The following is a 72,089-nucleotide window of genomic DNA, read 5'->3' as shown; positions in this document are numbered from 1 at the left end:
AATTCATAACATTTTCTTTTGCACAAGATCTGACCCTATAGACTGGAATACATGTATGTTCATCTTTTTTTATTACATGGACTTTTCAGTGTTCTGGTGGCAATATGGTGCAGCAAATGTATAAAAATAGAGATACTGGATATCCACACAAAACCATGATGTCTTCGCATGGGTATCAGGCGCCTTCAGCAATGCATTCAAGTGGTCCTCCCCCCCCCCCCACCCCGCCACCACCTTCCCCCACCCCCCCAATCCCCACCACCCAACCCCCACCACCAACTCTCCCATTTTAAACATTGAGGGTTACTTGTGCACGGGTTCCATAGCCCAAAGTTTTGGACCTGAAAGTAAACTGCGACGACTATGCAAAAAACGAGCCCAAGAACACCACACAAAAATGCACTTCTTTATTCCCAGTCCAAGGAAACCTTAATGCCGATATCACACATTTTTATTCCCCATTGGCCAGGGCTGCCCTGTGGTGCTAACAGATGGACAGCGTTTGTTGCAGTCCTCGCCCATTGGCAATTATAGTGGTTACCCTGACTTAAGCAGTGAACCAGGACCAAGTTGGGTTCCACAAGGAAGCTCAAGTGTATGCAGCACATGTAGGCAGTATGGCAGTACTGCATTGTATACACAATTATACAGCCACCACCTCATGCAAAAAATAAACAAACTTGAAGAGGACATAAATTACCACACAAAAAAGACTGGCAAAATTACTTTCATACATATATGGCACATGTATTTGTAATCCTAAATGTTCATACAAATAAATAACACTGAACTTTATGTTAACGTTAATGTTAGACAGAATGAAAATATTATAATCACATTTATTTCTGTAAATACATGTTTATTTACCTATTTTCCTTGTGTTGTTTGTGTTAATGTAATTAAGACTTCGGAATTATTGATTTGATTCGTGTTGTAAGGTTGTTTGTTTCATCTTGTTCATCAAATTTTGAAGGCTTCCTACATGTACAAACAGCTCTTTTGAGCCTCATGAAAATGTCCCCAAAAGTTTCCCTCCTTTTTTCCCTTACGTTTCACCCATGCTTGTGTGTTTCTTCCCCGTTTGGCACTGAAAATTTTGTGAAAGAAAACCAATCATTTTGTATTATATTCTCTATTACTGCCTACAGATAATTCTTTACAATATAGCTCTGGATTTCAACATTCTGGATTTCAACATTTCAACCTTTGAAGTTGGATGCCCACAGCAGTAGATAAGGCAGAGGATTTTCCCAAGAACCGAAACCGATCCTGGACTAAATCTTGTGAAAATATTGGACTAGGAACATCCTTCTTTAGATACTGGCCAGAGTGCCAAGACTCTTCATTAAAAGTTAAAAAACTGTGAAACCTTTTTGACATTTCAAGAAAAAAGAACTGCTGCCGCATCTTCTTGGGTAGGGAGGCCCAGGCCCCCCTCGCTCGGAAACCGACTTCCGAGCGTCCTTTCCATCAGATGGCCAAGTTTTCCCTGATACCGCATCGAGCCATGTTGCAGAACAGATTGTCGGTGGTGCTGGTGGTAGTGGTGGTGGTCGCTGTGTTGTTCCTAGAACGACAGATACATCAGTTGAACTACTCACTGCGTAGGATAGGTAAGCAACATCCTTTTTTATAGACCCCTTGCTTAGAGCGCCCTCGCGGAGGACTGATCTGTTTTCGCCTTTGATACGTATGAGTAGACAGTTTGTACTTTCTGAGGTTAAATAACAAAACTTGACTTCACTGGGGCGCTGTGTTCAAGGGTCTGCTTGGTGGAGTTTTAATTCCTGCATCTGAATTTATGTAGTTTGTTATCCAATTTTCACAGTGGCCATGGAGGCCATTGTCATTGCAGAAAGAACACTGCACTAATATCTTACTCCGATATAGAGTCAGAGACTGTCCGGTGCATCATTATCCGAATGACCTTTGACACCGGGCTAGCACGCATGTGTGCGCACACTACTTTCACTGCTTTTTTGCATACATGTACAAAAATAATGTGCACACATATAAAAGAAGGCCAATTAACATTTGGGATAAACCCTATGGTATGTGTGGGCACTGCTTGCAGCGCATATTGTGCAGGGTACGCTTCATGATGGGTGTGTCTTCGTGAGCTCAAAATGGGCGGTAGCAGTGGTTTCAAATGTCCTGCCGAGATCTCTCTCTTTCTCTGTAACCACCGTGGGATTCTTGTGCGTGGAGCCCATTACAAATACACAGAGCTTGATGTCGGAAAAGTTTCTTTTATTCTTTGGGGGGGGGGGGGGGGGGTCGTGGAATAATTTTGAGTTAATTCAGAATTTCTTGGTTGATCCAGAAAGCTTCCTATAGCAGGAAATGCCCCGGGTTAAGAGTTTAGCGAATAAAGTGGACACGTTTTCCTCCCATTCCTTGGACAGGAAATCTGTACAACTTCTCGTTTCCAAGTCCTGGCTAGAAATTAAATGAAAACCCCTCGGGCTGTGCAAGTTTCAGTGTACAAGTAGCAATTGTGCAGAAATTGAAAATGCTTAGCGAACAATTGGAAGTTTAATATCAACTTGAATTACCTTTGATACTAACTTATAACTTTGTGTTTTGCACCCCCTGTGCTAGTTTAGATTTTTACCCCGAAAAATACGTTTTGTTTTTAAATTGCTGTTTCAGTGTACAAAAGTTATTCACTTTTGAATGAGACATTGAACACCAACAAAAATATGCCTGGTTTTCTTTACAAATTTGGAATTATTTGCAGCCTGACAAATATTTGTTTTTTATGGGTGCAAAAGCAAACCAAAATAAAAGTATTTTTTTCAGGGGGTGAAAACATGAAAAATAAAATAAATTAACTTTTTTGGGGGGGAAATAAAACATACAAATTGAATATTCATTAGAAAAAAAGTTGAATATTACTGAGCACAGAAAGACCAAATTTAGTATGATTTACATAAAGATATATCCAAAAAACTGTCAGATTTCAAACGGCTGGGTCCTAAAACTACTTAAAACGCCCTTCTGCCTCAATTCAGAGATGCCAACCATTACTCTTTTGGAGTAATTATTAGGATTTTGAGGCAAGTAACTACTCTTGAAAATTCCAGCTGTCCTATTACGCAAACATTGTGGCTACTCTGAAAAGTACTGTGGTTACTCTTAAACTTGACTGTTGTCCTATGTATTTACATTAGCATTACTCTTTGTAGGAAGAATCATTACTATTTTGTAGTCTGTAAAGTTGGCATCTCTGTCAATTTATGGTTTTTGCAGTCTCAACTTATGGTTTTTGCAGTCATAACTTCTGTGGTTTGAATTTGGGAATGTTGCAGGGTGTTCATGAGCAACCCAATTTCAACTGAGCATCTTTGCATGAGACGAATGCACTTGAGTGCGAACACATGGCGGAAATAACAATTTAGTGTCTTCAAATCGATAGAAGTAATTAGGGGTGTACATTTATGGGTAGTACGAGAACCGGGTACCAGATTGAAAAAAAAAACCAAGGATATGATTTTTGACTTGTTTTGACTTTTGGATCGAAAAGTTTTGATTTTTTTTTTTACGGAAAGGTGTATGAATGGGAATAAATATGTGCTTGGCCAGTATTAATATGTTAAGACCGGTTGGAGTCTGATGCTGATAATTACCCTCGTCTTCGGCTTATGTAATTATCAGTATCCGGACTCCAACCGGTCATAAACATAGTGTTTAAAACTGGCCAATTACACATTTATTCCCTTAATGGTGAATGTAAGGTGTCCTAAACTTGTAATCACTATTATTTGTGTTTAACAGAAATACGTGTGTTGAAAATTAATTAGCGGATGTGTGACCGCCATTTCTCACGGTCGTTGACGTGACAATAGTTCAAGTAGAGTCGTTTGCACTTCAGTGCGCATGCGCTACATGTAGGTGGGCTGCAATTCCACACTAATGGGCCAATTAGATAAGTTTATGAATGTTGCATTTAGGGTAAAAGATGAGCTAGTTTTCTTCTGTTTTTCCTATACCTTGCTAAGTTGAAAGTGACTAGGACAAGACAAGACAAAAGGTGTTATCTTTTTTGGGGAGAAAATAACAGGCATCTTTTCTGCGTGATATGTATGTAAGGAAATACACTGAGCCAGTTATGTCCTTTGCAGATGAGGACATTTGTTCAAAGCTCGCAAAGTTTACAGCAAAAATTGAGAGACCAAGATCGTACTTTTATCATCTCAAATGTCACACTTCAAATGTCTTCTCAAATGTCACACTTTTGGGCCCATTAGTGTGGAATTGCCCAGGTACGTCACGAACCAACCACTAGTTAACCACTGGTCCTTGATCGAACTTGCCCGTACACATAGGCCAATATTCTGCTTAAAAGCTCAATGAATCAGGGCTCAGGCCTCCTAGTGTGCAGAAAATATCGCTAAGCAAATGTGTGAGCTCGGAAAAAAAATCATCTGGGAACCAGTTACAAGCTCCTTAGACATCCAATGGCTCTTTGGCTGGTAACCATTTTGCTAAGTAGATATTTCCTGTGCTTACCAGTAGTGCACCCTAGTGAGTAGCATGTATAGGCCTCGCCTCAGTTGATAACAAACTAAGTGGAATAGAATTTGTTTAGCCTACAAAAAAAATCCACCCTGTCCGCTGCATGTCCCTATATAGATTTCAAACCCCCCCCCCCCCAACCCCCCTCCCAACCCCCCTCACCATCCAGAAATGTCACCTGTCAGGAAACGGCCAATTTGCGTCCTGGCTGCTCACCATTGATAATATGGTCCTGCCAACACCAATTAACGCTCTGTCTGTCACCTGGTTGTTTGCTGAAGTCCCAACTTCATGAAATGTACATTTGTGAAGCGGGGACCTGTTTGTGGAACAACCAGTACAGTTTTACATTCACTGTAATCTTGTTAACACTAAAAATACATAATTTTGAATGGATTGTATTTGCATAATCTCTGTATTTCATCTAAATCAAATATTACATAAATTGAAAACAAAAAGGGAACTAAAAAATCAAGTTTTTTGGGGGGGGTGGGATGGGGAAAATCAAATCCATATCTTTCAAACATTTTCCATGTATGAAGTTTACTATTTTGTTAGTTTCTAATTCACGATTGAGAGGCGTCCGTGTATATTTTGGATTCCTGGAGCTGTGGGCTGGTCGCAATGTTGTGAATTGGAACAGTTTTGTTTGGTTGTTTTCTATTCATCAAACATAGTTTAAGTACATTCTGATACTGTTATCATGTACCGCATGCGCTGTTTTCCAATTCTAAAATACCACACTGGTTGTAATTCATGATTTTGATTGATGATGTTGTCCACTGACTTTGGGGGGGGGGGGGGGGAGAGATGGGTCAATCATTAAATTAAGGGTCCAAAGTGTGTCATTTTTCCTATGCCTGTTACCTTGGTACTTTGTAATTTGCCATTCAAGTATCATTAAAAATGAATTCATTCAAACTCTTGGAAGATGACTGCATTAATTGAGGAGTGCACCAAGAGTTATAAAATCAAAGATTTCAGATGTACACATGTAACGGGGGCAGGAAAACAAGTGGATCCCCAAATTTATAGAATGACCAAGATACCGGTATGAGTAAGTCTTAGGAGCAGATGTTCACGTGTGCAGAGCCGCACTACAAACACCTGATAATATCCATGCATGCAAATTTTATTCAATGCCGCCCCAGCCAATTGGAGGAGCCTATAGAAGTTGTGACGTAATTTAGAGCAGAATTTCAGCCAAAACTGTTGATTGGTCAATAGCTGCCATGTCTTTCTCATGCAGCCCCCTGAATGGTCAGAATCCGGAGGTCAAGGTGCAGTGTTGTTTTGCATTTCTGCACATATCATAGATGCTTACCATCTATTCCATAGATGAGATATGAGTCGGAAGGAGGAAACGATGTCTCTGCAAAGATTGAAGGCAGTGAGGTGAAATCTTGTCATATGTTTGAAATATCCCAAAATTTGCTATGTACTTCGCCCCTCCTCTCTGTTTTGCACACATTCATGAGCCTTCTCTGGCGTTGCTCAGGACTGTGTGCAGCAAAACAAGTGTATGCTTACTAACAAAACACTACAGAGTGTTTGTAAAATTTACCGTACGCTGTGTCTTCACATTTTGGCCGGAATGCCCAATGCTTATAGCTTGTATACTTGACAGCAAACGGGGCTGCCTGCCCGAAAATAACCTGCTGGGCCTCCTCAAACCATCTCCCCTGGGGAGTGGGGAACCCTGCCTCGCGAGAGACAACGGAAACACGAACCAGGGCCGAAATTAGGTTTCGCACTTGTGCGCTCGGGCTGTAAGCGAGCCGAGTGCTTTATATACTCCTAGCGTCGTCGCTCACTCTCCCCTTCCGACTGACACTTTTATCACCTGTTTTGGGTCTTACTTTTGTTTTTCCTCTTTTCTTTTAAAGCTTGGTGGGCCAACGGTAAACATTAGATTCCCGTTCTCGGCCACGTGAAGTGTTATCTTTTGCTGCCAGCGATATCCCGCGTGTGTTGCTTTCGCGCCGCGTGGATTGACGAGTCAGAGGGAAGTTGCTGGCAGAAAGTTAATTGCGATTTTCGTCTGAGCCACCGTGTTGTTGTCAAAGCTGTTTATTCATTTTTTTTTGCACGCGAGTTGACTTTGCATGAAAGAAAATAAGTAGCAGAAGTATCACTCTGCCCTTATCATCCTGGAAAGATGCGCATTGATTGTGAATGTTTAATATTCTTTGCCAAGTTTGGTGACCCAAATTCTCAAGGTGTGGCAAGGGTTAACAAAAATTGCATAAAGAAATTGTGCTTTGCAATTTTAGAGTCATCACTGGTCAATAGGCCTGAGACCTAATGATGTCACACTTTGTTTACATTTGCGCTTTCCTATGTAGTAGACAGTCCCTACTTCGTCTGGCGTCCCGACTTCGCTCCCATTGGAAAGCGCATGTAAACAAAGCCATTACGTCATTAGATCTCAGGTCTATTTTATACTACAAGTCAGTGGCATAAAATTAGAACTTCAAACTTAATTTTTTTATTCTTCCGATTTTGAGTTTGAATTACATGTAGGAACATTTCATATTCTGTACAAAAGTTTCTTACCTCTTGTCATACTGTTGGTTTGCCTTTCATTATTGCCATGACGGCTAAAAAGAATTGAACAGAGCCATGATGAAAGTGAAAATTCTCAAATTGACAAATTTTATGCCAGAAAGACCATATCCACAAATTACAAATTATATATTTTTGCGAGTAGCTGAGGTATATATCAGTCTCAGGAATACAAGCACATTTCCTAACCAGTAACTTGGTTCCTTTGCTTTCTAAGTAAACCTGTACATTTTCAAGTAACAGTTTAAAGGTATGTACCTCAACTTGAAAATGCACACTTTTTTACCAAAAATTGAAAATAACTATAAAACTGCTCCACAATGGCCTTTCTCTCAGCAGCACTTCATCAAATGGGAACCAAATCCACAATCACTCACGAAAAGAAGAAAGTTTTCAGGGCACTTCAGCTGTGGCCAAGCCCTTTGTTCCTGCAGCGCAGCCTGCGACACGACTCATAGTATCACTTACACCCTTGTTCATGTCCATTTGGTCATCAGTGGTATTAATGGAGAGGCCGCAAACACAGGCAACAACAGGCTAACCCACTCGGATTTAATCCTCGATGATGACCCAAATGGGCGTTGAGGGGGGAGGGGAAGGGATGGAGAAAAAAAGGAGAAAGAAAAAAAGTGTCGTCGGCTTTTCAGTACCCAATCCTGCCCCGCAGCTTGCCAGCACGTCGGGGTTTTACGTTTCTCTCTCGCATCATTTTTCTCACATCGTGCCTTTGTCCTTAGCCCGCGTGCAATTTTCAGGGATGGAGTGGATATCGAGGAACATAGAATTCCTTTTTGCTAGCGCAACTTTCATTCAAGAAGGTTCTTCTTTTTTTGTGTTGAAGCTGAAGGATCGAATGCAAATGGAGGTAATTTGCAAAAGTTCCTCCGGGCATGAACGGTAATAATGTCTTGCGATTCTCTTCCATACTGTACACTGTATCAGCGGTTGAAAGCCGGTACACAGTGACACGTAGAGAGTTTGGCTTTGCTTCGGTCGGCGATACTCAACGTGTACTTATGTTGATCTTGCATTCGCATGCACAGTCATTTCTTGTTCCTTGTTTCCCCATGTGATTCATGATAAAGCATTCTTTGGTTACAGCAATGGTGGAAAGTAAACGCTTGAAATCCACTCATACATTAGAAGATGCTGATTTTAGGAATGTATACACGATACTCGAGTGAGCAGCAGGGTGTTCTGAAAATATTTTCTTTGGTGAATGAAAAGGCATCAGTTTATGTCGAAAAAGACTTTGCATTTCCCCTACTGCAATTGATTCCGTCACTGAGTCCTTTTCCAGAACAGATCCCTTACAGCCCAAACCTTGATAAATCCTTCTTGTATCTCAACCCTCCCCTCCTCTCCCCCAATCATCCATCTTAGAGCCAGCGAAGATTGTTTTGTCAGAGCTGTGAAAAACATCTCCAGAAAGCTTCCAACTTGGAAATTGACTGCGGCTAGACTAGCAGATCATAATAAGAAGCAACTACTTGAAGATGTCAGTCAGGGTCCCCCTCCCCAATACATACTAGGTTTTGAGCCCAATTTCATGGCTCTGCTAAACACATAATCTTTCTGCAAACAGAACTGTGTCAATTTTACGGAGACCTTACGAAGCATGCTAAGAGCCAAACATAGAGGGTAAGGGACCTACCACATTGTACATACATGTAGAGCCGGTCAGGGATAATGTAATGCTTTGAGTGCCAAGATCGGCGCATACGTGCAATTTATTGATTTGGAAAAATGATATTGCCCTTTAATTTCTCCTTTCTCTTGCGCATTTTGTAGTCTTAGGGGTTTTTTTGCATTAGGTTTTTGTGCATGCATAATATATGTGGCACCTGCTGCATTGCATTAATGCAGTGTCGGTGAGTTCCTTGCTAAGATAGTCACACATGTGCATATGGGACAGATTGGGTTTTGTGAAAAATGAAATCTGATGAAGGTTAAAGGCACATTGGAACATTGGTTATTACTCGAAAACCCGAAAAACCCTGCTCAAAGTAAAGATAACTTAATTCTTTCTGAAATGGTCTCCGAGACTAATCCTTGCCTCCAATAACTTTGGATACATTCAAAATACGCAGTGGATGGATCGGGAACCAGTCGAGGTCACCCCCAACTCTCCTTTTCTGGCCGTTGGGGTACTTGTGCACCGGGCCCTTTTGGCTAGGAGCCATATCCTCAGTCCTGCAAAATCCTCCAATTGCCATCAAGTGAAAATTGGATTCAGACTCAATCCTCCAAAATCATCCGTTATTTCTTGAATTTGTTCAATGGAGGGGTGACCATTGCCTAAATCCTTAAAAATCCTTCAACAATCACTGCTAATATGGGTTGAGGCAATGGCAATGACATTCAGAAGCAGTGTGGATGATAACAAACATAATGCAGGGATCAATTATGCATGGCTGAACAATACATACACAATACAGGGTACTCCCTACGAATTTGACACAATGCATCCTCCAAAATCAACCAACATATGTTTGCCATTCAGCCTCAATCCTCCAAACTCCTTTCAAAACCGCCTGGAGGATTGAGGAGGATTGAGGAGGATTGAGGAGGATTGAGGAGGGTTAGGGCTTACCTGATGCAAACACTCAATAAAAAAATAACTTGTGGTTGTAGTTCTGCAAATAATCCTGCTGGAAGACAATTTTTCTGAATTCGTAAAAAAAAGTCCTTGACTAAAGGCTGAGTCATGACTCATAATTTACAGATGACTTGTAAGCCTAGGTACGTCATTTGCAGCATGTCCGTAAAATGTTTGTGTGTTGAAGGATGCAAAGAAAATATACAAACATACATCACTTCCATCATGATGAGATTTGGGGGCATCTAATTGGTTCTACCAAATCAGAGTTGACGAGGCGAGCACCTTCGCAAACAAAGGTGAAAGTCCTTGTCAGCAATGAAATTAAGACAATTTATTTGATCCGGTGCTTCATCTGAGCAAAACCCCCGCATCGTATCACGAGTCGCGACCGCCCGTTTAAAAAAGTTCCTCTGCCCCGCTCCCCAAAGGAATTACACTGCGTGCACCTGGTCTCAAATTGGGCGATCCGCGCGTAGTTTCTCTCCCAGTTATGTGTACTGTGTCTGGTTTAATTTACCACAGAGGCCCGGTCTTAACCAACCAAAGCAGGCAATTTCGGTAAGCATTACGCATATCGGTGTGCGCGGCCCAAACCACGAGCCCGACATGTTTGCTGAGTGGTTTTGGGTTTCTCGCGATTTGGAAGCGGGGCCGCGGCAATTTTGTCCACCCCCGTTCCCAGCGCGATTATTAATTGCCGGGGTAAGTAGTCCGGCCCCATTGTGCGCTGCGTACACAATCATTGTGGAACACGGCGGGATGATGTTTCGTTGACATAGAGACTTTCGGCGGCCATGTCATGCTATATCTTTGGATTACGAGCTGGCCTTTTCATCCTGATCCCTCAATTTACACACACGAAGCAGAAGCTTGACCCATTTGCGCAAGAAGCAAAAGAAAAGTGGTTTCATGATGGGGCAGTTATCATGCTTGGCCTATATTGAGGCTTGTCTGAAGCACCTGTAAGTATGTGATGATTGGCATACTGATCACCCCATACCGGTAGCTGTATGAATTTGTGGATTGAAAGCTGACGATTCTTTACATCTATATCCATAATGTACACATGTACAGAAATTGAAAATTGCAGAGCACTGTATCAGAGCACGGCCAAAGTGCATCAAAAGAATTCTATGAACACAGTGTAGATACACGTAGCAGAACACAAAGATACAAATTTACTGAATGAAGAACCCCTCTCACTTTAAGTTTCTCAACAAGGTCAGCTTCATGTACTTGATCTGCGGACTGGAACAACAGCCCTGTGCAAAATAAAAGTATTTTGAAGAAAAAATTAAAAACAAAGAAAATCATTGGAAATTCAGTCAGTAATTTTGTAATACTCTTGCACAGCTATATATTTTTTGCATAGACCCTTTGCCGTTTAAAAAAAAGGAATAGTACAAAAATGTATGTCTTATTTTTTATCCAGAATTTGGAATCGTTGAACTAGGACAATAATTGAGGTCATTGATTACAGAAGCCACTGACAATCCACATGGGATTTGACCAACAAGCATGGCAAGCTTGCTCGAGACGTCACATGTACATGTAGGTGTTAGTTGGAGGTCTAGGGTTCGATTCCAGCCAAAGCAAGCTTGTGAATTCTGTTTCTCCATAAACGTGTATACATACATAGCTCTCAGAATGTTGAGCATATAGGCCTATAGTACATGGCTGCTGAAAATAATCATTGTGTTAGTGGGGGAAAGCCAAGTGTTGAAAATAAATGTCATTCCAGTCCAGTGCCCAGTTCTTTCAAACACCTAAAATTGATGCTGGCAGTTATTTTTAAGGTGCTAAAAGCAATCAAGCTCGACTTTTCCTTAATAATAAAAAAAAAAACAGTTTACACATTCTTGGTGAATTGACTCCTTCCCAGACGTGAATTTTTTTATTGCAATCTTGTGACACATTCCCTTGGAGAAATTTGAAACCACTGCGCGGACAGATGGAAAAAATTAAGAGACGGGAAAAATTGCTCTACATGATAACTACTTGAACATGTTCGGCCCATCGTAAAAAAAAATTGCCTTTCCCGCTCTACAGTATATCCTTTCACTGAATGAATTATTCAAACCAACCATCAAGGGCGAATTGGGCGATAGTGCGTTTTTTTCTTTTTTTCGTTTTTTTCTTTTCATTCTCTCTTGTGGGATATACTGTTAATGCCCAAAGATGATTAGTTATTAAGAGTGAATTCTTGTGCGCTTCACAAAAAAAAAGGAGCAGCGTTGGATCGGGAAAGTATCTTGGAGGTGTAATTGAACGACCTGTAAATTATTGATGAGATAATCTTCCATAGTGAAATTAAATTGGCACATTGTGTGTGTGGGGGGTCTCATCTTTACCTGGTATGCCCCCTGGTGGGTTATGAACCATTCATGAGAGTGTGTGGAACGCTTTCGAGCCCGCTAAGGATGGGCACAGATAAAAATTTCATGGGCTTGCGTTTTATTGCATAAATTACACTTCTATTTTTAGATAAACGTACAGTGTGCATTGTAAAATGTTAGAGTATTTTCAGAGTACTTTTATTGGAGAAATGATTTAAGAGAGCATTTCCCTCATACATGTATGTACATATACTTACATGTATGACATCAATCATATTTTATTTTGAAGTGTAAAATCATTAGTGGAGGCCACAGTGTCTTCCCCAAGTGAAAAATCTTCTGTCCATTTCTCTATAATGTGGCCTCTCCAAATTCCAAATGGAATCACAGGCACTTGAGTGTAAATATTCTTGTAAGTTAATATTATCAGCATCGGATGTTGACAAATGTGGAAACAAAAACATCTATAGGGTCGGATAGCTCAGTTGGTAGAGAGCCAGCACAGTTTCAAATCCTGGTCTGGGTCAATTTCCTTGTTCAACCTCATATGCACCTACAATGTATGTACACGTAACACAGTACCGGTATACACATAATTTTTATAAAAAATGAAAACTTATTCATAAAATGCTCATATTACAATTCATCACCACCTGATGCTAACACTTGCGCGCTGTCTTTTTTTCACTTATATGCAAATCCTGAGAAGGAACGTGTATTACTTGAAATAATAGGACGATATATGACAACCAGGTCTGGCTCCGCGTGGCCATTGTACCGGACGTAATGCCCCTCCGGGCGATTTGGAGTATCCGCCCGACAAGTCGTCCAAGTCGTCCATCCGTCAGTTCTGCCGTTTATCAACCACTCTTCTGCTTCATTTGGTCCCTGTCGTATCTCCTTGATCGGCGGTAAGAAAGGGGGGTTTAGTATCATCTTCGATGTCATCACTGGCGCCCAGGCAGCCGGCGCCCATCAACCCAAAGTGCAACTGGTGTCAGATAGGATGTTGCACTCGGGTGGCCAGCTAGCACGGTTATTTTTTGGTTGTTTTATCTTGGCGGCAAACTGGCAAATTTATCCACAGAAAGCTGTTTAGATGGTGATGGGTGATTCTTGAAATAGAAATATACAAGGCTATTAACGCATCAGCAGTGATGGAACTGGGTACTATCCATTACATGTATAGTGCGTTGTGTGCTTAATGGCAGTGTCGGTAATGATGTAAAATTTATCATCCGTCACAATTATGGAGACTATAATGTACATTCATGTTCTGAGGCCTTGGGGCATGTTAAGAATTGGATAGGTTTGACAAGTAAGTATTTTTTTTTAAGGTTTTTTTCCCTTCAGATTTTTAACAGAAACTGATGCAACTCGTTAGGTGTAAAAAGCTGCTTGAGCATATAGATGCGTTTTGTCATAAACAGTTGAGTAAAAGTGAGTTGATGGAAAAGGAAATTTGCCTTGTTGCAAACACACAAAAAAATCGACAATACGTGTACATCTACATGTCTTTCCCTTCAAAGGTTTCTGACTGTCGTTTGGACAGAAAAAGCTGGATATTTCATTAGTGTGCAGGTGAGACAATGAGTGTCTTCGCATCTGTCCATGAAGAATTTCTTTCTTTGGACTTTGTATTGTTCTCATCCATATTCAAAGGGTGGGATTGCTTAAAATTGTCTTTGAAGGAAAAATATATAAGTTCTCAAAACTCAGATAGTAATAAACGTACAGTTTATACCCTCAAAAGGTGTCCTCACGTTTCACCAGACGCTTAATTGTTCGCCTTTATAGTGTTTATTACTAATACATTGTAAGTGCAGCACTAATGGTTTCGCCATGACGATGGAACCATCAATTTCCAAGGCAACGTTTGGCTTGACAAAGAGAATATGCCGCCTAAAAAGCCCCTGCATCTTTTATTTATGATGACTTTCCAACCTTGATCGAAGTGAAACCCGAACCCCCAAGCAACTGCCATCTCTCCTCCTCAGAGAATATTTTCGGGTAATGTTCCTACCTAGCTTTAATCCATGACTGAGTTTAATGCTGGGTACGGCTAATTATTTTGGCGTCATATGAGTAACTTTGCACTCTGTGGAGTGTATATTTTCATAGGCAGCCAACCTTGCAATTTAGTGAAACCAGATAAGAATTGAAACTTGTAGGTCTCCATGAACGTGACACAGGCAAGCTATTTTGCACATTACAGAACGTTTTACCCCGAAAGAAGCATGAATATTTCACACTATTTCTGCACCTTTTAAGCTATTTGAAGGTTTCCAGAGAAAAGTTAGCCTGAATATTTTGTTCAGAGTAGTAATATCAGGGACTATCTGAAACATTATTACCGTTTTATGTGGTTATTTCACATAGAAAATGATGATGTAACTATACCAACTTTTTTTGAAGGGCAAAATTGTGAGGCAACTGGGCACAGGTCGTAGTGGAGAAAACTGCAAAAAAACAGTGGGGATACATTTTTCAGATATGTAATCTTTATGTCTACTAGTACTACACGTAAAGATATACAATGTAAGTTTAAAATATGTGGAATAAAAGTGTTTTTTTAGGAAAAACAATTGGCATCTTTCGTTTTTACAAATACAAAACTCGGAAACTTTAGTGACCTTTTTCTCAGTATTTTACTCTTTTGACATGTCGATAAAGGCAAACTTTAAACAGCCATAACTTGTCAATGGAATGTCCGATTGAAGTGCAACAAACAGTATTGTAAGGAGAATTTTATTCTCTTTCCTAATATCTGCAAAGCCTCATTTCGACCTCTGCCCACTTCTGTCTCATTTTGCCAGAATGCCTAACATATCTCCTGTGCTCGCATAATTTCTAACGGTCCAGTTTAGTCTTCAGGACAGAAGAACCGTACATGCACCTGGACATGTACGTTTTTCGAAATAGTAATGATGGATAGGGCTGAGCCAAACGTAGAAAACAAGCAAGCACAACACGTTGGGTATATTTTTAGTCAGAGTTCCTGTATCACTCAACCCTGTTTCATTCCATTTCCCTTCCACGGCCCAAACAAGAGTCACTGAAAAAGCCTGAAGCTGAATATCACGCTATTCAAGACACTTCCAACCCAATGAAAAATCTGTTGAACAGACTCATGAATCTTGCCTTAAGTTTGAAGGAAGGAGAGAAAAATTGGAAGTTAATACCGGAATTTGATTACAGGGGAGATTTGAAATCCATTGAAATGTTGTGAGCGCCTAGGAGGCTTTCCCATGTCAAAGATTAAGAGAGCGTTTATTTCCATGAATGGGAAAAAAAATTCTATCTGTCGGGAGAGAGGTGCTCGAGGCACGGACCATGATGCATTGCGCACCTGCGCCTTGTAAACCATTCAGGATGGAGTGTTGGGGTTAATCCTGGGCCAATTGACGAGAAAATTGGTCCTCCTAGGGCTCGGTTTACTGGATTGAGAGGGAAGAGTTTGTCTGGTAAATTGTGCGGAAAGGTACCGGGCGATTATTGAAATAATGGAGGTACTCCTGCTTGATAGGATTCAAAAGAAAGTCTTCAGGGTAGGCCTACATGTAACAATTGTAAATCTGATTTTTATTATATACAGTGTTTATAAAGAATACGTCGGCAAAGGGCAAAACCCATTATAAAAAGAAATTCATAAATACCTCAGACAGTTTAGCTATTCCTATTGGTCGAGAGCCCGTCACGTGGCCGGTCTTAAACGGATGATAAAGACATGGCTAGCTGGTCTTAAACACTTTTCCAGTGTCACAATAAAATGTGGACTCCTAAAAATCCAGTGCCTCTTACCGTTTCATTGGTTGAACGTTCACAATCCTCACGTAGGCCACGTGACGGGCTCTCAACCAATAGGAATAGCTAAACTGTCTGAGGTATTTATGAATTATATTTAAAGTCTGTATGTGAATTTGGGTTTAATTTAATAAAAACATATTCTGAAAATATGGTAGAAAATATTTATATTTAAAGTCTGTATGTGAATTTGGGTTTAATTGAATAAAAACATATTCTGGTGGCTGATCAGACTCGCTAAATTAAAGAAAATATTGATTGGAACGATCAAACATCAGCAAAATGATTTGGACGATTCTGATGTAAAGATGTTCCCAAGACACCTCTTCTTCCTTGATTGGGCAGGGGCATGTGTTGTCATAGCAATCTCTTCAGGGAAGTTATCCATACAATAGGGTGATGATTTAGAAGATTCATATGTGGGCGTGTCGAACAGGAAGCAGCAAACAACTACACTGATCTTTACATGAAGTGCAATGCCTTCACATTACGCTTTCATAAATACTGACGCGCAGTTTGCATGGGGGAGGGGTTGGGGTTATGCTGAACATCCATTCCACAATGTAGGGGTACTTCCATGAAAGGAATTCTAGAAATACAGATGCACATGTATACATGTTGAAGCAAATTCGGGCGAGGACCGTTAGTCAATTAGTGGTCGACTGTAAGGCCAAAAAAATAAAAATACTCGGTCTCTGGTCAGGCTAAAGTTCCGGAATTGATGCGGCGACGCGGCTTTTTTTGGGGGGGGGGTTGTTTTTTTGTTTTTTTTTCAAGCTTGGATTGTACAGACAAGGTGGGGTACTATTTTGCTTTTTTTTTGTGTCCTCATGTACATTGGTGTCCTCCATAATTTGCCTTGGTGCCTCGATCATTTGCCTTGGTGCAATTTCCCATTCCTTGGTGCTCTTTGGTAAAAAAAAAATTGAGGAGGTGCGGCAATAGAGGGCGCTGTTGGAGCTACCGTGAACATTTTGGAAAAAAAGGTTGACGCGCATGATTAAAATCGACGGGCGCGCTGACCAGAGACCGACTTATTTTTTTTTTGCCTAACGTACATATATACATAACTTTAATGCCTACACACTAGTAGCAACATACGAACACATTCTGTCAAACGCCGATAAAAAAACTCATCATGAAACTTCTTGATCCTGGCCCCCTGCTGTGCATTGTGATGCATGCAGTATTGGTAACCATTGAATGAAACGCACCCGGGCTCCGGTTCCAAATACCGTAGTTAATTCGAGTAGTCCAACCATTTTGCGTTCGAGCGAAGTTTATAGTCGAACTATATGGCCAATCGTAGTCCTCGCTCAACTTGCTGGAAAATGTACACGTACAGTAAACTTCTTTGTGGCAGTTTTTGTCAATGTTAACATGCATGGGTGCTTAACGTACATGTACAGATTAACTTGTGAACAGTTAACTTAATATTTTTAAAGTATATAACCGGTATAACCGTCCTACATATGTGTTGAAAGTTTCCAGTCGCGAGTGCACTGACACCCAAACAACTCAAAATTGAATTCAAGCATCCTGAAAACACCTTTCTATAATTAGATTCAGGGGAAAAAAAGGGCTGCTAATTAACTTGCTTCGGAATACGGGCAGTGGGCACTGTTGTGTCAACTGTAGCGTGCGCCGTACGATGCCGCCAAACATCTGGTAATATTGAACACAGTCGAGTGTGAAAAGCTGTATTGGACGGCATTTCTTAAATGCCCATTTGCACTTTGATGTACAGATGTACGCACACATTTACACATGTTTTATTCATCGAGCATATGATGAGGAAATGCTGCGAGCTCTTTCCTGGAATGTTCTGAAATTAACTTGACGGATACAATATAGTCCCCAAAATGTGACACATCACTCCAATGCAAAGGGCACATCCCTTACTACAACAGTGCATACTAATTCAATGAGGCGATATTACGATCTTTCATCGAGACGATGGGCAGAGCATACTGTTCGAAGCGTTGAGTCCGCCCCGGTTCTTTTCAGAACCAAACACACTCATAAAAGAGATTTATTCACATGGTGCTACCGTAAACTTATCTTGTCTTAGGCTGCATCCGAATCTGTTGTCTAGAGCTAGGTCTAGGTCTTCGCTCCATTAGAAATACACGGAGACGCGCTGACAATAGACGTAGCTGTAGCTCTGGAAGCCCGTTTCGGACACGGCCTTAGTATCTTTCTACCATGCAAACCTTCAAATCTCATCTAGACTGGTTCCCCACCCTCCTCTTTCTAATGTCTAGAATATAATGGATGGATTGGGACCAGACAAGAACTGTATAATCAGTGCTGTCGGAGAGCTTGTGAGAAAACCCACAAACCTACATGCGGAGGAAGTGAACCCACGACCTTGTACTTACCAGTGCAGGTGTCTTAACAACCTACATAAATTTACAAAGTATGCAATATTGCTGCAAAATATGTGTGTATGAAATACCATCATGTTGATAATTTGCAAATGAACAGTTACATGTTCTTTTTTTTGTCAAAACTTTATCTGAAAAAGGTTTCCCGTACAGTGCCATATAATCGAAAGTGGCATTAAGATTTTTTTAAACACATACATGTATTGAAGAGGCAATATTTAACGTAACAGTATTTACTTTTCCTTTGTTTTCTTTAAAACAAAAATGAAATTTAAATTTGAATTCTATTATACAAAAAAAATATATTAATGTATTTGTCAGCTTACATGTATTGTGCAGTTCATCATATAAACTAAAATAAATGTGTATCTCTACTCAAAACGTCAGTAAATGCAACAGACTGTAATCTACAAGGAAGCAGTATGGATAAATTACATGCCCGCTCATTCTTTACGCACAACTGCATATGCAATTAATTTTAATTTTCATACTACAAAATCCCTGGAGGGTTTTCAGAACGTGGACACACTCCAAAATTGTGAGCGCCACCACTGGGCTAAGATTGTGGTCAATGCTTTATTAATTTGTATCATAAAAAAATGCAAGTAGCCAGTCAATTCTTTTATTTGAAAGAAACTATGGCTTTTAAGGAGCATTTATCAGTAAATCGTGACCAGTCGCGAGTTGGGAGGACGAACTACACACTAGCTCTAGGGGCTACTTAACCCAATAACCTCTATTTTAATGCCCTTGTTGTCGGCCAATTCTTTCTCTTTTTTTGGAACAAGAACCGGCAATTGTTGCACTTTTTTTATTCAACCGTTCTTTTCTGCCAGGAGTGGAGAGCATTGAGGTCAGCTTTCACGTTTAATTTGGATGTAAAGCAGCGGAGAATTATTGCCGGGGATATGCACATGAGGGATTCAAAAACGAGATTGGCCACGGGCCAAAAACGGCGGGTGTTTTAAAGCCGCGGTGCCGTGCCTTGTGGCGTCTAGTGTGCAGGAGGGATCTGTTTTGGGTGCGCCATGCGGCATTCTCACAAGAGCCATGCTACTGCACTTTTTACACACAAATGACATTTTTTTTCTGCACGTAAGAACAAAACACCAAATGCAAAACTTGGTCTTCTCAAGAAAGTGAATGACGAATGCACTTTCTTCACAATTATTAAAATACCTATGCCCATGCGCCAAAGTTGTTTACTCGTAACCGTACTTCCCACTTGACACCCTTTACAGTTAGGAAAAAAAATAAGTCTTTGGCTTAAATGTATACATGGTGTACATATGAGCCTAGATTACCTTGCTTACTAAAATTTTACAGTGAAACTACCAACAAGTAAGAACTTTTATCAAAATTTGTAACTGCTCGCAAGTAATTGAAATCACCAGAAGAAGTAGGCCAGCACACAATAATCATTCCTAAAATTCACTAATTGACTGTGGGTATAAAAAGAAGCGGTGTACATCACTGGGGGATTCGAACCCCTCCCGGCTCGGGGCAATGCACAACTGGTGCTCCGCCAACTAAAATACAGCGAGCAGGAGGGCACAATGGAAGTCCGCAGTGCAGTGAAAGAGTAACCAGGATTTGCATTCCGTAATTAGGTCAGACTGCAAATTGAGTGAAATTTACCAATTGATTGAGGGGTACAAAAAGACGCAGCATGTATCACAGGGGGATTCGAACCCCTCCCGCCTCGGGGCAAATGCACACCTGGTGCTCCGTTAACCGAAATACGGCGTGAACAGGAGGACCCAATGGAAATCGACAGTGCAGTGAAGCGGTAACCAGCGTTTATATTCCGTAATGAGGTCAGATGGCAAATTGATTGCCGCAACCGATGACGAATCTGACACCTTGCGCTCGGGCCTGTCCGGCTCGGGGTTGATGATTGATGGGCCGGCGCGGTCTGACAGGTCCGAGACCAGGCCAGATTCGCGACAAGAGGGGAAAATTAGTGATCAGGATAATTTATGTCGAAATGGACCATCCATCACTCAACCAATGAGAGGCCTACAAACAGCAAGTGTACGTGTAATGTACCCCTGAAGAATTGGTTCCTTAAGAGGCATATCTGTCAGGCCGCATTTGCAAATGTCTAAATTTGGCTTTTCTCATGCACTGCACAGACATACATGTACGTTACGCTTTTTATAATTACACACTTGCCATAATTTCCTGTGCTTGGGAAACAATATTTTCTTTTAAAACTTGGTACAGGAAGGAAGTTGAAGTTCAATTTTCCCAAACAAATTTTGCTCTGCAAAATATTAAAATAGAGGTATGCGCCAGCTCGATTGGCTACATGTTTGTTATTTTTTAGTAAGGGAATAAATGTGTGCTCCGGAGGTTTTTATCACTCGTTTAATACCGCTTAGAGTCTGGGTGCTGATAATTACCCGAGCCGGAGGCGAGGGTAATTATCAGCACCCAGACTCTAAGCGGTATTAAACAGAGTGATAAAGGGATGTTTCAAAAAGCATGAAGTGAACTTGTTGAACAAAATCGGGATTTTTTGAACGAATTATTTGATATTTTTTTACGGATAAGGTATTTATGAATGGGAATAAATATGTGCTCGGTCGGTATTTATCACTCTGTTTAATACCGCTTAGAGTCTGGGTGCTGATAATTACCCTCGCCTTCGGCTCGGGTAATTATCAGCACCCAGACTCTAAGCGGTATTAAACGAGTGATAAAAACCTCGGGAGCACACATTTATTCCCTTAATATTTTCTACCACCTAACACAATAATGTGCACATTCATACATGTTTGGGGAATTTTTGTAGATTCCATTTGTTTGGTCATCTTCAAAGTGTATGTTGCAGGCCATATGGGAAAATCATGAGCTGCATTGCTTCTAAATCCCACCGATAATGAATGCCCAATCCAGGCACATCTGGACCCACCGCGCCGGCGTTAACTTAATTACGAGCGGTAACATTAAACCACTTTTCGACGGCTGGGCCAGCCAATTACGATTGATTTTCCCTCCTTTAATATCCCCCTAATGAGAGCAGGGCCCGTTTCCGTAGGCGACGGGGGAGGATCAGTGATCAGGTTTTCCCTGCTGAGAGGACTTTTTTTTAATCGTTGAGCTGAAGTGGATTGTTTGATAAAAGAAAAAAAATATTTGAAAGTTGGTTGCTGCATTTTGAAAATACTTTAACAACGTGGAAAAATTTCTGTTCCGCTCTACTCTGCCTCTTTCTGCATTTTGCTGCGTACTCTTTATCATCAGCGCACTTCTGTGTTCTGTTCTCACATAGTCGCCTTTCCGTTTGCACATTTTTAGACCCATCGTCCGTCGCATGTTAAGGCTTATGTTTTTTAGTTAAGCCTGTGTTTTTATGTGCATGAGAATGCCTAGTTTTACTTTAAAGCTGAGGCAATCCATCAAGCACTTACGCTCGGCCTCTTAAACTATCAAAAAAACTTTAAAAGAGAACAAAATGCAGGCCGCCGTTGTTTCTTGAATCAAAAAACTCTCGCCCGGTTGCGAGAACGTTTTAGCGTCCTGAGAGCCCTGCCCTGCAGGTAAACTGAGTGCCGAATTGCACCGATACCGCGCCTCCCCCTGACTTCTATCAGCGCGTGGCCGTGATGACTCACGTGCTTCAAGTACCACTTTCACTTTTATCATACTGTGTGTGTTACCCGAAAAACCCACAGAAGAAACTTACACTCCGGAGAAGTCGCACCTGACGAACAGCGACCGTTTTTCGCGTCTTTGTTCTCGCGAATGAATTATGCACATATGCATTATGGTGTCTTGGTCCTCCCATGTCTTAAAATCACGATGATTCATAGAATTTGAAGTAAACTTTTACTTGCAAATCATCAACTTGAAGTACTTCTGCATGTATACGCATAAAAACCCTGACATGGCGCAGGTACAATTGACAACTTTACCCGATCCTTAGTAATGGATCTCAAAATCCTTACATTTGAAACCCTCCTTCGTTACTCTACTTCAGGCCTGCAAGGTAAACCCCTCATGAATATTGTGAGTGAGGCAGACCACAAAAAAACAGGCTTTGGGTAAAATGTACTAGAAGGTAACGATTCCCTTGCACACTACATTCCAGTAGCACATAAATACCAGGAAATGCAGTGAATTAAAGAAATGCATTTCCTTTTGATAACATTTGCACCATGCAAGCCCAAAATTTTGATAAAACAAAACGGGAACTTTAAACATTATTGCTGGTACCCATTTCCCAGCCTCTTTTCTTTGTTGCTGGCACTGTGTCTCCACAAATTAGTCTTCAAGACTAGTATATCATTCTGTAATTTTTCTTTCATAAACCCATTGTACGTATTTGATGCTTCAAAATTTAATTACATGGTTTCATTCACTGGTGCATGGGGTTGTACACATGTACATTTTGTCACTAACCAACAATTTTGATACCACGTTGGCGACCATTTTGAAATCTTAATGTTGTGCCGCTGCGCAGTGTTGCACAGCTGAGCAACAGTTGTGTTCATCCTTATTTATTTATTTATGGCACATTTTGCACTCTCTTAAATGAAATCTGTTAGCTTTCCTTTTTTTTATTTGAAGAGATAAAACGAATCAATTTTGCCTTTGATCCAACTATAATGTAGTACTGATGCAGCTTTATGAATGCGAGAGAGCGTGCTCACTGTTGTGTCCTGTTGTTACACGAGAGATGTACATGTATGGCCGTACTCCTGTATTCTCATTGGCTTTTCTAGTGAACGTCAGTAAATTGATTGGTTAGGTCTTTGTGAATAATGCTTAACCCTAACCTTCCCAAATCTTCCAAAATCCTCTTTGAAAAATGGAAGATTTTGCAGGATTGAGGCTGTGTGGCTGATTTTGGAGGATGCACTGTGTCAAGGTCTTAGGCGGGGCCTTGTATTAATTTTGCTGAGCCGTGCATAAATTTTGGCCTAGATTATACTTGAAATCCTCCCCACTGCTCCATGATGTCACTGGCTCTGCCTCAACAATCAACTTGACAGTGATTGCCGGAGCATTTTGCAGGGCTGAGGCAGTGGTCATCCCTCCAAGGACCACATTCGAGGGATGATCATAAGGACAATTTTGGAGGATTGAGGCTGTATGCAATTTTTACATGGAGGAAGTTGGAGGATTTTGCAGGATTGAGGTTGCATCCTTGCAAAAATGCCTAGGGAGTTAGGGTTAAAGAAGAGAGATTTGCAAGAATAAACTTGTGGAAGTCGTTTGGGGTTTCATGCACCAATCATTTCTTTCCCTATACCAAAAGGACAACACATGCGTCTGAGCCGCGGCAAACAGGCCGTGTCAAGTATAGCCTCTTTAAGGGTTGTCGCACCCTACGATCGATCGGCCCACACTTAAAAAAACGACTTGTATATAAACCTGATTGCAGTTGATCAGCAGACAGAAGCCTCACCCTGCTATCCATCGCCTGATAGAAACTTGGGGATTCTTCGTAAGAGACGACACGCTCAGCTGCTAATGGACGGCCACATTAGGGTTGGATAAAATCATCGGTTTTAACTTGGCAAAATGGTTGGGTGACGGCACATTGCTGTTTACGCTGTCATCTAGTCTGGCTAGTTTAGGCTAATCAAGTGGGTAAGGAATTGTTAAAGGGACAGGAAAAAAAGGCACTGTACATTTACTTAGATTTGTTTAAGAATTGTTAGATTTTTACTTGTTGCATTTAAAGAGTGCAACAAGCAGTTGAATTGAACAACTGAAAAAAACCTATTAATTTATAAAAGGACAGGCTTTTTTAAATTTTAAACCGTGGGCAAAACAAAAAATTGAAATGGGGGTGGGATTTAACAAAAATTTACGAAAAATTTTGAAAGTTTTGCAAATTTCAGGCAAACTTTTTTTTTAAATTCTTAACAATGAAATCACAACAAACAATAACCATGTATTTATGTTTTGTCTGGAAACCATAACCATTCCTGATACTATTTTTAGTAACCATTTCCTGATAGATCTTGCCAATGTACATCTAGAAATTGTAAACCAGACATGCAGAGGTTTTATCCATTTTTACACTTACATGCACAGTACCATGTGTACTAACATCTCAAACTAACCGCGCAAATGAAGTCGGTCTTGTACAAGTCGTAAAACACTCGGTCGAGAGCACCCGTCCGATATTGGTTATTGGATTTGCCGCGCCTGTACGGACCCGTTACTGGCCCGCACTTCGCTCGGTTCGTTGGCCTTTCCATGCAATCACCTTTCAGGATTTGGCCGGCGACTTTGTCTCGCCCGCTTCATTCGGGGCATCACTCACTGTCGCAGATGCTTATCAATAAAACAGGTCTTCCCCTCTTCTCGTCGGTCGGGGTCGACATGTTCATTCAGAAAAACGCCGCTGCCTTGGCGTTCTTTTTGTCTCACTCGTGATCGTGCATACGTACATGGCTACACAGATACATTGAGAGTAATGCCAGTAGCACAGTACAAATGTATACCTGTACCCACATCTGTCTGTACCACTGTTTCACTGAACATAGAAGAGTGGCAGTTATCGATTGTACGATCGGTTTGATGTGGTGTAATCTGACATATTGTAGGCAGTCCCAGATCTTATTCTGAACTTAAAAGTCTCTGTGACAGTCTGCTGACAAGTTCATGGACATGCACGCTATAATAGATTAATGATATTTAGAATGACCATTTTACATGATACACACGTAGTGCCGTGAGATGTACATACATGTATGTAGTATAAATTGAGGTTTATGCTAGGTATAGCAACATGTTAACTAGAAGTTTTGAGAGTATAAATTGAGGTTTATGCTAGGTATAGCAACATGTTAGCTAGTAGTTTTGAGAGTATAAATTGAGGTTTATGCTAGGTATAGCAACATGTTAGCTAGTAGTTTTGAGAGTATAAATTGAGGTTTATGCTAGGTATAGCAACATGTTAGCTAGTAGTTTTGAGAGTATAAATTGAGGTTTATGCTAGGTATAGCAACATGTTAGCTAGTAGTTTTGAGAGTATAAATTGAGGTTTATGCTAGGTATAGCAACATGTTAGCTAGTAGTTTTGAGAGTATAAATTGAGGTTTATGCTAGGTATAGCAACATGTTAGCTAGTAGTTTTGAGAGTAGGCCTATAGGCCTAAATTGAGGTTTATGCTAGGTATAGCAACATGTTAGCTAGTAGTTTTGAGAGTATAAATTGAGGTTTATGCTAGGTATAGCAACATGTTAGCTAGTAGTTTTGAGAGTAGGCCTATAGGCCTAAATTGAGGTTTATGCTAGGTATAGCAACATGTTAGCATAGCTGCCAACTGTTACGAATTTTTCGTAATTATTACGAATTGTTTGTTAAATTACGAAAATACGATTTGCCACTCAAACATTACGAATTTCCCATTTTCTACCTAACGAAAAAAAAAAAAGTTGTAAAGTATTGTTTTTGACCGAAAACTTCTGGCGAAATGTCGCGATAATGGATGGACTGGTGACAAGTCTAATAAGAATGCAGTCAAGCACCTGATAGACATCAATGCAGTGTGCGCAGTGGAGTACTTGAGGACCAGACTAAAACTATTTTTCAATGGTGTGTAATTTGTGTGCATCTCGTGGATGTGTGGTTGCGTGTACTGTATGTGAGTACTTTTCAGTGACGATCGTGAGCACATTTGGTCGCTTATTGCCGGGATGAGACCCATCAGTGCGATATTTTAATCGTGGAATTTAATAAGAGTATGGTTGGAATAATTGGTAATAGAGTTTGAGTTTGTCACAACGTCCAGAAAAGATAAATCAGCATGCGTTTGCAAGGTATGTTGGCGGGATATTTCTATTGCATAGGTGGCCCTAAATCATTGTGTGTAAAAACATTGATACGAACTCGAAACTCCACATCGATAGCATGCATCTCAAAAAAAATATGCGCACATGTTATTATTGTTATTATTTATTTGACTTCAACAAACAAATACAGACATTAAAACAAAATTAATTGAAAAAAATAAATAAAATTATTATTTATTTTTTTTAATTTTTTTTTTAAAAATTATCTTTTGGCCTACAGTACATTATTATTCACAACAAGAAGGGTATGCACATGTATGTGTACATGTAAACCATGTACCTGTACTCGATGTTGGTAAAGCTTTTGATAAAACGAGCAGTTGAAAATGACCGCGCGGGTTGATTACTAATTGGGATTTTGAAAAGTTGGCAGCTATGTGTTAGCTAGTAGTTTTGAGAGTATGAATTGAGGTTTATGCTAGGTATAGCATCATGTTAGTTAGTAGTTTTGAGAGCTTTGCCCTGTGGCAGTTGTGGATAATGCTACAAATTGTAGGTTAGAGACTGAGTACCAGTCTTAAGGGTTGCACTGCGTGTGTCTGTGGGCAGGACACTTTATCATCGATTGTTCCTCCTGACTCAGTATTGCATGGTGACCTGTGAGGGCAGAGATTCTTTTTTCTTTTCTGTTTAATTTAAATAAATGTTAAAACCGAAAAATAATTTTTAAAAATGTTAAAAACTGAAAATGGCAGCATTCTTCATCTCATTATTTTGCAAGGTAACTTCAATAATTTTGATGCTTTGCTTCACGTTTTCGTGGAAAAACTATGTGTGGTTTTTTTTTTTGGTGTGTGTTTTTTTTTTTTAATTTGCAATTCATGTTCAGTTGAAACACTCTGATGAATCTACCAGTCTTTATACTGGACCTAAACTTGGACATAAAGGCTTGAATATTGTTGCTAGGCTGCACATCCTATCATAATAAAAATACTTTCAAAATAGATTCGAAGTAAATTTTGATGGAATTATAAATTCTAGGATGATAATTGTTTTACCAATGCTGTAACTCTCCAAACTTGAGGCATTTTTTTTTAAGCGTCATTAAAAGATGGAGTATTAAAAAAATCTACAACGCCCCTTTAGGCTGTTGGCTGCATGGCATGAAGTACTTTTTTGCAAAACCAACTTTAATCCTAAGGACAAAAAAAAATATTCACGGATGATCATACTACCACCCCAGGGTGTCATAATCAGATACCCCGACCATTGTTGATCTGCGAGCCGTAAAAAGACGAACACAGTTTTTATCCCAGAATGCGACACCTCTTCAGCTTATTTTTGTGTGTGCGATCATTTACTAACGGGATTACTTACTGCCGAAAAATTACCCCGCCTTGAAAGCCCTGCTTGTAACAGAAAGCTGGGCCCGAGGGCTAATTTCTGACTCCTCAACTCCTCAAAAAGCTTAGATTTCATCAAATTGATTAATATTTTCACACAGTGGTTAATTTTTTAAGGAGGAAATCCTATTAAAAGAAATACATCCATGTGGCTCTTTTTTTGTTATTAAAGGTGGATTTTGTTTTTATATTCTCTTCCCACTGAGATCAAATTCCAATTATTCATTACTGCCTGCCGGCCAATTTTGTAATGAATTATTTATAAAGCCTGCCACAAATCATATTTTCTCTGTGGATTTTGTCATTTTTAAATAAATGACTGGGTAAAATGCCGTTGAAATGAAGTACGTGTCAGATCAAGTGCAAATTGGGATTTGTCAGCTTGGAATCCAGACACAAACATACAGTATTCCTTTGGCATTAATTTATTAACACTTTGGTGTGCGTGTAATTCTAGGGCGTTGATGCTTGTATTGTGAAAGTTTTTGTCATTTGTAAGGAGCTATAAATTTTGTTTTGAGCTGTACAGTGAAACCGAAACAGAAAATCAGATTTCCTTCCGCCCAAAAAATAGTTTGAAAGTAAGCACCATCGATATATCGATATTTCTCAATTATTTGATATAATTTTGGTATCGATATCGCCGATAGCAGTTTTTAAATCAATTTCGTCAGTTACGTTTTGGGTAGCTGTGAATGATATACATTTGTACTCTTCCTTTAAAATATGCTCTTGTACAAAAATATGTGTGCTGGAGAAAAAAAACGATGATGTGCTATTCGATTGTACTCTTGTAGCTTTCACGAACGCTATGTCTCGATCCATTGCCTGGGGATGTTTTATGATATTAAAAGTTTCAAATTTCCAATGCAATTCCAATTTTTTTTTACTGCACCGCTTAAGATGGAGCCCTTCCAGAATAAGCCAATATTCCATACGTTGCCCCAGTGTACCCTCGTGGAAAACTACGTGTTAGAAGATACAGACAAAACATTGACCCAAGAACTAGTTTACTGAGGCCTTTTTGTCAATTTCATACATCAGCGCAACCTAAAGACATGCAAATTTGAAGAGTTTTTTTCCCCTCGCAGACAAACGCCGACTTCTAAAAGCCAATTTCCCCCCATGGCCTCAAGCTGTCCGCGTCCTCCATTGTGGTGTGGGCTTAGTGACAACCATAATATTGACATGGCAGATTATGTGCACTGTTAATTTTGTTACAGTATAAAGTTTCGGAATTATTACAAGGGGGGTTTTGGGTATCAGGTTTGGTAATGTCCAACTCATGTCGGCCTCAAACGACCCCCTAGATTATTGACGCAGCTGCCCAAAAGTAGATTTCAATTTCTTTTGTAATCAGTTGATAACTTTTGTAAAAAAGAAAATGGTTGAAGAAATATATATATCAGCTTTGCAGTATGACACTGTCAAATGGTTTTAGGTGTAAACCCTCCTACTGTTTAAACAGTCACAGACAGTCAAAAGTTCCATCCACTTCCCCTGCCATGCCTTTTACACAGGCTAGTCACCAACAGTCAGATCATATTTCCCACAAGCACTCTGATTAGTCAAATTCAGTCAACGGACAAAAGTAGGAAACTGGTGGCACAGCTTGGCACAGAATGTACGTTTGCATAGTGAGGGTTAATTTAAAAACGTATTTAAACTGAGACAAATCTTTTATTGGTGGCAATTCAGTGTTTTTTTAACTCATTTTTGTTCCCAATAACTTCTTTTTTTTTGTCGTCAATAACTTCTTTTTTTGTTGTCAAGAAAGTTTTTGCTTTGATCAAAAGTTCAGCCCTGTTTATTTTTACAATTTCTTTTTACATCAATCAGTTGTTTGGTTTGTGTGTGTGAAAAGATGGGACATTTTGTGGGACTCTAAAATGAAGGACATTTTCTTTTCTTGAGTTAAAAGTTTTGTACATGTACAATGTAGCTTGACTTGCTTGCTACTGTTTCGGTAGATGTGTTTAAATGCATTTTAGCACGAAATAGGGGGAGGGGCTTTTTATGTTAACAGTGGTTCCAAGATGGTTAGAAAGTTTTGGCCACTACTCGAACAACCGAGTAAACTTACTTGCGCCTTTACCCTGTTTTTGTCATGTGTACATGGATTTGAAGGAAATACGATGACATGTACGCATGCATGAAGTGTGACACTGGCCTTCACATTATGACCGTACGTTTCTAGTCAAGAGCTGGAGGGCTGAACTTCGATGACCGCTTTGTTTTTTAATCATCCTGTCTTCACGATAAATCCATACATGTACGGGTTATAAGTGTCATGCTCAGCGAAAGCAGTGTGTGTCCGTGCACAATAGAAACATGCTCGATATTGTGACCTCAATGTCAGGAAAATGCATCAAGTATTTATTTCCTCACTGGTTTCGTATGCAAAGGAAACACTTTTTAAATCATGTTTTGCAGTCTTTGTTTGTGCAAAATGTACCATGATGTACATGTATGCCATTGTGAAATTGGTTTGAAACAGATGTTTTGAGAACTTGATATTTACTGACATATAACGAGCATGCCTGTATCACAATATTTGTACATCAGTTGCATTGTACATTGTTGGCACTCTTACCAGGATCTAGTAAATTGTGCTTCAGAAATAAAACACCAATTTAAAACGAATTTCAACTTCATAACAGGCCCTATTGTGTAAAAAAAACCCAGACTGGTACCTGTTATTATGATAAGACGTCCATGCATTGTTACATTATAAAACCTTTTGTTATAGGGAGCTAGACAGTGTAAAATAGTTATTTATATGTATGCTGCTTTTGGTATACATGTACTTGAAGCTAAAGAAAATCTGTCTAGTCAACAGATGCCTTTGAATCTTGGAATCGTTAAATTGTTGAAAGGGAAAATACAACATTTGCAAACATCGAAAAGTGAAACTACCAAGTTGTTAATATACAAAATACCAATTACTACCGTATGATGTTGGTAAATGACAGTCTAAAGCATCCTGTCAAATTATGGCACCTGGTGTGAAGTCATTTTCAAGAAAAATGGTACTTTTGTATAAAAACGGTGGTAGGCCAACCACCGTTGGGAAAAACCTATTTTGCAACTACTGCTCCAAATTTACAATTTTTTTTCCAGTCCAAATTTTGTTTGCTATTTGTTCCATGTTCATGATTGGTTGCAGGCCAGCAAGACTGGTTCCCTTATCTTACAATTTTCCGGCATTTTTGATCCATTTCATCTTTAGTGGAGTCAGGGAACCAGACTACTTGAACATTTTTGCTTTTCTTGGTTTTTCCAGCACTTTCGAACACAAAACTTCAAACATGTCAGTGTAACAATATTGGATCTAACATTATACCTACCTCCAAATAATTCATTTCTGAAAATTACAGCAAAAGACAATGATGTACATTCCCTTTAAATGCTAAATCGATAAATCAAACTCTAGATTGTCTGGGTAGTCATACATTGTAATGTTGGTTATTAAAGACTGTACGTATGTTGGGAAGTAAATATCTCTCTCTATTTACTACATATATAATTTGATACTTTGGCTTTGAGTAGAAATATTCCCACTGGGTGGAAAGGTAATCCCTGTGTGTTTCAGTAGAAATTTCCATGTTCATTCAATAATGCATTGTAAATGGGGGCGAAAAAAACCTTTCATTCCATTTTTTAGCTGTGGATGCTCTACAAGTACTCTTGTCTCTCTGTTAGTCCGTATGTTACCGGTAGTTAGTTACACGTACATGTGTAGTTAGTAACAAACGTTCACATTTTCTATTGCTCCTACATATTTTGACCGATTTCAACCAAACTTTGTAAAAAGTATTGAGTAGCCCAGCCCCAACATTGCACATGACCAAACTGGGGTCAAAGGTCATCATGGGGTCAAGGTCAAAATTACATCAAATTAAAAAAAAAGCTCAGATAAGCTCAAATGACAAAAGAAGGGCTGTCTGACCTACAGTTATGGGGTCAAAGGTCAAAATAGGTCAGGTTTAAAAAAAAAAAAATGACAAAAGTAGCGCTGTCAACATGTGTGCCTTCGTCAAACATTACAAAGTGTCAAAAACTGTGTGTAGAGTAAGTTAATTTTGAAAAATGTTTTGAAAATTAATTTAAATTAATTATCCCTTTGAAAAAATTATCATTATTACGGAGAACAAATTAAAATTGTTTTGCAATATTTAATTCCTCAAATTGTATTTCCCAAAACAAAATCAGGTTGTCATAATTTCCAGATTTTTTTTAAAGGTATTTTAATCGTCCCAACAAATTTGGTTATTAAAGAACTGTGCCAGATATCAATTTGAATCTACTTTTCAGAGCTTACAAAATCAGCCTCTAAACAGTGTGGACATTTTCATTGAAGTTAATCATTCCGATCAGTAGCATTTGAAATCTCAAGCTTTCGTTTTGTCGGTGAAGAATACTCCTGCCGCTACTGTGTACTGGCGTCTGCCAAGTTTATTGGTTTTCTGGACCAAATCTGATTAAACAAGGAAGAACGAGAGAGAAATATCAGGAAAAGTGGCTTTAGGGAACGAAAGACAATAAACGCTGATACAGCAAATGAGTTGAGTCAGCTGATTCCATATTAAGCAACCGTAGGGGAGGTTTAATTAGATCAGCCTCTTTGCTGGGGGCAATCGCTCGTGCTCAAATTCCTCAGAAGAAGAGGATGAAATTGTATCACCAGTCACAAAATGAAGGTTCATGTACTTGGAATATTTCTTTTTCTGTATTATTTTTTGAGCTGTATTGTTCTGTACTCTGTACACATGTAATTCTTTGGATTGTATGGGGGTTTGTATGATTCAGATTAGGCCAAAAAATAGTTCTGCTTCCGGTTTCCCTTCCTGCCCTATTCTGACAGCCCCTACCCTAATTTTTTTTTATGGGAAAAATGAGAAAAACAAAACAAAACCCATCAATATCTACCTTTTACCCTTGACTGCATGCAGACGTCTTCATATGATCGTACATGTACACACACACAAATCGGCCAAAAAAAAAAATTCCCTACCTACCTACCCTATTTTCGAATGCCATGTAATCGGAAGCAGATCTATTTTTTTTTTTTTTTGCCTTACGTGGATTTAACCAGGTTTTGGTTTTAGAAAATGCCCAGGGTGAAGGAAGCTACGGTACATGTGTATATGTGCACAATTTGAAGCGTAAATGAAACACACGACACATTAGTAGTCACATGCTACAAATGTATAAATTGCAGACTCGCAAGATATTCCGACAATCGCACGTTAGCAGTTTGCATAAATGTATGCACAAACGACTGTTCCTACAGTTGACATCAGAGATGTGCCAACAATTCAGTGCATGTTTGCTTGAGGGCAACACGTGGGATGTTTGCACATGTGAGCGACCACCGGCTCATGTTTGAATTCACTTTCTCCTCATCTTGAACACAAATAAACTCGTAGTGCTGATTCGCTTGTATCCACTGCCCTATCTGTCAAATTTGAATATCCAAAGATGACTGTCAATGGATAGATTTTGTTCATCTAGTTGACCTTGGGATGACATTTCTACCGGTATGTTTTCATGACATTCAAACAGAAAATACGTGCATTAATTGTCAATTTGGCAAAACTCCAGCTTGAAGATAAAGGGAAGTGATATCAATTTAAGACCAAAAAAAATAAATACTCGGTCTCTGGTCAGCGCGCGCGTTGATTTTAATCATGCGCGTCAACCTTTTTTTTCCCTTCAAATTAACACGGAAGCTACAACAGCGCCCTCTATTGCCGCACCTCCTCAAATTTTTGTACCAAGGAGCACCAAGGAATGGGGAAATCGCACCAAGACAAATGATAAAGGCCACCAAGGCAAATTATGGAGTACACCAATGTATAATGAGGACACAAAAAAGCAAAATAGTATCCACCTTGTCTCTACAATTCAAGCTTGAAAAAAAAAAAAGCACCAAATGCGTCGCCGCATCAATTTCGGAACTTCGGTCTGACCAGAGACCGATTTTTTTTTTTTTTTTTTGCCTAATGACAAATTTAGTAGTCTGGTTCCTTGTCCCCATTGTCCTTTGGACTTCAAATATGGGGACAGGTAGCTAGCGGTGAATCTTGCACACATCAGGAGGCATCCCTCCTGATGTATGCAAATGATATGAATGACGTGTACGTGCACATTGTACAGCTCTGAATCCCGCCTCCTGAATTGAAAATCACAACAGTAACGTTTGCCCGAACCAGCCTATTGCAAAAATTAACAATAGCCGTGCCACGATGTACACATTCGGAGGTGATGAGCTTCAATTTTTGCTGAATTCGAAAGTGTCTCTGGCAGATATCAGTAAGGAGAGAGATATTACTGTTCAGTATTTAAAACTTATGCAGTTGAAATGCTTGAAAGTTACCTTTATGGAGACACATGATTTTGCTTACTTTTTGTGGTAAGACAAGAGTGAGGTTTTGATAAGTGTGTTGAATCACCATCCATGCACTAGAGCTAAACAGCGATTTAAAAATAAACAACAATGATGCACGCGTGCAGAGGTGATCCAATCAACGGCTTTAAATGGAAGCTTGCTACTTGTCCCATATACATTGTATTTAGGGGGGGGGGGGGGGTGAAAACATTCTACAAATTTAGTTCCTCAAACTTCCACTGACATGCTTGGTGTAAATATTATATAGTTTTCTCTGGGTGGAAGGTCCACTCCTTTCCTCCATGCATACACACATTCATGCGCATGTTATCTTTTTAATATTCCTACTGGCAGATGTTGGCGCTGCGTCCTTTTGCAGTTTAGCATATGTTGCCCTCAGTTCTGTCGATAAATGTACCTGATTCAATTTGACAGAATTTCAATCAGATCTTGATGAAAGGGGGGAAAAATCTCGCTCGTGAATCTCTGCAGAAGTTTCCACGGTGCATCTGCGACACAAGAACCTAATATCAGTTCATCTTGGCAAGCGCCGCTACCCAGTTTTTCCTCGTCTTCTTTCTTTTTATGCATAAATTTATGCGGCATTTGTTCTTGGGTTCTGGGGCAAATTTAATTACGGCCGTGTGTTTTTTACTGACCCAAAATCGCCGGCAAGATAATGAAATATCCTGCCAACTGTGTTCTGAAATTGACAAGTCTTTGCCCTGAGCCGGGGAGGGAGAAAGTTGGCCCGAGCCCTTCTGTTTATTTTCATAGCCCTAGGAATAGCTTGTTGGAGTATCCGACCCTCGGAGTAACTGTACTTTGCCGCAAGATAGGCGAGACGTACATTTTTTTTGGGGGGGGGAATACGAGAGATGTACGTGCTGGTATGCTTGCAAAACATATTTTTTAAACAGGAATTCTAGGATGGTGAATATGTGTGAGATTTTTTTAGTTGTGCATAGTGACGATCAATGTTTAATCAAAAATCAAGGTCAAACACTTCCAGAGTTTAAGAAAGCCCCAAAGCTTTTCAGAATTTCCTTGGAAAAACACTAGTGTTTTGCACTTGAACTTCTGGTTTTGAATTGTGTGCATTACAGTTGCTATTGCTGTTGTGTACGCGTTGCAACTAAAGTACTGTAGCTCATCAACAAGTTTGAAATGACTAATATTTTCCAGTTGTAATCAGGATTGGAAGGGCAGTGGCTACCCTGGACACAGAGATCTAACACTACTGGCCCTCTGAACGCATGAGGCTAATTCTGAGGACAACCTTGTTCTGAAAAACAAAATCCAGGGGTACAGGTCAGGAAGTAGGGATTTGGAGAACTTGACAGAATGTCACCGATTTGGCATCTGGCCATGAAAACTCAGCTCTTTATTTCAGGAGTAATGGTCTGTCAAATAGGGGTCAGGTTTTTCAGTGGCCCGTGTGAGCGTGTGTACATTGGAGTCAGGTTGGCATACGGCTGTGACCCGGGTTCAATTCCTGCCTGGGCCAACATGTGGATTGGGTTTTCCAGTCCCTACTTGATTCTGCGAGTTTTCCTCAAAATATTTTTCTGGGGTTTTGACGTTTCCTTCCATATCTACATGTAAAACTGTAATTTCTTCATATTGTCTTCTCTTTACTGGGACCCATGGGAGACCAGTGGATTCCACTGAATGGGCTACCCGGTTTAAATAAGAATTAAATAAAATACATTTGGACAGTCAAAGCAAGAAAACACTTCAAGTCAGTTATTTGTGAGACAAATACCTACTGATAACCATTTTGAAGTTGTTAACCATGGCTTGCAACTTTGGCTGGTAGCCTATTTTAACAACACAACTTTTTATTTTAACAACAAAATCATAACATATGGTCTCTTTATGTATTTGTGTGATTAGGAGAATGCACGCTGAGAGTAGGGGGCACTGGGCGACTTATCATGAGGGCCATATACCTGATTTTGCACAATTGCATTTGAGCAAGAATTGTGCTGGCAAAAGTTCACAGACTACCGGTACACATGTGCACGACTGATTTATGATAGTAGCAGTTCTATTTTTACTGCTGCAGCCCTACTTGTACCATGTACACAGTCCCCAAAACAGCCTTCTAATACATCTCCACATATATTTGGGCTATCAACAGTGCTATGAACATCAAGGTGAATCAGGTTTTTAAAAGTAAAGCATATTTCTCACAGAGAGTGGAAACAGTACATTGCTATAACTGTTGGTGAACAAATAAAGAAACTTGCGCACGGAACCCTCAAAACAAACTGGAAAGAAGAAACAAAAATAGCACAGTTGTCGGCCTGGGTCGGCGTGTTTATGTTCTGACGAGACGCAAAGCGGTTAAGCCACATGTGGATTTGCGCTGAGAGATCTTGTTTTCAGGAAAAGCTTTAAAGAGTGGAACTGGGAATGGCATTACGGGATCAATACATACTCAAGCCCACCCGCTACTTCTAAAAACCTAAATCTTGGGTGCAAATCCAGCAATCTACATAGTCATCAGCTTTCGCCCACCCCAAAAAAAAAAAAAGCTGCGGATTTTAGCCCAGGGGGCTTCAAAACCGTATCCTTGCCTGGCATCTTTCGTTCGCCCATCTCTTGTCTTTAGGGATGTTCTGCCACCGAGTCCTGTGAGGTCTTCTTTTAGGAATGCAGCTCTCCGGCCTGAAAACATGAAAGGGCTTTGGGGGAAAATGGTTTGAGTATCATGTGAACTCACCGGGGAGTTAAGGTTTACTCCTGGGAAATCACGGCACTGTCCCAAAAGGTGAATCTTATAAATTGTTGGACAACTTTGACCTTTTTTTCGTTTCAAAAGTTAACTTGCATGTTGCAATATCAAATGAATCTTATTTTGGAACTTGCGTTTTGCAACTTCCGATGTAGCGTCTGAAACCATCGGACTTTGTCAGGCAATTGATGACCTAGTGGACTGGTCGTGTGATAGTGGCTAGGAATGCCTTGCATGGCCTGGTCCCATGAATGCGCAAGATCAGTTAAAAAGAAAAATAGGTGAAAGTCAAACAAGTCAAAGACAAACAACTCAAAGACAAAAAGTCCAATATGGTCTATGGAATTGCATGTTGGGAAAAAGACTGCGGAGAGACATACGTTGGAGAAACCAAACAAGCACTAAAATCCAGAATATACCAAAACAGGAGAGCCAGCACCAATGAGGCACAGAACTCGGTAGTGGTCCTGCACATAAAAGAATCTGGCCATAGTTTCGGCAGTGAGAAAGTTGTGATTCTAGACAAGAGGAACACTGGCATAAAAGAGGCATCGGGGAAGCCATCTAAGAAAGAATAGAACAGCCATCCCTCAACAAAAAGGGCGGGTTACGTTTGAACTTACCTCATGCTTGGGACTGCGCCATTCAAGGCATTCCTAGCCGTCTATCACGTGACCAGCCCACTGGGTCATCAGTTGCCTGACAAAGTCCGATTGCTTCAGACACACGTCGCAAGTTGCAAAACGGAAGTTCCAGAATAAGATTCATTTTATATTTCATCTTACACTACTGAATGACTAAGAACATACATCATTGTGTTAACTATTTGAGATTTTCTTCACCTTGAAATGTGGAACGTTTGCCTAAGAACAATTTTAAAAAGTTTATTTCAAAATTATTTACTCATTAAATTTTAAGGTTATTTTAAGTTTCAAAATGAAAATTGAAAATTGAAGTTTCGAAATTTGAAACTTTTGCTAAAAAGTATTAACTAAAAAAAATATTAATTTCAAAATATTTAAGGCTGCCAACCAAAGGACTAAAAAGTAATTGTATTAACTAAAAAAATATTAACTTCAAAATATTTATCACTAAACAATATATTTTCTTTAAGGCTGCCAACCAAAGGACTGATAGAACACTTCTTTAAACTTCTCTCAACTTGTAAAGTGTCCTCTGCAATTTTTTTCCCAGCAGAATACAAAAATACCGTTCCAATACATTGTTCATGAAAAATTGATGGAGCTGCAAAATCATCTTCACCGGTAAATCTAATATGCAAAAAAGATGCCGACATGAAGAGAGAATTTCTAATGGCCTTTTATTTCTTCTGTCAGAAATTTGAATATTTCATTGGAAAATATCTGTACATAAGTATAGCGTTTGTTCAGCAAGGTTAAAAAAAAAAAAAAAAAAAAGGGAAAAAAAGATGGATGAAAAGTCACTGGGAACTTCAGCTCCTTTCAGTGGAAATTATACAGGTTTTTGATTCATAGTTACATTTTTCCTTGCATCTTGATTTTTACAAATTTAAAATTTGCAGTATATGGTTAATTGTGATTTTAGGATGTCATCTTTTGTGCTTTTTCATTGAAATTTTAACGTAACATGCATATAGTTTTAATAAACATTTCATGTGATTTTGATGTAATACCCTTTTTTTACATGCGTAAAACACCGCAAGTCAGCTTTCGAGCCAGCCGCTATGGATGTTATTCAAGTTAATTTTTTTCGGAGAATAAAGCAGTTATGAATCAATGAATAGATGAAAAATTGCCCCAAAGAAAAACCCCTCTATCTTGAGAAAAAGTTCTAACGACTTTGAGTAAACACTCAAACCACATTTTCAACAACAACAAAATCCTGAAGGAGAGCATAACACTTTGAGAATTGCCTTGATAATTTTGCTAGTCCATCAAACGATAACAGATTGGAATTTCTTTATAGATCTTGTTTAAATGGATTCGATCCGTACTTTTCTTATTCTTGTTGGAAAAAAAAATCACCTAAGCATACCCTTGATAGCCCACCATCAAGCAAATCATGAAATTAAACCCCTAACCTCTAACCCTCTCCCCCCCCCCACCTCCACCCCCACCTCCACCCCATCCCCAACCCCACCCCACCCCATCCGAACCCCATTCACATCTGCATCCAACCACGTAAATGGTCCTAGACCTACCCAGTCTTTCTCAAAATACCCAGGGTCTAGAGTTGCAACCGATAAAACATTTTATAAATCAAAAATCGGATGAAAAAAAAATCAAATGTGCTGTCTTCTACCTACCAAGAAAGCCTCACTCCATCTAGTAATGCTTGCGCAAATCCATCTGACCCAGGGGTTAATACCAGCCAAGGGGAGGAAAACGCTCAACGGGAGAACGTAGAAAAACACAGGAGCTAGGCGGATTTGCTTGAAGGTAGCAATCCTGTAGGGTTCTAGATGGTGGTAGGGGGAGGGTTGGACTCGGTGATGCCAGACTGCGATTCGCTGGCCTGTTTCGGTTGGGATTTGGTTCTTTCTTTGCATGGAATGTACAATAGGTTTAGTTGTCTCACTTTGAAAGCCTTGCCTTCGGGTTTTTTATTTATGTGTGACGTTTTGGTGTTTTGGCTGGGTGTGTGACCTGGGAAGTTTGTGGTGGGGACAAGTATGTGTTGGTGGGTTAATTTGGTGTGTGGACTGATTGGCGTTTGTGAATGGATTTACCATCTGGATAACTCCTTGAATCTTGTTGGGTGGTTGGATGGTTGGGTACTTTAGTTTGTTGGCTTGCTTTGTGGGTGGTTGGCCTGGGGTTGGCTGGCCTGTTGGCTTGTGAATCATCTTGATGGCTGGTTAAGTAGATATTTTATTGGTGTGTTTTGTGAGTGGTTGGCCTGGGGTTGGCCTTTGGTTGGCTGGCCTGTTGGCTTGTTGTAAATCATTTTGATGACTGGTTAGGTAATTAGTTTGTTGGTATGTTTTGTGGGTGGTTGGTTTGGGGTTGGTCTTTCGTTGGCTGGCCTGTTGGCTTGTTGTAAATCATGTTGATGACTGGTTAGGTAATAAATTAGTTTGTTGGTATGTTTTGTGGGTGGTTTGTTTTTGGGTTGGTCTTTCGTTGGCTGGCCTGTTGGCTTATTGTGAATCATCTTGATGGCTGGTTAGGTAATTAGTTTGTTAGTCTGCTTTGTGAGTGATTGGCTGAGGTTTGGCCTTTGGTTGGCTGGCCGCCTGTTGATTTGTAAATCGTCTTGATGGCTGGTTAGGCAATTAGTTGATTGGTATGTTTTGTGGTTGGTTGGCTGGGGTTGGCCCGCGGTTGGCCTTTGGTTGGCTGGCCTGTTGGCTTGTAAATCATCTTGATGGCTGGTGAGGCAATTAGTTGATTGGTATGTTTTGTGGATATGTAGCTGTGGTTGGCTTCTGGTTGAATGGCTGGTGTGTTGGCTTGTAGACTGGCTTGTAACATGTCAAGTTCATTGGCTTGCTCATTTGTTTATCAGCTGGATGACGTTTTAGGTTTGCTGACCCATGTGTAGGTTGGTTGGTTGGTTAGTTGCCTTGCTGAAGATTCCACTGGCTTGTTTGTTCATTTTTGGTTAATTGAATAACTTTCTTCAGCATACTGTTAATGAACCACAGAAGAAACTGACTCATAAAGTGGGTACGAAATCGCTGTTTGTTTTTTACACAGCTCTCTCACAAACGTTTCACAAGGAACAGTATTAAGGATTCTAACTTGTGTGTTTGCAAGCGTACTCTCTAATTGATGCCCCAAAATCCTCTCCTACGTTTTCACAGTTCCGATTTCAAAATGCGCTTGGTGTAACCCAAAAGATGTTCTAAATCATCATGTACGAAATGGCGGACCAAAATTAGCATAGGGCTGCGGGCTTGCCCCGGGCTCTGTTTAAACAAGGCAGGTGAAAATCCCCGTCACACAAGGGCTCGAAATGTCAATTAACTGCTGTGAGTTCACAAGTGAGAAGCTTGTCGGAAAACGCCCCTATCGTTCCGAAACACCTGCCGAAAAATCCGAGAGGAGTGTGTTTTGGCGGTGAAGTATTAAGCAGTCCGCAGGCAAAATGCATGTTCACGTACCGTTTTTCAAAGGAGAGATTCGACAGTTTTTTAAGTGACAGAAACTAAGTTGTAATACAAAGTAACAATCTTGTTGGATTTTATAGCCCTTAGCAGGGACTCAGTGTGCCATGCTGGTTATAACCCCTGATTGGCACGCTGAATGTCATTCCTGGAACCAACTTATCACTTGATTTTTTCAAAGGTTGGCTTGAACCAGTGGCCCAATCATAACCTCCCTAACTCCCTACTGAGTTTTACTACATGTAAGTACCGTAGAGTGCCAAGTCCGCCAAAATCCATCACTGACTGTGCTTCTCATAATGCTTCAGGACCAAATCTGCCAAAATCCACCACAAATCCACCACAAATCCACAACTGCTATAGGTGGATTTTGATGGACTTGGTACTCGTGGCTTATCTGCCAAAAAAAACCCAATTGGGGGATGGATTTATTTCATAGTTTGAAGCATTAAGAAAAATGCAGTGTACCCTAATTTGCATGTTATTACCCCTGATTAGCATGAGTATAGTCTTTCCTGCACCCGATTTCATCAAACTCTTCGTAACTTACGATGCATCGCAGTGCTGCAACACGTCGTATCTCTACGATCTCTACTATTCATAATTATTCAATGAATTTTCTATTTACAACTTTATACACATTGCCTCGGTATTATAATCTCGTTTATGTGATGTTTGAGGCATAAAACTGGCTAAGAAAAGGACTCTTCTTATTTTGCGATGACCACTAGACACATCGTAACTTGTGACGTGTTTTAAGCTGTTGTTAAGGAACTTACGAAGTGTTCAACACATCGCAAGTTTCATGAAATGGATTGTACGACGCATCGTGAGTTGCGATGAGTTGCGACGCGTCGCATTGTTTAGTGAAATCGGGTGCTGGTCCCATGTGAGCTCCAACTTAGCCACGTAAGATAGTCTTGTATTCCAGACTGTTGTTATTCATACTGTATAAAACTGACCCTGACTTCTTAGGTGTAAATAGGCTCCGGGTTACAGTAACTCTTTCAGTTTCTTTTCAGTCCCAAACCAAGGTCATCCAGGGTGCGAATTTTTTTCTCCCAAACGACATCCGCATACATGGTTGTTAAGCGCCATCTACGATAACTTTATGATATGCACGCAGGTATATAATTATTTGTTTCCCCATGTTTTAGCGAGCAGTGCGACAGCTCAGTCGATAGAGGGTAGGATTTTGCACTGCGAGGTTGCGGGTTCATATCTCGGTTTTGCCCCTAATTGTTTTTCCTTTTCTAACCTGAGGCTTTCGAAGATTTTTTTTTTTAAAGGGAAATAAAGTCCGAATTTCATAACGTTCTAATTCCTTTTTTTTTCTTCTAATTTTATATTTTATTCCCATGTTTTTATGAAAGTCAAGTCCAAAACACCATAGCGTACACCAATATATGGATGTCGTTTGGGAGAAAAAAATTCGCATCTGGGGTAGGGTAGCAGAGAGAAAATTACTCTCACAATTTGTTCTGTTACCCTCAGAGCCATCAATTCTTAATCAGAGAGATTGACAGTCTGTGTCATTGGCAATCCTCATTCTAGTATTCATGTGGCCATCAAGCAAGGCTTTGAATCGTGCTGATCCTTCAGTAAAGGTCAAATATATGTACAGATATCATGGGTGATGTCGATTTCATCTGAAATGTTCAGTGGACAGGGTCTGGAGCTCAACTGTGTCTGGAGTATAGGGAACTACAACTTACAAGCACGCCAAAAAACCATAGTTTTTCCGTTAAGATGAAGCATACAAATTGAAAATTTGCTAGGAGAAAATATTGACTACATGTATTGAAAAGCATGAGTGAAACAACTTAAAAAAATACAAATTTATATTTTAAAGTTGCTGTACCCATGCATTTCAACATAGTCCATTTTTTTCCCTCAACAAATGTTCAATAGACCTTATGCATTAAGGTGGAGTCAGTGGGCAATGGTTTTGTATTGCTTGGATAAAGTGTGGCAGGGCCAAGTTTTCCTTGTGTATTTTTATAATATAGTGTATTAAATAGGAGTAGCTCCCCTTAGAAAAGAAAATCATTTTAGTTGAAGTTTAGATGTCTCCCCCCCCCCCCTCTTTGTTGGTAGTGTGACCTCCTGTTTGTTTATTTAAATTTTAAGCCCACAAGTCCCCCCTATATAAAGGCTGCCACATTGTCATGCCACAGTCATTATTAACCAGCAGACCAGCAGTGAGACAAGATAACATAACCTTTTATTTTCCTCCTATCTGGAGAGTGTTTCCCCTGCTTGGGTTCAAGTCTGTTGTTGGAGTCATTGGTTTTTAGTTCATTTCTGTACTTTTAAAGTCACTTTCCACTAGTGCTGTGTGGGTTTCATTTCATTTACATTTTTCATTTTGATTTTAAATTTGGCTTTTTCCTTTTGGTTTTTAACTCTTTTTTGCTCTTGGATCTACAATGTAGACGCAGATTGAGTTTTTTTTTAAGTATTTGAGAAAAAGTGTATTTTTCTTATTTAAGGATAGAAATTGTTTTTTGTTTGAAGATTTGTTGAGACTAAATTAAATTTTTGAGAAGTCTATTTTTGTTTCCTTGATACCTTTTCTTTTCTTTTCTTTTTTCCCCAGTTTAAAACTAAATCGCGACTAATCATTTGAACCAGGATTTTCTTTAGTGAACCATTTTTCTACGCTACATAAGCATGAGTAAACCTTTTGTGTTTTCATTGTTACTGAATTAAAATAACAAAGAATAGCCTCTAAAACACCTTTAAAGCATAAGGTCTTTTTATTTGCATGCTTTATTTACATAGAAAAACTGGTTTTTTTTTCTATTTGAATATTTTAACCCTCTGAAAATACGCTAATATTTTAGGTTTCTTTTGTGCACATAACACACAGAAGATAGGCCTGAATTATTGTGGAACCGCAAATAATTCAAAATTTTTAAAGTTATTATTTCAAAACAAAACCAGTTGTTTTTTCGAGAAAAATAGCAAATCGAAAACAAAAATCTAATTTTCGAGGTGAAACTCGAAAATAGCATTGGGAGAGCTACTTAAAGTGTCCTGACCAAGGGCAAAGTATCCCCCCCCCCCCCTACAAAGCCACATTTATGACTCATCTACATGTACCTTGGGTACAGGACAAATTGAAACCTGGCTTCAGCAAGTCCAGTCATGACCAAGGCAACCACTCTAGCTAACAGGTAGACTAGACATCCTGGGTCAAGGATTAGCTTGGAAACCTGTTCCAAGTTTGGACAGCTGTTTATGCCTGTGCCTGCACGTATGCAATTAAGGCTGGGACAAAAATATCCAGATTTCAGTTCATTCACTGAAAATCTGGAAACCGGTTTGGTAAACCGGTTATTGGTTATTTGACTTTTTCCTTTACAATTTTGTGATGTGCACTGATATCTTTGCAGGTCCCTGGATAACATAAAGCTATTTTACATGTATGCTTAACCCTAACCTTCCCAAATGCTCCATAGTCCTCTTTGCAAAATGGAGGATGTTGTGTAGGATTGACGCTACCGCTATATGGCAAAAATGTGTGGCTGATGCACTCTGTCAAGGTCTTGGGCCGTACCTTGTGTTGTTTACGCTCAGCAGTGCGTCACTTAAGGCCTAGATTATACTTGAAATCCTCCGCACTGCTCCATTACGTCACTGGCTCTGCCTCAACACATTGACAGTGATTGCTGGAGGATTTTGCAGGATTGAGGCAGTGGTCACCCCTCCAAGGACCACATTCAAGAAATAACGTAGGATTTTGCAGGATTGAGGCTGTATGCAATTTTTACATGGAGGCAGTTGGAGGATTTTGCACGATTGAGATTGCATCCTAGCAAATAATCTAGGGAGTTAGGATTAATGAAATTTAAAGTTGTCTTTGCATGTGCATGTGCTTTTTCTCAAAGTCATCCATGTTTTCTAAGTGCACGTACTGAAAGTCAATGTTCACGAAATGTCAAATTCACCCCTTTAATATCATTGTCAGTACTTTGATACCATTCTTCAGTGCTAATCTCATTTTGTGAATCTCTGCTTTGAATGCCAAACCACATGTTCTCCACAGTAATCCCAATGTGCTCCGATAGAGATGATGAGAAAAACCCTCATTTCAAATCGAGGTGGATACCGCCTGAGGCGAAGTACCAGCCAGAATGATGAGATTGCGACTATGATCATGATCGCCAGTGATGCCTGAGAGGGGGAAAAAAGAAAAGGAGTAAAAAAAAAGCTGGGTAGAGGTTGTGTCGGCATGGCCAGAGAACAAGGCAATGACTAATAGAGCAATAAAAAGCTAGCTGCCAGCTATCGCGCCGACAAAGGATGGGGGATAATGAAATGTGACCGAGTCCTTGCATAGATCGAGGCGGTGCAAGATTCACCTCGACATGTTCCCTATGTTCTGTTACGGCCCACGATAATTTGCAGGACCTTCCTGTTAACGGGCTCCAGCCCGTTAATTGGGATTTGCACTATTGAAGCAGTGTCGAAGGCAAGCACTTAAAAGGACTCGCCCAAAAGGGGGGAACATTTTGATGGTATGGGTATTCAGGACGTGACGGAAGGTGAATGGCATGGAGTGATGAAGAGGTGGGGGAACTCCAGTTTAGGGAAACCAGCAACACAATGGAGGACTGACTCATTTTGTTGGGTTTTAATCTATTTGGATGTCATTTTGTGACAGGTTCCATTGTGTCCGTGGGTTTTTTTGGAGGGCAGAAGGTGTGAGAAGAATGGTGGTTCGTCTGCCCCTTCGGCTAGGTGCCTTGGCGTTCCTGCTCTTCTAGGACAAGCATGCTGCATATTACTGTATGTGTATGTGTAGGTTCATACGTGTAACTCTCTGAAAGTTGGACAAGACCTCGGTGAATCGCTTGCATTTAAACCATGAGTTCAGTTTAGGGAGCCACCAAAACCTTCTTCAGCTAAAAACCACAAACTGCAGAGAAACTGTTGTTAACAAGGACTTCCAATATACAGAATTCTTCTTTTTTCTTCTTAATTTGAGTCATCATGTTACATGTACACATATGTATCTTAAGCAAAGTCAAACCTCGTCAAAACGCTGCCTGAATATCTCTCCTTCAGATAGTGGGGTAGGTACATGCAGAGGATGGCCAGTTCCTTAAAGTCCTCATGATCTCTGACTTGGGGACTCAACTTTATTTGATTACTTATTGTGCACCCAAATTGGCACTGCATTCCGTGTACATGTATTTGCATTTTTGAGAGTTTGTCCAATCAGACAAGCCAAGACCAGTAAAGGTACCGGTAGCATCGTTTTTAACGTACAGTAAACAATACTATTTTGCAAACCTTTAGGTGTTTCTGTCCCTTTCCTTTAAGAGATCAGGTCTGCAGTCCCAAGCTTGGCCTAAAACTGCTAACTTGATTGGCTGTCTTGAGAGGAGACTTTATGTGAAATCTTTAAGGGAAGCTGAGATACAAACTGCACTCTAATGATCCGTGGTCAACATCTTGTGAGCATCAGCATTTATACAGTAACAAGCTGATTTACCCGATCATAGATCGGGTAGGGCGTAGTGTTGGGGATGAAAATGTGGGGAGTTAAATGTAAATGGGGGATATAGTTGGGAGACATGCAGTTATAGTAAAGCAATTTCTGTGGTGTGATCTGAGGCAATTTCTGACCACTGAAACCAATTTGAGCAGAAGATCATCTTTTAAAGTTTTGAGTTTGGAGTAATTGAATCAGCTACATGTATTCTGAGCAATAGAATCAGTCGCATTTGTGAGGCAGTCGCATTTGGAAAACGTAGTGAAAAGGTTACTGTAGTACACAGGCGAAGGGCTGATTGTACAGTTTTGACAATAAATCATAATGCAATAAAACGTGACGAAGGTGTCATTTGAAATGAAAATGTTGAGTGTTACCATAAAATTACAAACGGTCTGAATCATGGAGGAAGGTCATAATTAAGTTTCAGTATTGTTCTCTTCAACAAACGTAAACTGGAACTTCTTACAATTTGCGAGACCGTCTGCGAGGAAAAAGTCGAGTCAACTTTTATTCAAGTTGGTTCAACCATCTATATAAGAGCAAGTTTTACTCGGCCTCCGAGAAATGTTTGCTCCTGAAAGGATCCGAGACCGCGGCTTCACGTCCGTGGAAAAATGTGGAGGGTGTGTTCCACCGGGTCGGACACTATTTTGTCGATTTTTTGTGACAGCGTTTAAGATCGCGGTATTTGAAGCAATGCATTGATCCTTCGTTGATCCAAAACAGGCCCCCATTACAACGCGACACTGAATTATACGTGGCGGGCAGCGAACTCAAAACGGTCAGCCTTGGTGGATGCATGGAGCTGTAAACACATGATGGAAGCAACAGCACTCTATCACGCGACGTCACATGCTTGCGCTTCAAATAGCGAGCACCGTAGACTCAACCTCGTTTGCAGGGTGTGGAGCAGGCTGCAGTACGCGTTGCCAGTGACGGTTTTACGCATAGCCGGGAAGTACCACGCAGTGTAGACTTTCGATTGGTCAGACCGCGCTAGGCATACTAATGTGTAGTCCTTCTGAGTATTCGTTGCACTCGGCGCAGGGGCGGCAAGCGAAGCATATGAAAGAATAGGGACACTTGGTGGCCACGCACCATGGACAAAAAATATTTTACCAAGGTCACCACATACTAACGTTTGGTGAACGCTTTTGCAGAAGGGCCGAGTAGAACACGTAAACGAAACCCCTACGTTGACCTCGCTGACCTCGCACAGTCTAGACACGCAGAAAAGCCAGCACGGGGGGCGGCCAGGCAGTCAACGTGAAAGCGCACACGACGGCAAATTCCTGTGCAAAATTCAGTCACGAAAAATCGACGAAACGGATCGCCAGTCCGTACGGGAAAATTAGGACGACCCGAAGCGTCCGACCCGGCGGAAGACACCCTCCGCATTTTTCCACGGACGTGGAGCGATTTTGGGGCCGCGGGAGCCCGCGGTCTCGGATCCTTTCAGGAGCAAACATCGTCTCGGGGGCGAGTAAACTTCTCTCTTATATATATAGATTCGTAATTACCTGAGACAGTTTACCCATTCCTATTGGTTGAGAGATTATCACTTGGGTGGTTTTAAACACCGCTGCGTAAAAACACCGCTGCATTCTGCACCACATACCCGCCTTGCACGCGCCAAAGGAGAGTTTTATGACAACACACGTGAGGCACATACCGGTACCATAGACATGGCCATTGGGGTGTTTCACAAAACATGAAGTAAAATTGTTGAACACAATCGTTGGAAAATTGTGAACTTTTGACTTGTTTTGACTTTTTGACTGAATTGTATTTATGAACGGGAATAAAGATGTGCTTGGCCGGTATTAAACAAGTACGATTAAAACTGGCTAAGGGCCTGGACGCAGACAATGGCCAGAGCCGAAGGCGAGGGTCATTACCCGCGTCCATGCAGCACAATAGGTTTCCAAAGAAGTACAATAGGTTTCCAAATATAAATTTGTAACCAAATGCCTGTATACAACTGGCACTGGCAGCCCATTGGAGCTACAACAGGCCCAAGGCCAGGTCATTGAACTTGTCCGCAAGCAATAGACCTTGGTTGGAGCATTGGAGGTCCTTGAAGCCAGCTTGCCTCAAATACCACCTGTCTCATTCTCAAGGCCTGCTGGCCAGTCATGCAGTTCCTGTCATCATTTTGTAGGGATCTGTCTTGTCAAGTCCAGCAACTCCGGGATAGCAAAAAAACAATGCTTGAAGGCCCAACAATTCATATGGTACATCCGTATAACACGTGTCACCACTTTGGGGCAGCATAATTGTGATTTGACAAATTTTGGAATTTTGAAGTTATTCAATTTGACAACTGCCGCAACTGCCTTTTGTGTGGACGTTCAGCAGCAATCTGGACAGAAGCTTAGTAAAATGAAACTGTAACTGCATTTACCTTGGCTATAGTGCAATCATGATTGTCGAACACTCATCTAAAAAGGAGCAACGCACTTTTAGAGACATACATACGTGCAAATGTACTATTTGATCGCCCATATCAGTTTAAGTTATCAGGTTTTATTTTCCATTGTTTTAGATAAGTGCTACCCATGCAAGGTTAAACAGAACAATGACATCTCTTAGATCTGGGCCCAATTTCACGGTTCTGCAGTAGTTAGCAAAAAATCCCAATTACCGTAGCAGAAAATGTCCAGCTTAGGCCAAAAAAAAAAAGTCTCCGGTTTCTGGTATGCGCGCGCGTCGCCGTAGCCATGCGCGTCGGCAAAATGAAAAAGGTTTTTTTTTCAATAAAAGATGATGTCTCAAAACCTCCAAACTCACTGGTTTGACTGGAATTCTGCTGCTGCACAATTTCAACGTGTTTTTAGATGGGGTTATGATCGAGAATAAGCTTTATGTGGCCTCTCTGGACTCCCATATATTTGCACTAAGTTTAAACGTGCACCATTTGCAGTCATCAGCCGACATTTGAAGCCAAAAAAAAAAAAAAAAAAACAGGTAAAAAAAATAATAAAAAGCCGCGTCGCCGCACCACTTTTGGGGCAAGCTCCATACCAGAAACCGGAGACTTTTTTTGTTTGGCCTTAAGGTTGGTACCGGTATATTTTATGGGTTGCTGAGGAATTGTTGGCTTACGTGTACACCCAAACGTGTTCTCACCGTCGAGCGTGGACATCCTATTGTCCCTCTTTTGTTTGTACTTTTTCAGAGACCCCCATGGGTTTTGTACACGACCCCAATCGCGGACGTATGCTTGGAATCGTGGACGATATCGTTCTCTTTTGTTCTCTAGTATTTTTCGTCCACGGTTTGAAAAGATGAACACGTACATGTATACTGTGTACATCCCTTAACTAAGGATTCTGTGCTTACATGTACAGGGTTAGCAGATATTTGTTTTGCTAGAGCAGTAAGCACAGAATGGAGATCGTAAGTGCACAATTCTGTGGTTGAATTTGCCAGTTCAGTTTTTTCTGTTCTTATCATATCTCATTGCACAGTACAAATATATTCTCTAAAACCTCTCCCCAGAACATGAAGAGTTTTTCCAAAAACGCGATATATCCATTTTCAAAAAGTGAAAAAATTTGCACATTTATTTTCTCAAAGTTTAAAGAATAACAGCTGTTTCTAAATTTAAATGTTTGCTATATTTTCTTCTTAAAATGTGTTTATATAACTATACCAGTAAAACCCGTCGAAACTGACTTTGGGCAGGCAGGAGAGAGAGGGATTCTAAAAGGTTACAAAATGGAGTCTATCGCGTTTTGGAAATAGTCACTCTTTTTTTACATGTAATAAGATAGTACACAAGCAAGGATGTTTCCCCAATCTTGAAGTTTGGTATCCTGAAATTTGAGCCAAAACTTTCAGACAAAGTAGATAGTCTCAAGATTAATCTCAAAAGATGAAGCCATATTTGTTGCCCATTATCAAGGCATCAGCTGGAGCCGTTGTGACACACATGGACCATCGGGCTGGCGTCTTTTGACTGAGACCCCAAAGCATCAGACTACAGCTGCTCCCCACGATGGCTCCACTGTGTTTTTATTCCGAGGATAAAAATCTGAAAGATAATCATCATCTATACTAATGCAAATATAGATTTCTTCTTCAGGGTCCTGAATTTGTATCGAGTCACAAATATAAATGCCGTGGAAGTTAAAAAAAAAAATTAATGGCAGACACTGTAGATTTGCCCAGCTTCTGTGAGATACACTTATGTAGACTGGATACCTGACCCCATAGAATGAGAACAGGGAACTGCCTCCCAGCTTCTGATTTTTCATTGGTTGCCATCACCCTGAGGCTTCTTCTTACTTGAAGTCTGATTGGTCAAGCTTCTTTGGGAGTGGTGTCCAAAACAGTATTTTTGTGTACATGTTATAAGATGGAATTTTTTAAGATGGAATTTTTGTGCCGGGGTGATATTATTCAAATTAGGTTTTGCCCTTCACCGAAGTTTTTAAACACTGTATACTCAGCGTGTTACCTCCCGAGTGAAAGTTGGAAAAAATCACTCGGGTGGGACTCGAACCCACGACCTCCTGCCTTCTAGTGCAGATGTCTTACATGTCTTGTGTACATGTTAGTGTAAAGTTGACCGTGTGTCAAAGTTCAAGGCAAGAATCTGACTTGATGCTTTGACCACTCCCTGGCTTTAATCCACTGAGATGAAGGCAGTGTCTTGACTATTAGAAATACTTGAACTTCACGATTTTCTTTTTGATTATCTCCTCACAAGGGTTGTGTACCAAAAAATTCAATTTTGTATTTTTCTTTATTCTTTTGTAAAGGAAACGTTTGCTTTGCTAAGTTGCTTTGCTAAGTAACTTTGATATTTTACTGACTATATGTGACCGGCTCCACAAAAAAGGGTATTATGTCGCAAAAAATTATGAAATTGAGTTATATACATGGTTGGAAAGCCCACAATGTAAGCTTTCATTTGGTATATAATAGAGCTCCATGGCCCCTCCCATTTTGGAGATATGACGTATTTGCCTATTAATTACTTCCTTGGAGTTCAAATTACACAACTACATGTACATGTAAGAAAACAGACTTTGAAATAGCTGGCTTTGTTGTAGAACAACAGAACGATGCACACAAAATGGTTGCTTTTTCCACTTTGCTCATTAAAATCAACATTTCTGTGAATGACATCTGAAACTGTGGGTACATGTATTAAAGATGTCATTCATGACCAAAAATGAAAATCACATTTTGACGAAATTTTCACTATCTCAACGTTCAGCGAGCCATTACACAACAATGCACAGCGCGACTTAATACCCTTTTTTGTGGAGCTGGTCACATATATACGACCGGTACTACTGGTTTTTATAAATAAAGATTGCAGGTGTGCAGTGCACATACAAGTACAGGTAATCTTTTCAACTTTGATAATTATAAGACATGTACTTCATAATTGAACATCAGTAAAGGCTAGACAATATCTGCTCTAACATTAATTCCTCACATTTATTCCATTTCGGGATACATGTTACATATAAAATGCCCATGGCCAACCAAAAGAAGTGCCCGTCGTACCCATGCATAATGAAAGCATCGGCACGGAGGGGGGCCCACATGCATGGCTGCGTACATAAATTGCACATATCATAGGGCGTTTACCCACTACAATCCATCTGGGCGAGTCTCGGATTTCGCACGGCCGACGAGCTCGATGAAAAAAACCAGGTGCTCGCCAAGAAGCGTTGGAAAACGTGCACTCGGCTTGGTTTCCTGTCATTTGCTGACCTAGTTGCAAGCCCTCCACTGGAAAAAAAATCTGGTCAATACTTGTCTTTCTCCCCCCCCCCCCCCCCCCCACACACACACACTACAACCCCCTCCCCCCTCACTACCCCCCCCCCCCCCCCCCTCCTCCAGTCAGATGAGCAGCTCATGTTTCTCCGATGACGATTCTGGGTCGATATTCAACCTCTCCATCATTGATGTAATTTGAAGAGTTTAAAAAATGTTGGTTGGTTGATAGACACTGAAGATGTAGACCTTAGATAAACTCATGACATGTGACAACAGCGATGCATAGAGATTTTTTTGAATGGCAGACTCGTACATGTACATACTTGTTGAGTGATTTTCCCCCTCGAAATTCTTCAAAATAAACAAAAGGATATGATGAGGCATGATGTTTCATAGCGCCAGATTGTCAGACGCCAGGTTGTTTATAGATAATTCATTTGATAGTTTACATAATTTGCATTTGTATCATGCCATGATACAGTAACAAAGTTTTACTATAAAAGTTGGAGTTGCTAAGTCCATAAGAAAAAATTAAGACTACTTGTAAATGTGATCTATATAAATGTTATAAATGTTATAATGTATTCAAAATGTTGTTCTTTTTAGACAAAATTCAAAGAACTATGGCTGTGGCCAGGCATCAATGACAGTCACTAAACATCTACAGTATTTTGAAGTATCGGATTGTTAGATAATGCAAAGAAGTCAACATTTTTTATCTGAGCATATATTGGGCATGGGCTTCGTGCGCAAACAAAAGAGGGCGCTTTTTTTACCACTGTCTAGAGCTGTGGACAGGACACACCGCGTGCGCGTACTGGTTCATGCGAGTGTGGCGCATAGAATGCAAGCCTAATTTTATTCTGAATGTACCGGTACACAAATAGCATCTTCTCGTGAGTGTCAGCCGTCGGCAATGCGTTCTAATGTCACTCTCCATGATATTTTCAACCGATACGTTGGATACATTGTTTAGATTTATGTAAATGCACAAAGCATGGCTTTAAGGACAGCTTTCCTTTGCAGAGACATTATCCCTTTAATTCTATTTCATCATTCTTGTTTTTGGTCACACAGAAGAGTCGCTAGAGAGATCCAACAGCCGACGCATGCGAAGCACCCCGAGCATCTCCAACAAGCCCAACACAGACGACTTTGTGGTCATCTACAACCGGGTGCCCAAGACGGGAAGCACGTCCTTCACGGGCATCGCTTACGACCTCTGCCATGCCAACAAATTCAACGTCCTGCACATAAACACCACTCGTAATATGCACACCATGTCTGTTGCTGATCAAGTAAGTAGTTTTGGATCGCATTGACTTACAAAAGTAGCGGAGTTGTGGACTTCATGTAAAAATAGTAGATGGGGCTTCATGACCATTCGAAAGAGCTCCAGCGTGAGCGCACTTGTTCAAAGTATGCATGATTAACCCTCCTAAACAAACAAACATTCTGTGCCGAGCAGTCCTTTTTCAAAATGACTGTTTTCAACAAGAACTCACAGCCTACATAAAGCAGAATTGACTGGCTGTGACTGTTTATGTAACTTGATACAGCCTTGCTTTGGCTGTGAGTGAAGTCCATCCCAAGTCTATCGCAAGTCCATCGCAAGTCCATCACAAGTCCATCACAAGTCCCTGCAAGTCCATCACAAGTCCATCACAAGTCCATCCCAAGTCCATTACAAGTCCTTCAGTCTCAAGTCAAGTCACTAGCTATTCAAATGAAGTCTTACAAAAAGTATTCTTTTGTTCTTTGGTCATTCCGTTACTTGTGACTGGACTTGTGAAAAGTCTTGTGATGGACTTGACTACAGCACTGTCATAAGTCATCACAAGTCATCACAAGTCATCATAAGTCATCACAAGTCATCACAAGTCATCACAAGTCATCACAAGTCTCAGTCTCAAGTTGAGTGAAAAACTCTTAGATGGAATGTGATAAAGGAATTCCTTTGACATGTTTTACCCCGTCTACTTGTGGCCTGACTTGAGATTTGACCTGTGATTGACTGGACTGCAACTCTGGAATGTAGTACAGATGTTTCGGTATAACATCTTGTCAAGTTGATGTATCACCTTGCTGAAGTATGTCAAGTCTCAAGTCTCAATTCAGGTGGGATTTTTGTAACCCACACTTTTCTTGTATACTGGCATTCAGTATAGGCTCCGTGCACAGGTACCCCCTCAACTGTAAGAAAGGGAGAGTTGGGGAGACTACTGCCAGTAGAGACTTCCAAACTCGTCGTTGATGAAGCCTGATACTCACACAAAGACCCTAAGTTGTGCGTACTTTACGTTAAATACGCGCGACTCAGTACACGCACGTGGTGTGTCCCGTCCACTGAGCTCTCCGAAAGTGGTAAAAAAAAGTGCCCTCTCTTGTTTGCACATGGAGCCCATATCTGAAACACTTAATCACCAGGTTAGCCTGTGTTGATTGGTCAGTTCAAATATGGACCTATTCCATAAGTCCCTCCCCATGAAGGTTTGACCAAGTCCCTCCCCATGAAGGTTTGACCAAGTACAGCCAAGACTGAGCAACCAAATGTCTAACATTTGTACATTCATGCACGTGTTGTTTCCCAGGTGCTAAGATGGAAGGCTTATTATCAACGTCAGAATGGTACATTCCGCAAAATAGTGGACACTGCACATTTGAAGTTGCCTAAGGCCAAGCAACAGCTACAGCTGCAAACAAGAATTATTTTGCACATGTTGTGGTTGTCCTAACACGAGATGCATCTCAGAACGAGGATATTCTCGGCATTTCTCCTTTATTGGGACGCGTTGGCCAACAATCCTCCGTTTGCGCCAGCAAATCAGAGATGCCAGGCAGACTGTAACGCAACTTTGGTGTTTGCTCGTCGTGTACTTACTTCTTGTTTGTTCCTTCCTGTTTTATTCCTGTTACATTTTGACACCCCCCCCCCCTTCCTTTTTTGCCTGCCGTGACAAAGTCCCTTTTTTAAGAAACAAATTTGCCTTGCTGTTTGCTCCCCGTATGTATCTTGTCTTGGAATGGGCTTGAGGCTACTTTCTTGTGTACGTACATTTTTTATTCATTTTAAAGAGTACTTTTGCAAAGAGCATCTGTAGAAAAATCTTCCCTTTTTGAGGCAATAGGAGGGAGGATTGTCATCATGTAAACGTACTGTACCCTGCATTTTTGGAACAATGTCCCAGTGTAAACCCATATGACGTTTAACGAATTAGGAGTTCAAAATATATGATTTGGAAAGGGCAACGAGATCGTACTCTTTTATTGTAAACCTCTGGGTCATGAATGCATCAGTCATTTATGCTTTGGACGATTTGTCTTCCTGATGTCACTTTGCTGCTTATTTGCTAGCAGACATCTCAGTGGTTTACACAAATAAACAGGTTGCAGCGCCAACAATGGGTCGGTGTGAATATGCTGTCGTCTAAATGATTTGTCATACCTAATCGGCGCGATTTGATTGGTTTTTGTCACCATCGAATGACTAATAGATGCGCTGAGGGAAACATGAGCACCAAGAGCCATGGACAGATGTACTCGAGGTGTCTCTTTACTAAAAAGAGGGAAACAGTTGAGAAGTAAATCTTAAACATGGATGCTTTACTGCGCAAAGAGTCTGTGATCTTGGGGTCACACTATGAACAGAAGAGGACAGTGGCACACTTAGGGGGCTGCATGGTACCATGCCCCCCCCCCTCCCCCCCCCAAAAAAAAACCCAACCCCTGTGAAGATTTTTTTGTTAACGTGTTTCACAGCTTTGTTAACTTAAATCCAATAAAGAGTGCCACCTATTGTCCAATGGTGGCCAATATCATCTGCTTTGAATAATGCCTTCCATAGTCAGATGGTGTCCAGTCCATCTCGAATCAGCGTCAAATATGTACATGTGACTCATACAGTCAAAAGAAGACAGAGTTGTGAACAAGTGAAATTCTCAAGAGAAGAATGCATTTCATAGACATCAATTTCATGAAAACGTCTTAAAAGTGTGAAAACGTCTTAAGTCAGGTGCTGATGTTCAACCACTTGTGAGGATTGGAAGATCCTAGCAACTTGGTGGGTTTGTTTCTTTTTCTTGGCGTGAATTGCCCTTCAAGGACCAGTAAATTTTTACCCCAAAAAGTGCATTTTACCTCTCAGTGATAGTACCCCTTGTCCAGTGCTCTTGACTTTGTTTTTTTTGTCTTGTCAATTCGTCATCCCTTTTGTCTTACTCACTCACTTCAAATCCCCCCGGTGATTGATTCTGTCGACAGCACAATCAATATCGGCGAGAATATCGCCGCGGCTCTCCGCCAGCTTAGCTTTCCTAATCCCCACAGAATCTTCTGGACCTCCCTCGTTGAGAAACATGGGAGCTCTCGAATAGAGCTCCCCTGCTGAAACAGTGGGGTACAGTAGCCTTGGCCCGCCTTCGTTATTCCCGCTTACTGTCAAATCAATTTGTGTAGATCTTCTTCCCGCTATCTTAAAGACGAACTAAGTAACAAATACTCAGCAACCTCCCCCCCCCCTCTCCCCGTTCCCCCTACACCCCCCTACCCCCCCCCCCCCCCCCCCCATCTCCAACCCTCCAAGTTCATTCACACCACGCTGATCAATGATTATTCAATGGGATGCCAAGATGCATTTGGGTCGTGCTCATTGTTCACCTGTCATTAACAATTCCGCGAGGAGAGCGGTGACGATATTGAGAATGGAAAACACCTGTTCCATTGTCTGGGGGTTTCTGAATGGAGTGAGTGTGCGCGCGCGTGTGATGTGCCCCTTGTTGATGGGGAGCGATTAGCGCAAAAACGGGTCGCGGCTGTGTCGGGGATTACTTCTCTAATGAGAGGACGGGTTCAATTTCACGTGGCCCGGAGGACTTTTTTTGGTGTGGTCGTGTTGTGGGTGATGAAACGGACGGATGTACTGACAATTTGGAGCTAATGAGCAGGTTTTCTGGCTATTGGGTCACAATCCAACAATTAGTCATCGTGTGACTGCACATTCAAACTGTAGACCCCCCCCCAAAAAAAAGTTCATTGTTGGTTCTCGATGGTGAGATGAGGACTTCCATGAACATGTACTCAGGTGCAAAGAATATCAAGGACAAGCCTTAACCACCACCCCCTCCCATGCTTTTGGGGCACTGCTGTTAAGCCAGTTGGAGCGCTGTAGCTTTTATGTGTTTTTTCTCAAACATAATGGTGTTTTAAAAAAACACAGCTTCCTTGATGTGGTGTTTTGGACTAAAAAACTGTACCTGCCATGTTACCTGCTTATTGTTCATGACGGTAAATGTATACCCCCACACACACCCACCACCCACCCCCCCCCAAAAAAAAAAAAAAAAACAGCCCCCCAAAAAACAAAAAATTCACAACATTGTTACTGTTTTTCAATTCTTCTGATCATGGCATGACATTTTTCAGACTTTTTTTAATCTGAGAGAAAGACATTATCAGTATTGAAAGAAAACATGCATCTTTCAGACTGTGCATCAAATTTTCAGACTATTTAAAACTGACAATATCATCCCTGCTATTACATGTTCTTCGCGCACCTGGGAATGTTGGGCTCGATTGATCAAAAGTCTTGCCGGTTTATCCCCCCGCTTGACAGGGGGGATTTGGGCAAATTGTCAAGTGCGAACGGAATTCCTAAACGGAACATAGGGAAACCGTTTAAGCTCACCGCGGATGTTATTTGAACCTGTTAATGCCTTGACATATGTGTCGGATTTATCAGCTGATTTCATCAGTTCATGACCGTATCGAAGAGACTAAGCATTTCGTAGAAGTTTTTAATGTTTAACACAGTCTTTATAAAAAAAAAAAGTGACGGTCCAATGAAATCGCAGTGTACATGTCATGTGTATATTTGTTGATAGTGTAAATATCAGTGGATAGAAAAATGGATGAGTAAAATTAGTTTCCAGTAGGATGTCATTTTCTTTTTTTGCTTTTCATGTTTTTTTTTACAGGAAAAAAGTATTAATAAGATGGGATTTTGCGTCGGGGTGATGTAAATCAAATTAGGTTTTGCCCTTCACCGACGTATAAACACTGTATACTCAGTGTGTTACCTCCCGAGTGAATAAAGTACTTTCATTTTTTTTAAATTCATGCAAACTTACATCATCGTGTAGTACTAATAAAATAATTTAAAGTAATCCAGTCAAACTATAATACTTTCTGGGAACTGTCAGGGGGTTTGCAATGTCTCTAAAACAAACATGACTTTTAGAAATGGTTCAGTATTTGAAGTGCTTCATGTACATGTATTTCCCAGGTTTGCAGCGTTGCTAATGTTGCTAGCATCGTGACTTTGTGCGTGATCCCTGGCTACATGGCATGTAGGGGTTTATGGCTTCTGACTAGCGCCCCTTGAACAAAGACATTGACAAAATGGAGAACCACCAGTACAGGGCCGGATAGCTCAGTTGGTAGAGCACTGGAACGGCTATCCGGAGGACACGGGATCAAACCCCGCTCCAGTCAATTTCATTGTTCGACTTTAAAATAAAATAAATGATAAGTACATGTTAAAGAAACTAACGTATAACACTTGATGGCTTATGAGTCAGAAAGCGAGAGAGTCTCCCGTAAGACATTAGTGCATGATGTCAGAACACAGCTTAAAAGGCTTTTTCCATTCCAAACAAATGAAAAGTACACAAACCTGCCACACGTACCGCTTTCTCGCTTGTTTTCTGTGCGTGTATGTACGTGCACAAGCAGGTCCCGATCTGTAATTGGTATTTTCAAAAGTGCTCACAGGGGGAACCATCAACCTTACAATGAAAAATCAGTTCAATATCCCAAGTCTCCTAATCTGGTTTCAGCCACTGTCTGTCACTTGTCCAATTAGCACCCAGACAGAGGTTGCCACCTGCACTGAGGAGAATTTCACACAAGCCACACAAGCCGAGGCATTGACATTGGGGCCTGTTCACTCCGTTCGACTCTTTGTCAAAATCCGTCATCTGCTCACAACATACCCAATTTTTTTCCCCTCCTGAGCAATTCATAAACTGCTCCTAACGATTCAGCACCCTAATGAGTTTTTTGCCTGCATGGACCCCTTGGCAAGCTTTTCACCTGTTTTTTAGTGTTGTGCTTTCATTTAAGATTTGGGGAACATTCCGGGGCCATGTTTTAAGTGATGTGGCACTCATTTCCATTGGATTGTTATTAGTATCTGGCCGCAAGGTGCCCATTAGGTTTTTTTTGGGGGGGGGAGTTAAAGAGGAACCATCAATGAACCTCTACTCCAAACAGAACCTATAATTGGTTTCCATGGCAAATTTTTCTCAATTGAGGTTTTCAGCGTTGGGCTAATGGCAGATGCCAATAAAAATATAATTGAATGGCAAAAATTGGCTTCAAGCACTTTTGAAAATATGTGAAGAGTTGTGAAGTTTTAATGTTTTGAATGATTGAATATGTGATTTACGAATAAAAGTATAATCATTGGTCACTTAGAAATTTTTTGAAAACTTGTGATGCTCAAACCCTTTCTGAGCACCTGTCACTTTCCTTGATTTCATTTTTTCATCTTCATTTTTTTTAAAAATGCGTTCCCAGTGACACTCGGCTGTGCTTTTAACTCTTTTGAATCTGTTGCTTTTGTTGCTGTGTGCTTCAAGAAAATGTAACAGTCAGCTCGATGTTTAATACAAGTGCCACTCAGAAAATGCGTACTCCATTGTTTTGGTTGTCCAGGATTATCTAGGCCAGAGACCTTGCAAATCTGAGCACTAGTTTTTTTTTCACCGTTCAATTATTGAAAATCAATCTGTCAGGTCACAGAGGAATCTGCGATTACGGGCATTGGGTAACTTGATTGCCACTTCTTATCAAGCGCACTGTACGTGTCGGAATTCGGTATCATTTGCTTCCTACATCACTTTCCTGCAGTGTTGATATACTATCAGGGAAACGCAGATGTGGACACCTGAAGAGGAAGTGTCCAAGCTTACCAAGGGCAGAGGGCGGAAGGTGGGAAGAAGTGTCTCAAATCGATTGCCAGAATTTTCAGTAAACAATGACGCAGAACTAATACGTTCATGCAATTGTTGGTACGAGGCAAGCTGCTATTAGGCCGAGTAACAAAAATAAGGATGTTCTCGTCCGACCTTTTTTTTTTCTGGGTTCAGCCGCGAGTTAACGTTTATTTAATTTTGCATGAATTTTGCGTAAAAAGTTGCCTTTATACTTTAAATATCTGAAACGGCTGTGGAGTTCACAATAATAATTGTTTTTGTGTGCCCTTGAATGGTAAAAAATGACAACAAAAACAATGCATATTCAATTCAATTCAAACTCACATTTATTTCCATACCAAACGAAAGATATAAGCAGAGAATACACGAATACGTGAATGGAATTGTCGAAAAGGTGTAGAAGGGAAAATATAGGTGTGAGGCATCTTCTAAAAGCCTAGGCTTGTGGTGAGATGCCTTTGACAGCCTAACACATAACAAAAACAAGAACAAATACACATGGACAGTTGGACCAAGACAGAACCTGTCCTAAGCATGAACATTTACAGATCAACTAGAAAAGTACGTATTGAAAGGGAAAAACAAATTGCTGAAAAACCATAAAGGTGTGTCCTTAGATATAATGGTTTTTTTTGTGGCCAATTTGGAAACTGTGTCAGTTTTTCCCTATGGAAAAGCAATTGCTGATGAATTATTTCAATACTCCATACTCAATCTGCTGTAATCACATTTAACTAACAGTGAACTAAGAAAATTGAAAAATTCAGTCAGCGGCCAAAATTTCGATTTTCGGGGTGGGCGTGAACCAACATCAGTAGTACAGAATTACGGGAACATCTGCTGCTAAGTGGTAGCCTGATTTTGAGTACGTGTACACGTACATCGGCTACCAAGCAAAGCAACAGCGGAAATTACTCCATCCAGTTTATTATTTTCCCCCTCAGCAAAACACTTTGCCGGATCACATTTCACATGAGCTAAAGGGAGGTGGAACCAGAGAACACATGCACTGCAGGGTGCTCTTCAGCTATATTTTCATATGTGCCTGCTTTTGTTTGGTGCACCGTTTAGAAGTAATGCTTTTGCAGCATGGAGCGTGCCCTGAATATTAAAAAAGGGTCAATAGTGACGTGGTATTTGCACATTTTCTCCAGCAAACCTTTGCATAATTATCATTGAAAAAGTCAGTTGGCTTTTAAATCGTGGCAAATTTCGACTTTCAGCCAAAACGAATGGACAATACACAAAGATTCTCATAAAATTCTTTACTTTGATTTGTTTTACGAAAAGCTCAGATTTAAGATGGTTATTCAATTCTCCATATTACTCTTGTACAGGTTATTGATATTTGTGACGAAATACCATCGAGATGTGATCATTGGTGCAACGCGCAGCAGCACTTCAACTATTAGATATTGTTTAGTGCAAAAAAAACCTGCTGCTTCCATTTCCCCCCTGCAGCTATTGTGATGAAGTCCTACAACAATACTGGACCGTGTATTGAAGTGCCTGGCCACGGGCCAGTTCATAGTGATGCAAGGGGGTGTGTAGTCATCAATTCCACACTGCAGGCCGGCTTCTCTTAAAAGTTTTGTGATTAGTTTTTTTGGGGGGAAGATGTTTGGAGCAGTCTCCAGTGTCTTTTGTCATCAGTGGAGTATAAAGTCTACAAACCTGGCTTTGAGGATGAAATCAAATCAATGTTTTCGGCTAGACTGACTGACTAGCCAGTGCAGTATCTTATGGCATTTAATGCCCGTGTACACATACAGGATCATGTAATTTGAGACATCACTCTTGAGGGTTCCGGTAAAATAATTTTCAAAGGCATCTTCATCGGAGCCACATTAATCATCATCATGTGTTACTTATGAGACTAATGGTGTCCATTTTGTTGTTTTATTGATGACTGAATGATGTACATTCAATTCCATGTGTGTACCATGATGCAAAAACATTCTGTCAGAGTACGGCTGTTTTGGGGCTCTTTAGGGGCGCAGCTTAAAGGATTTTTGAGGGGGTAGAATGAGGCCCTCATTTGTCTTGATGAGCATCAACCTTTCTGCAAGCTGACAGCAAAACAAAGTATATATAAATTTAGCTTACATTTTACATCGATTAATAAAACTCACTACATTTTTTTTAAATTCCTCTTCTATCATGCTTATAAATACAATGTATGCGCGTTGTTTTCTAATTTTACTTTTTCTTTATTTTCTTCCTTTACAGATGAAATTTGTTTCAAATGTCACAAGTTGGACGGCGAAGAAACCAGCTTTTTACCACGGCCATTTAGCATTTATAGATTTTGGAAGGTAAGAATTTCAATTGACCCCAAAAAATTTTAAAACTAAAGCTAAAGAAATGAACCAAATTTATAGGAAAAAAGGTTTGAAAGTTAGCACGAGTAAAAGAAGAACCTTCAAAGAAAAAAAAATTAAAAGATACTCTTTTTGTTTAATAGAAGAAAATATTTCATTGGTGATTCTTAAAATCTTTAAACTTTAAACTATAAGAAATCAATTCGTTGCCATTCTCTTTAATTGTCCAAAATGTCAGAAACTTCTCTGTTTACTGCTCCAATTGCTCTCCAGAAATCCTAGAATCGCAAGTATTTTTGCCAATTAAAGTTGGTGCGTTGCACCAGCGCATTTCCCCTGCACAAAACCTACGGTAGGAATGTAGCGAATGTAATCACAATTTTTTCTCTGATCAAAACACCAGAGGCCCCAGGTTCATTTACCGGAGCAGCCCTGGGGTAGTAAATCACAATTTCTGCCGTCAGTAGCCATATGCTGGCCCATCATGTTGCATTTAGCAAGTCGCTGTTTATCTACGCCAAGCCAAACAAGACACCAAGTCACTTTTTTTCGAGCATCGTATTTCTCTTATAGATCTTGCATTTTTTCTTTCAAAAGTATCAATTTCACATCTGGATTTATGTCGTGGGCTTGTTGACAGCATTGTTCGGATACGTCATAAACCACTCTCTTGATTTTTGTCGCCTGCATCTTCGATAAAGTTTGATAACTTTGGAGACAGACTGACTAGCTCGTCTTCTCTTCAAATACACAGAAATGTCATCATGTTGCTCTCTGTCTGAGCATGGTCTGAGGGCTCAGCTCGGCAAAATTGTTGTCTTTGTGTCCGAGGGTGGCGTTGTTATGACTCACGCTAATCACCGCCCAATGAGTTTATCACATGGCGCGCTGGCGGTCTGTGTATTTACTGCACACAGAGATATGCTGACTATTCAATAACATGCAGTTGGGACGTCTGGCCCTCTCCTCCTGACTGGTTCCCAGTGGTCTCATAAAATGTTGAGACTGCAAGCAAATGCTCCATAATACAAGCACAAGGACGGACCAAACTTTGTGGGAGGGGGATGGGTTGTAAAACATAGCACAAATTATTGAATGGGTAGTGCTAGGGAAGTTTTTGGATTAATCAAACACATGCAAAACAAAAGGGATATATCAAGATCTTAAGGATTTAGCAAGGAGCAAGTTTGAACAAAAACCGCAAGCAAGTTCGATCAAGAACTGTGGTAAACCGTAGTTTGACTAATTTTGATCAAACATATGTGATGCGATCAAGCTGAATGAGTCGTTTGTTGGGAACTTTCATTTGGAGATTCAGGCCAAAATAGGGCCACTTCATCATATCTCTTGGTGTTCCGACTTCAGCAAGTTCGATCAAGAACTGTGGTTAACCGTAGTTAGACTAATTTTGATCAAACATGTGATGCGATTAAGCTAAATGAGTCGTTTGTCAGGAACTTTCATTTGGAGATTCAGGCCAAAATAGGGTCACTTCATCACATCGCTTCATCACATTTCTTGGTGTTCCGACTTCCATAATTTTTTAACCAAAGGTGGTACCAGCATGGGGTTTTCACATCAGTAATGCTGAGATTGTGCTCTTTTCAAATCTGTAAAAAAAAAAAAATTGACCGGGGTCGACAATAACTCATTTAGCTTGATAGCATCACATACGCTAGTTGACGATGATGCGCAACTATCATTGAGTATTTCAGACCGTCTCTCACGTGCGGTGTTATCACAAGTTGAGACTGCTTTGCATATCAAGAAAGCGTCCTAAATTAAAGCTGCTCTTCGTCAAATTCTGTTTTTTGCTGTTAATACATTTTCAACTTGTATATCGCATTCCAACCAAAAATCTGTTGAGTTTTTTTTTCCGCTTCCTTTTTTTTTTTGGGTGTCTGCAACCCTCTGTAAAAAAGGTTTTTATTTTGGGCACATATAGATCTGCCTTGCAAGCAGGCTGGCTCCCGGTTCGTACATTAATAGCGATAATGATTGTGGGGCAGGTACCGGACCGGGCTATCCCGCAAGAACGGAACTAGTTCGAAATTGTAAACTATACTTATTCAGTAACTAAATACGGGATGATGTTTTGTTGTCTCATTCAAGTTCAAAAGTGCAAACATTTTGTATTGCAAGAAGAAAGAAAACAAGTTAGAAAAGGAATTTAGTTTTCGGAATGAAACTCGAAAATAGCGCAGGGAATGCAACTTTTAACATACATGTATGTAACAGTTATGACTGAATCATTGACTTCTAAAAAGCCTGAAAATCAGTCTGTCAAACAATACTCTGATTGTATCTCTGTTAAATTTTCTTTTTAATCAACAGTTTTGGTTCCTCACAGCAGCCATTATACATTAACATAATTCGTCGACCGCTTGACAGACTAGTATCGTATTACTACTTCTTAAGAAATGGAGACGACCTAAGACCGAAACTCAAGCGGGCAAGACAACAGGGTCACACTAATAAAGAGGTAAGTAATTAATGCACATCAATTGTCGTAAATCCTTAAGATAATCCCAGACGGTTACAGATTTATCTTAAGTATTTCTTTTTTCAAGTGTACATAAATGTTAAGGTTTTCCTGGATAATGGCAAAGCTTTCTTTTGTTTTAACTCTACATTGTGTCTGCATGTAAAGTGTACAGAATCCCAAACCAAAACAAATTCTCCCAAAAAGTCAAAAGTTAAATCCACGGTTCAATTGCACATTCCTTGTGGGAAAAAAAGACAGAAAAATGTTTACAGAGTTACTAAGTATGTATGCAAATCATTTCGCCAGTTTCCCTTTTGTTTGTTTCTGTCTCGCTTATTCTTTCTCTCAGTCTTTGCCTCTGTTTGTTTCTGTAGTTCCTTCACGGTCTTGTTCTCGGTCTCGTTACCATGCCTTGTCTTTCTGCTTCACCAGCCATCTGGCGTCCACCCAGTCTGCCTGGCACACTCATTAATTTTCCCTCCAAACTTGATTATTGACTCAGTGGGCTGGGATCCGCCAACTCATGCGCGTGCAGGCAGACATGAATGTTTCTTCTGTCCCTCTCCTGGGATCTTACCTCTCCCCTCCCTCCCCTTTTATGTTCCAACTGGGTCCCACATTCGGCAGCCTATTATTGCATCCAATCCTCGCCGGACATTTCTCATCCAACCGTGAGCCTACCAAATCTCCCCATTAAGCACCAAAGCCACCAATTCTGATATTTTTTCTTCTCCTTCTGTCAGGGTTACTTAATCAGGTAATGATTTAAGGTAATTGTCCAGAAGACTGAAAATTTACTCAGGGAATTTTCCTCCCCTTTTTTTAAATTTTTCTCTTCTAAGTGAAACTTATTCCCTGGGGAGAATCGATCCACTCGGCAGTGCCATGCACCTGTGCTCTAATGATTATTTATCTACTCTGTGTGGCCCAGTTGAGGGGGTTTAAGAGAAATTGGATTATGAGCTATGAAGTCATCAAGTTAGCTCAATCAAAAAGGGGGGGGGGGGTTGGTTTTTGTTTTGTTTTTTATGAGGAAGCCTGGTCTGAATTATCGAGTGGCTACTTTAAGTAGAGCTCACCCAAAGATCTTCTGTGCTCCTCCTGAAAGTAAAGCTTTTATCAGGAGTTTTAAGATAGATTTCGTAGAATATTACGGGTGACAGTGTAGTTGAATAGCGATTTATTTTGACTTCGATTGCCTGGAGCTTACCTCTTACCAAAATAATTATTTGGTTTTGCTGTCTCTACTAAAACTGTCAGTTTTCTTAGCGTGACTGTAACACACATTTCAGCATTAGTTTGGCAGTGATGTGGACAAGTCCATTTTCCGAGCTCGACATGTATACTGAAATATCTATCACGATAGAAAATTAAGCCTGAAAATTAGATAGTGTTTTCTGAGAACCCAACCATTCGAGTATGGGTAGGAATTCAAGAATTTGGACAGAAATGGTGTGTTTCAATTTCTATGGCAAGACCAAAGTCTGAGCACTGGAGTCCGATTTTGAGTTCTTGTGCAAATATCACACATTTATTTTGTAGGTGTGCCAGGCGCTGTGTTACTGTGTACAGATTCTCATGTTGTTACTCAAGATACTCGAGTCAACTTAGCCTCAGAAAATACACTTGATTTTTTCTATGATGTTACTTTTCAGTGTAATCAAGGCCTTGGAACAGGACTCCACTACAGCTCCGCTCTTGGGTGCTTGTATTACCAGGAGTCCAGGGTTGCATTTGGAATCAAAGTCCTGCGTTTGACACATTTTCTCTTCTCTATTTCAGAGTTTTGACCAGTGTGTAGCGCGGCGGGGCTACGACTGCTCGGAGCAGAAGCTGTGGATTCAGGTACCCTTCTTCTGCGGACATGCTCAGGAATGCTGGTGGGTGATATTTTATTGATGTTCAACAAATATTTGGGGATTTATTTCAGAGGAATCAACGGGCATATTTCAAGGAAGGGAGGAAGAAGCCTTCAGCACCCCCAAATGTTGCTACTGTAGCCCCGCCTCTTCTCCCCAAATTGTTGCCGAAGCCAAACATTTTGTCTGATATTTTCTTGAAAATTGCTGAAAAAAGGGGCCTCGATTTGGTTTGTACTTTTACAGATTGGTTCAAAACTACAAATGAGATTTCAGTTAGGTGGTTATATGTTTCGAGGGGATAATAATAACTGCCGCTGAAAATATATTTTTGAATGTTCTCCCACTATTTGTGGTGACATACATAAGTCTGTGGATTATGGTTCATATCCCAATACAGACATGAGATTTTTCAGACATTTGTCTGAAATCAGTCTTTTTTAATCTGAGATAAAATCAAACTTTTTGAATCTTGAGAGAAAGACATTTATCAGTACAGAAGGAAATGCACCTTGCCCACCTTTCATTCAATTTTCAGACTTTTTCAAAATTGACAATCTCATCCCTGCCAGTAAGGGAATCATGCAGCTTGTGTTCTTGAGCAGGACAACTTACTGCAATTAGTTTAAGGCAGTTGCTTGGAATAAGTATGTGCCAAATTTAGACAAGACCATAAACCAATTTGATCTCTATTCATAAGACGGATGTTGCGTCAGGGTGATGTAAATTCAATATTAGGTTTTGCCCCTGACTGACAATTTGATATCACTGGTAACCTACATAATTATCCCAGTTTTGCTGGACATTAAAATTTAACCTTGCCAATAAATACACTTCCGAACTTTACCCCTTTCATTTTTCACTGGTAAACTTATGCTTACATCATTTGCGGCTGTGCAGGGTCCCCGGTAGTCGCTGGGCGTTAGAACAAGCCAAATTCAACCTAGCCAATCATTACCTCCTGGTGGGCGTGACCGAGGAAATGGAGGAGTTTGTCACCATGTTGGAGTCGGCCCTCCCTTCGATGTTCAGGGGCGCTGTGGATCTCTTCAGAACAGGTGCGTGGCTTGGCATTGAATCACACAAATCTCCATCTTGGTCTGGTACCTGGACTGCCATAAAGTTAATGCAGTGCTAATTTTGAATACAGTTAAGTTGCCAGACTATTTCACGAGAACATTTTCATGATGATGAGAATCAAGTTTTGATAATTCCACATTGTATCGTTTACACTTTTTTGTCTATAGTTAGTAATCAGTAAATATATGGGGAACCACCAACAAAGGGCTAGATAGCCCAGTTGGCAGAGCACCGGAATGGTAATCCGGAAGTCGCAGGATCAAACCCAGCTCCAGTCAATTTCTTTGTTTTTGTAAAACATGTGCCAGTTTTTCATACATTTTCCCCCCGATATTGCAACTAGGTCAAAAGTCACACCTGAGGAAAACAGCCAACAAACTGAAGCCCTCGGAGGAAACCATCGAGTTCTTCAAGGCCTCCCCAATCTGGGAAGTGGAGGAGGAGTTCTACAACTTTGTGCTGGACAATTTCCACATGCAGAAGAAGCGCAGTCTGAAGACGGTAGACGGCGTGGTGGTGCCGGTCAGCGGTCAGTTCTTGTACGAGAAGATTCGGCCCAAGTGACATACGATGTGCCCTCGGGTCACCCATATATGAAGCAAATCTGGATCTTTTTCACTGGGTGGACCTTTTGTTTTTCTCTTTTTTACTTCACTTTCTTCAATTTCGTGTTCTCAGAACTAGAAAAAAATTCACGAATATTTGTTATCCAACATGGCTTCAGTTATGTTTTCTCAAACCTTGATATACAGATTTTGAGAATCTTCTTTTACCCACCATCTTTAACGTATTGTTGTTCTCAAAGCTATACATTTTTGATAATAATACATGTAGCTTTTTGGCTGACATTTGTGGAGCTGTGCGTTCTCAAAATGAGACCTGCTGATTTTCAGAATGTTCTAATTTTTTGTTTTTGGTGATGAAAGACTTCAGGCATTCTTAAAGTCTGATTTTTGTACGATTGAAAACTTTTCCTATTTATAGAAAATAGATTTTATTTTGGTTTTTGCGAAAGTACTAATCGCAAAGGACCAAGTCAAATTCTGAAATTGTATGATAAGTTTGGCCCTGGTCTTGTTCCCAGAAGCTTGCATAGGAATGAGTATGATATTGGTAATGACATCCCCGGTACCTGTCACTGGTCTATGATACAGAAAGTGAAGATGAAAAGCATGACTTGGCAAATACTGACTGCTGTAATATAGAATACAATTTTTTTTTCAATTCGCGAAACAAATATACACAATATTTGAAGCCAGAATTTGGCACGGCCTGTGTAATTATTTATCTTTTACCTTCGCAAACAACTCGTATTTATGTGAACCATATTTTCATGCCTGCAGTCTCAGCAAATAAAGAGTATGTATCATATTCTGTGAATACTGTCCGGTCAACATTTTTTCTATGTGCTATGCATATTTGCTATGAATATTGACTAGAGGCCTAAGATTAAGAGACTGGGGGGGGGGGTATTTATAAATATATTTAACTCATTTCATAGACTGATAGTTGACGTATGTGTAGTTAACACAAATGTGTATATTTCTGTAAGATATGGATACTAGTAACGGAGTTTATTGTTCCCGTTTTGTTAAATATGAATTGTAAGCTACTTTTAAAATAAATGACCATCAGCCACGTCAGCTTCACAAGGAATGCAGTGCATTTCTAGTCCGTATGGTTAAAATTCCTGCTTCTTTGTTTAGATATAAGGATTTACCCATATCTGTAGTGCAATACACCCAGAACCAAAAGAAAAAAATATGGCACCACATTTGCCCAAATCTTTCAAATCAATATTTGGAAAAAAAAGAATGCTAACTTCCCATGTACAGGGTGAGGTTAAAAAAAAAACGAAACCCAAATGTCGGGACTATTATTTCAGTGAAGTTCGGCATGTAGCACTTCCAAAATCTAGCATATGAAAGCCCAATTCATAAGCTTTCTTTTAGTACAAGAATCATTCCAATCACTTGTGTACTTTTCCAAGTTACGGAATTTTAAACACAACCACCGTTTTAAAGTTCTGTCCACGGATCACAAGAAGGTAAGTGTTCTTTCAGCAAAACTTAAACAAATCACATAGGGATATGTGTGAATCTTTTTCGTTTTGCTGAAAGAACGCACACCTTTTTTTGATCCGTGGACAGAACTTTAAAACAGTGGTTGTGTTTAAAATTCCTTAACTTAAAAAGTACATAAGTGACTTGAATGATTCTTGTACTAAAAGAAAGCTTATGAATTTGGCTTTCATATCCTAGATTTTAAAAGTGCTACATGCAGAAGTCCCTAAAACAATAGTCCCGACATTTGGGTTTCGCTTTTTTTTTGACCCACCCTATATGGCTTGGTTGGCGTTGGCCCCTCTACCCATACCCACACCGCTTTCGAACCAACCTCCCCCAATACGAAAAAAAATGTGGTGCCTGTGCTCAGAAGATGTGCTTTTAACTCGTTCGTACTTTATATTTTGCGCGAACACAGTGATTGTCTTTCGATTGCGACCACTTTACTAAATAGATCCATATTAGTTCTCTTGAATAGTCAGATTGTAATCTAATTTATCATTCCTTTCAAGTTTTTAAAATGACAATTTGACATTTTGTATCACACGAAGTGCTTTTTGTGAGTCTTTTTAACATTGATGGTCTATGAATTTTGAAATGTCACTTTCTTTGGAGGCAATTTTCTATGAAAATGCAAATAATGTTTCTAGTACCATAAAATTGATATTTTATGGTCTACAAATGTAATTGGAATATTGCAGTGCATATCAAATGAATTTCCTTGAACATCATCTGTGGGTTGTATCACATACATGTACCTCAATTTCTAGATTCATCATACTGAAGTTTAGCTCGCCAGATTGAATATAGACCTAATTTTGTGACGTCACATTTAGAATGGCGTTTAGCCAACGCCTACAAACACATCTTTGTAAACACCGGCAATCGTGGACCCCTAATCCTCATTCCTTTGTTTGTACTCTTAACTTTTTAGCAACGGCTCTCATGGGTTTTGTACACGAATTTCAATCGTGGACGTTTGGTCAATTGGGACGTATTGTTTGAGCCCTAACCCTTTTGTCCTAGGTCCACGATTCCCAGTGTTAACATACACTGGTTCACACACAATCATGGCAAGGAATAAGAACAATTAATTTTCATTTGAATGTTCAGGAGCTGTTATGCCCCAACTGTAGCAATGGCCCAACTATAGTTGGAATGGTCCCAACTACAGTTGGAGCTGTCCCAACTGCAGTTGGCACGATCCCTGCTAATACTTTTGATCATCCCAACTGTAGTTGGGATGATGCTATAATTGGGGTGCAACAATTCTGTGGGCATCCTCATAACCCATTAGCACCTGTACTTCATTGTATTACATTGTATTTATTGTATTACACTGTATTACTTTGTATTACATTTTATTACACTGTATTACATTGTATTTATTGTATTACACTGTATTACATTGTATTACATTGTATTACATTGTATTTACTGTATTACATTGTATTACATTGTATTACATTGTATTACATTGTATTACACTGTATTACATTGTATTTATTGTATTACACTGTATTACATTGTATTACATTGTATTACATTGTATTACATTGTATTACACTGTATTACATTGTATTTACTGCATTACATTGTATTTACTGTATTACATTGTATTACATTGTATTACATTGTATTTATTGTATTACATTGTATTTATTACCTGATGAAACCATTAAACCATACAGTAATGGTTCTGTTTTGGGAGATACAGGGAGTAACAGGCAGGGCTGTTGGGGCGACACGGGGACTATTGGATTAAAGTGTTACCGTTTAGGAAATAGTTGGAGTCAACAGCAGAGTTGCTTGCACCACTCCTTTCCTCCCTCCCATCCACCCCCCCCCAGTACCCCCTCCCCAGCACCCCCACCCCTACCTCTTACTCAAATTGAATAAGAACTACTGTATATATTTCTTTGTAAAGCATGGACATTTTGTATATACTGACAATAATTATGTGGCAGTGATTATGTGTTTGTGTCTTGGTGCGATTCACTACAACATACAATAACAGTGAACGAAAAAAAGAAATCTAAAAACTTCCTTCATTTTCGACAAAGTTGAAGAGGACTTATGATGCCTGGAAGTAAATTATGCAAAGGTATTGTCAGATGTTGTCAGACAGCATTATTATTATGTTAATGTCCTCTACCAATTTGTGTCAGAAACCTACTTTTAAATAGTATCCTTCAATACAAGATAATTGTTCTCACTTTGAAACCACTGTTTTTCCCCCCAAACTGTCAATATAAATATAGTGTGACATATTTTCTTGGGCCACAATTACTTTATATGTCCCTCAACCTCGAACAAACTATTTCCATTCCATTGTGGTTACTCTACAAGGCGTCCAGTTAGATTACTTGCGGCCTGCGGAAAGTCATTATTACGTAAAACTAATTCTTTTGTGACCCAGTTGGCCCTGTAAACTTGACTTTC

At 40.1% G+C, this 72,089-nt stretch overlaps 1 protein-coding gene across 1 annotated transcript; it reads left to right on the top strand.

Annotated features, from left to right (window-relative positions):
• Positions 1 to 52,885: 52,885 nt before the first annotated feature.
• On the top strand, positions 52,886 to 69,142 carry LOC119734402 (heparan sulfate 2-O-sulfotransferase 1-like; the record flags this gene model as incomplete). Its single annotated transcript, XM_038207899.1, has 6 exons — positions 52,886 to 53,140; positions 62,066 to 62,151; positions 64,492 to 64,639; positions 66,425 to 66,522; positions 67,402 to 67,559; positions 67,925 to 69,142. Coding segments are annotated over 6 exons (966 nt in total), but the record flags the coding sequence as incomplete, so codon positions are not given.
• Between the last annotated feature and the right edge of the window lie 2,947 nt (positions 69,143 to 72,089).

Source organism: Patiria miniata, unplaced genomic scaffold (assembly GCF_015706575.1).
Source record: "Patiria miniata isolate m_02_andy unplaced genomic scaffold, ASM1570657v1 HiC_scaffold_27, whole genome shotgun sequence".
NCBI classification, from domain to species: domain Eukaryota; kingdom Metazoa; phylum Echinodermata; class Asteroidea; order Valvatida; family Asterinidae; genus Patiria; species Patiria miniata.
This window is presented reverse-complemented; position numbering and strand designations above follow the sequence as displayed.